The sequence below is a fragment of the Glandiceps talaboti genome, chromosome 14 (assembly GCF_964340395.1).
Source record: "Glandiceps talaboti chromosome 14, keGlaTala1.1, whole genome shotgun sequence".
NCBI classification, from domain to species: domain Eukaryota; kingdom Metazoa; phylum Hemichordata; class Enteropneusta; family Spengelidae; genus Glandiceps; species Glandiceps talaboti.
In genome coordinates, this window is record NC_135562.1 from 7,862,202 (window position 1) to 7,934,290 (window position 72,089).

At 35.0% G+C, this 72,089-nt stretch overlaps 3 protein-coding genes across 3 annotated transcripts in view; 2 read left to right on the forward strand and 1 right to left on the reverse strand.

The window, feature by feature from the left end:
* Positions 1 to 21,777: 21,777 nt before the first annotated feature.
* LOC144445198 (cytosolic carboxypeptidase-like protein 5) lies at positions 21,778 to 52,441 on the forward strand. The gene is made up of 15 exons (XM_078134744.1): positions 21,778 to 21,989; positions 25,874 to 26,045; positions 26,838 to 27,001; positions 27,627 to 27,804; positions 30,157 to 31,238; positions 32,397 to 32,532; positions 33,183 to 33,367; positions 33,762 to 33,964; positions 34,799 to 35,106; positions 37,189 to 37,272; positions 42,094 to 42,218; positions 42,948 to 43,144; positions 43,636 to 43,702; positions 50,117 to 50,204; positions 52,334 to 52,441. Exons 1-15 carry the CDS (start codon positions 21,778 to 21,780, stop codon positions 52,439 to 52,441), a joined length of 3,309 nt encoding a protein of 1,102 aa, XP_077990870.1.
* A 10,227-nt stretch (positions 52,442 to 62,668) lies between these two features.
* On the reverse strand, positions 62,669 to 69,145 carry LOC144445957 (TATA box-binding protein-like 1). The gene is made up of 6 exons (XM_078135612.1): positions 68,503 to 69,145; positions 67,190 to 67,272; positions 66,649 to 66,712; positions 65,059 to 65,162; positions 64,508 to 64,602; positions 62,669 to 63,466 (listed from the first exon to the last, which is right to left on the reverse strand). Exons 1-6 carry the CDS (start codon positions 68,773 to 68,775, stop codon positions 63,339 to 63,341), a joined length of 747 nt encoding a protein of 248 aa, XP_077991738.1. The 5' UTR covers positions 68,776 to 69,145; the 3' UTR covers positions 62,669 to 63,338.
* Positions 69,146 to 69,580: 435 nt separating this feature from the next.
* Positions 69,581 to 72,089, forward strand: part of LOC144445199 (uncharacterized) — a 4,047-nt gene continuing 1,538 nt past the window's right edge. Inside the window, exons 1-5 of the mRNA XM_078134745.1 lie at positions 69,581 to 69,673; positions 69,896 to 70,129; positions 70,495 to 70,662; positions 71,152 to 71,197; positions 71,758 to 71,840. Of these exons, the coding sequence (XP_077990871.1) occupies positions 69,581 to 69,673; positions 69,896 to 70,129; positions 70,495 to 70,662; positions 71,152 to 71,197; positions 71,758 to 71,840 (624 nt within the window). The remainder of the gene's footprint in view (positions 69,674 to 69,895; positions 70,130 to 70,494; positions 70,663 to 71,151; positions 71,198 to 71,757; positions 71,841 to 72,089) is intronic.

Genomic DNA, 72,089 nt, shown 5'->3' on the forward strand with positions numbered 1-72,089 from the left:
GACAATCGTATATACATCCAATCTTATTAATGTAGATGTTCATATTGTGGATAAAACACATCCTGAAATGTCCATTGTGAGGTTTAATACATTTTCGAAAGAAAACACAGCTGGTACATTAATTTCTGTATCTAGCCATAGAATAGACATTTCGTTTGTCACATGCGATTTCATTGTAATAGAAGTTTGAGTGGGCTGTAAAGTAAAACCCACATCCCCCTCTTTTGTATGAATTAATATATTTCTTTGCACATCAGAATATCACCCTTTTTGGCATCAAAGTTGAAGAAGCCAGTTAGGAAAAGTTTAGACTCATGTGATGCTCCTTTATTCCTGTCTAAATTATCGGCATCGCAATCTAATCACATCAAGAATACAACCGAAAAGTGCTATAATACAGGAGAAATGAAGTTGCCATATCATTATACTCATGGGACATGATGTTTTTAACCCCTGCGATTGGTCTGTCCGTCCATGTGTATGTGCGTCCGTCCGTCCGTCGGTAACACGCCATTACTCTGATATATATAGACTCAATTCAAGTGTCCATTCCTATATTATCAGGTGTAAGCTTTCTTATGAAACCTGACTTTCAGGGTCAATTATCAACAGCTGGGCATTTCTTACATATCACAGACACTTTTTGTATTTTCTGCTGCCAAGGGAAATGCATGCGCTTTCTTGGGGAATGATCTCATTTTTATTTTCTATGTTCGGTATTGCACTGCAGTACAAATACGACTAATATGCGCACACTGGTGCAAGTAATATCTGGTACATAATTTTATGTAATATTGTGTGGTACACATTTCCCCCTTCCAGGACGAAATCGGAGAATGCTATTGAGGAAAATGTGATTGCAAGCGACACCAACCTTTTTGAATTCGCAACTAGACGTCCTGATGATGACGAGATAGATGGCGATGTAGAAGACGGTTCAACTTGTCGACCTCGCAAAAATATAGTTTTCATCAAAACGGCTAAAACTGGTGGCAGTACCATGGCAAGTGTTATATACAGATATGGTTTAAAACATGATCTAGTAGCTGCTGTCGACCCGAACAAAAAAGCCCTTATAAAAGAAGATGAAAAATCCCAACACTATATCATACAGCGATACAACTGCAGGGAATTTCCTGGATACAATATCATGGCCAGTCACATATTCTACAACCGACCTGCTATGGAAAAAATAGTTCGAAACGCTAAATACGTAACAATTTTAAGATCACCATTCACACATATGAAATCTTCGTTTTACTTCAGCGGAAAGGATATACGTTATCCAAATGCTATTGATCCATTTGGAGAATTTGTCAGAGACAGGTATAAAATATTTATTCAAAATGGTAGCAGTGTCTATGATGGCATACATAATTATTTTCCACGATTTCGTTTGCCACTGACCAGTGACAAAAGTGAAATATTATCCGAAATTCAACAATTGGACAAGGAACTTGACCTGGTGTTGTTAACCGAGTATTATGATGAGTCGCTGCTGTTACTCAAGAAACTGATGTGTTGGGACTTCGAAGATATACTGTATCATCGGATGAAGGTTCACCAGGAATACCAGTATCCTATAACAGAGAAGGGGATGAAGATGATCACAGAGTTATCGGCACTAGATATTCAATTCTATGAATATTTCAATAATACATTCTGGGAAAAGGTTAAAAGCTACGACGGAGACTTCGATGCTGATCTTAAGACATTCCGGTCACTTTTGGACGATGTCAGCTCAGTGTGTCCAAATGGCACCGTGTCTTCCATTTGCGAGCTGATGCATGTAGATGCTAACAGATTGAGCATTCGGTTTCTTAAGAAAAACGCAAAGTGGATGTGTTAATTTGGGAAAACACGCTGCACAGTTTGCATGGTCCTTTACATGGCTGACCACAATTTGTCACAATTATGACATATCTTGTGCAAGTTGTCATAACAACAGACTATTCTGGTTCAAAGTTAATTAAGTTTCTGCGGGAATGTTATTATCACTGCTTAGGTATATAAACAACTTCATGCCTAGAATCTACTAAGCTGCATCGAGGCATGAGTACATTTTCATTATAGTGATACATACCTTGTGGCATCAGTCATCATACTGAATTTGAATGTTCGTATGTTTGTATGTATGTATGTATGTATGTATGTATGTATGTATGTATGTATGTATGTATGTATGTATGTATGTGTGTGTGTGTATGTATGTATGTATGTATGTATGTATGTATGTATGTATGTATACACACACGTGTGTTTGCATGTATAGTCACACATTAAAACTAGATGATCTCAACAAAACTAAACTAAAAGGGTTTCAAAAAGTTCTGACTAGTTTTCAGTAAATAGATATTATCATCATCCTCATCATCATCATCATCATCATCATCATCATCATCATCATCATCATCATCAGCATCATCATCATCAGCATCATCGTAGACACTTCGCTTTGCCTTAAAAGTGCATGGTTTTACATTGATAGTATTGCATTTATGAAATGGGTTTCTTTAAGAGATTAACTCAGCATTTATTTTGTGACGCGATATCCTACAGTTAACGTTCAATACTTTTGAATTGGAACACATTGGCGTCAGTTGCTTGCCTTATGTAATACATACATGGAGCGGGCCTTAATTTACATATAAATTTACATAATGTTTAGTCGAGTGTTCACTTTTCATGTTGTTTATTTATTTTCGTCTGGTGGACAGATGTAATGTGACAATTGTATATCATAGGAGGAATCCTCGTAGCGTATGCAAACAGCTTTATATATATTAAAAGCAAGAAGTTTTGAGGACGAACTGTAAGAAAACAATTGCGGTTAGTTTTGAGTTGCATGTTAAAAAAGCAAAGACCAGATAATATATAATAGTAATGCTATGTTATGTTTGACTAAATCGTAATTCGTCAACCTCACTCTGACGCTTGAACCAATTTGAAATTCGTCAACCTCACCCTGACGCTTGAAATGTGGGATATAGAACATATATACTTGTATATTTACGGCGTGAAAAATCCTTTGGGTTGGAAATATATCATAGAAATAAAGATGAGCATGCATTGACATCGTTCTGTGTTTTTTCATACACTCTCCACCAATGGTGGAGATTCTATGTTTTTTTTGCGTTTCTACGAATTTGGGATTTCAGAGGTGTTCGTAATATATCAATCTGCCTCTAAGTTTACTTTTTTTTCATCACGACTCGACGTCGCAACACCTTTCGCAGGAGCGTGCTTTGCAAAATACCTTACCGTGTGAGAAAGGTGTTTATTGTTTCATCGATAAGGGTGACCCTGTTTCTTTTTTATGTTTCTCGTTACTTTTTTTTCACAGCAACTATGGGTCGGTCGATCGATTTAAATTTAAAAAAAGAAAGAAAGTAAAACAATAAAATGTATCGTCTTCATGTTTCTCTGCCTCTCCTTTTCCTCCTCTCGGGCGGAAATGTAGAAATATATTTATTTTTTTATTTTGATGTCGGAGCTGAAAATTTTTGTCGGTCGAGTAATGGCAAACTGGAAAAAATAGGGTAACCCTAAACATGGGTGCCGTAAAGGGGTTATATATAAAATCAAGATATCGAGTTTCTCATAAAATATAACAAGTTACTACTACATATGATTAGGAATTGTTTGGAGACAAAAATAAACATAGAAATAAAGAATCGGGATTAATTGGTTGATTCATAGATTACAAAAAGTACCTTGTCACCTCTGACAAATGTTTCATTAAAACACACTAAAAGTTAAAATAGAAGTGGAAAGCAGTTTCCAGATGTATTTCAAATATGATGTAGCCCCTCAACGGCGAGAGTCTGGGTAACCGAAACTACCTTATCAATTATTTATGAGTAAAAGTTAGTTCTACTGAGCGCCCTCAACCGGTGATCCTCCTCGTCCCACTATGGTAAGCTAGTCAAATACCCACTACTGAAATCTACGTTACCTTGTGTAACCACTGTAACTTGTCTATGGTGTAACGTACATTTCAAATAAAGTGTTGACATGACCAAACAAGAATCTGATTTCATTCTTGTTGTAGGAATCATACCTGACTTGTTGGACAGGATAACGCAATCCTACCAATGCATTAAGGTTAACAGTGACAGATATAGTCAATGGAGCAAACATTCCAAAATGAACAAAAAATTGCATTGTAACCATGACCACGCTTATAACATCAGTCATGTAGCTTTTCTGTAACATATATTTATATGGACGTTGTTGTCCGAATTAAAGTCTATAATAGTAATAACAACAGCCAACCGTTAATGTCCTTTCAAAAGATAACATTTGTGGTGGGTAACCAAGTGAATGAGCATTTCAGAAATGAGCTCGAATACACCTAGTATAAGCAAGACTACGTCCTTAGCAGCAACCGAATGGTAGTGTCTGTGTTCAATATAATAACAGTCTTGAGTGGTCAATGAACATTTCAAAACTTATACCATAAGATTACCTATTAAATAACCACGACAAGGCTCTTAGAAACAGCCAAAAGGAAGAGTCTCCTTTTAAGATTAGATAATATTTGATGAGTTTAACAGTCACGTGTAAGAAAAAGTAAAAGAGTGCTTCATTGATCCCTGTAATACTATCTAGTATTATACGCAGTCTCACAGGTGTCCGGTTTGCATATTCCCAAGACTTCGGCTAATCTTTCAGTCTCCTTAGACTGAAGATAACAGAGAATGTCTCTAAGCAATACAAGACATATGGACATCATTATCTCACTGGAGAGACAGTGCAGTGGCATATGCTGGTCCAACTAACTTTGTATAAAAATACGCTACTCTAGCTTTTGATGGCCAAATTGTATATAATCGTCATTTAACGGAATAGAGTGTATTTTATCAATTAATTAATTATTAATATTTTATGTCAAATATGCATTTAAAAAAGTAGCGAATGTAGGATATAAATTATGTGATTAGGCAAATCAGTATCAGCCATTGAAGGCAGCGGTGTATAGCACCGATGTGGCGGAGCAGTTGGTTTCACCTCTAGTATCGTATTCTCAGGTTCTATCATCCAAACTGATGACATATTACAAAAAGATAGAAAGACGGCATACGTAGATAAAATGAAACGAACGATTACATCAAAATATGAACTGACAATATTTCCCCTTGAGTCTGAGTGGCCTGTAAATACAAATGTTGAGAAGTTTATGTCGACATTACAGGGATTACAAATGGTAGTACCTCGATTATTCAACTGCAACAAACTTCGCTTCATACCAAATATAATGTGCATGTTTGATATACTATGCTTATTATTTCAATCCTATTATTTCACTATATTATTTAGAATATCAGTATATATAAATTTTGCCCACTTGCTTGATGTTTTCGATGTAGTTCACAAAATGTGTTTTTTAAACAAAAACAAAACCAAAATAATATTAATAACAAAAACAACAACAAAAGCTACCCCCTTGTCAAGAGACTGTTTAGATAAAAAGGCGTATTTTTTTTATAACTCGACTAATATTCTGAAAGTGGGAAGAGTGAAGAAAGACGGGAGTTTTTAGAGGTTTTTTTTATTTTTATAGTTTTTTTATAAGTCAGAAAATGAGACGATATGCAGTGTCTATATTCCAGGTATTTATAAACATATGCCAATTTGCCACTGACTATAAACCGACTAGCGACTCGATTGAGCACATATTGGTTCGTGTTCGTAGCATTGCATAAATTTGTATTTAACGAAATCCCTTTAAGTCACGCCAGGGACTGTGTGTATGTAAGGAAATAAGTTAAAGCGTTATATCCGTTTGTGCTAAGTTTTACACTCCGTTATTTGGATATGATTTCGATAACAATTTCATACCTTTCTTAAACAAGAATTTAATTTACCCTGCAGGAGGGCTTTTGTTCTGCTAGGTCATTTTGATTCTGTGTATGCTATACTTGGTAATACTAAGGTATTAAACGACAGTGCTCGTATTGCGGATATAAAATAATGTACGGCCATTCTAAGCTTGTTACGTACTTTCCGTTGGCAACTGGAGAATTACCACAACGTCATGTTAATAATATGTATATATTGTAAGTAGAAAAAATCGCATAATTTAAAGAGCATAGTGGCTGAGAGAGAGAGAGAGAGAGAGAGAGAGAGAGAGAGAGAGAGAGAGAGAGAGAGAGAGAGAGAAGAGAGAGAGAAACAGACAGACAGACAGACAGACAGACAGACAGACAGACAGACACTTCTAGTAGAACCACGAGAGAAAGTCACTTCGCAATAAATGTATGCACAAGCAAATTGACGAAAATCATTAATTTATGCAGATGATTTTTAAAAACTAAAAGTTATATCAACAAACTTTATGGTGACATTTATTATGGTTAATATATGCACCACTGACATTATTACATTCTTATTAAATTTTCCACCGTCAGACAGACAGACAGACAGACAGACAGACAGACAGACAGACAGACAGCTGTAGACAGACAGACAGTCAGTCACTCACTCACTCAATCACTCACTCACTCACTCACTCACTCACTCACTCACTCACTCACTCACTCACTTAAAAGTATAACATTACCTTCCCTTACGAAAGGTAAAAAAGGTGTGGATAGCGAAATACGTAGGTATGACGTCAAAACAACGTATTTAGACATATTTACAGTAAAGAGGATATGGAGTTAACAGATTATCAGAGATCTAAGTTACCATGACATTAAGGTATCATCTAATACTTAGATTTTAGTCTCCAATATTTGCCTTCGTTCAGCCAAGGAAATTACGAGCGACAGCTGTAGTTCACAAAAAGTATTACAAATTGCAGCAATTATTACAAAACATTGGTTTTATTACACGAAAACGTGATTTCTGTTAAAAATCTCGACGTTGTTACAATCTCGGCAATTATTACAAATATTGGTTTTATTACACGAAAACGTGATTTCTGTTAAAAATCTCGACGTTGTTACAATCTCGGCAATTATTACAAATGTTGGTTTTATTACACGAAAACGTGATTTCTGTTCAAAATCTCGACGTTGCAACAATCTCGGCAATTAGTACAAATTAAATATAGGCTGTACTTGGAGACGTGTCAATATGATCTTGTGTGTGTTTACATATTCAACAAAATAGATTACTCGGTTCGATCCGACTGCATGGGCTGAAAAAACATGAATAAAATGACCGACGCGAGGGTATTTTGAAGTGATGCGCGCGCTGACCAAAAATATTTTTTTTGGCCTCATGTGGATACTTCAACGGATGGTTACTGACAGTTTTGCATAATTATCATCCAATTACGTGTGGATGTGTTTATCATATCATTTATACATCTACCTACCATTTAAATGTATATATATATATATATATATATATATATATATATTTTGTACTCGTTACTATACAAAACTATTACGCTCTGCCACTGCGGTATAGAGCACTGTCTTATAGCAGATTGATACTCACCGAGTTATATATATATATATATATATATATATATATATATATATATATATATATATATATATATATATATATATATATATATATCCCAAATATTCATGATCTATATTGTTATCCTCAAGAAACCAGCAGCAGCAACAACAACAACAACAACAACAACAACAACAACACAAGAAACAAATACAAGCTATACTTTGGCTTTTGCAGGTCTGTAATAAGGTTTATAGCTTGTTTACTCATCGATATAAAATAAGGATCAGCGGAACTACTAAAAAAACCGCAATGGTTTTTGTTGCGGTGCCATTTTATCTACACAGATCGTGTACCAATCTGATTAAAATCCGATGTAGATGTCGGCTTATCGTTCATTGCTATTTTACCTTCGTGATTTTGCCTGAATTGACCTTCTTGGTACATGTTTACATTTTTTAGCCTGATCGCCTCCTACTAAAAAATTTAAACATGTACCAAGAAGGTCAATTCAGGCAAAATAACGAAGGTAAAATATCAATGAACGATTAGCCGACATCTCCATCGGATTTTAATCAGATTGATCGTGTACCTGACGTCAGCACTATGATTGACACTCTCTCAAGTTAGTATCAATTTCATATGCTAAAATATTAAAATGCTATCTGGACATTTACAGATAGCATGGGTTTGTCGTTTGTGGCACTCTAGGTTTCCTACCGAGGTGCGTGAATACAGGAGACACGTATCATTAGCTATTACATAGAATCGATTTTGTTTTGCTTTCTCGTCTTCAGTTGGAAATCAACAGCCATGGCACCAAACTGTACCGGATTAATGGATCTCGACAATTCTACTGCTGCAGTTGATATTTTTCTATTCTTTGAAGACACTCTGAAGAATAGACTCTTTCTCGGGTTAAGCATCATCGTGTTGCTGTTGACAATAATTTTTGGCGGAATTGGAAATATTCTAGTCATCGTTTTGATATCGTCTGTTAGAAAGATTCGAATCCCGCCAAATATTCAGCTCGCAAGTCTAGCCGTTGCAGATCTCATCGTATGTTTGGTGGCAGCGCCCATTCGTCTTTTAGAAGTTGTGACGGTATTTGTCGGTGGTTATGATGTGTGTTCACCTGTAGCTCGATTCATGTGTTACGTTCAAATGTCAGCGTTTAAAGCTTCATTGGTGACCTCGTTGTTAGCTTTATTGATGATCAGTATTACTCGTGTAGTTCTTGTGCATGGATGGTTAACAAAGAGGGGTCAGAAAAATTTAGTTAACGGTTTCATCACAGTAAGTAACGTTGGTGGTTTGATGTATGGAGCGTATTGCGCATTCAATGGACCGGATCGGACATGTTGGGCATACTTCATTTCTGACACTGTCTACCAAAGACCGAAGGCTGGCCTACCTATTGTCGCTCTCGTTGCATTTGTCGTCATGAGCGCATGCTACTGCCACATCGTTTCACAATCTAAACGCGTACACGCTGCATCAACAAGAAACGTCGGTATATCTCAACGACAGGGGAGCATAGGATACGAAAAGAACAATATGGCAACAACGAGAATATGTCTGGCTATTATGATAACATATGCTTTCGTATACATGCCATCTGCGATCGCCTATATAGTATATATAATATATAAATTGAATGGGATGAACGGAAAAGATCCTATCGGTGTTCAGTTAATCTTCACTCTTGCCTTCGCCGGAAGTGCCATAAACCCTTTAGTATATGCCTTCAAGTCAAAGATACTTAAGAAGATTATGAAAAGGAAATTTCGTTGTCTTTACCGACAAAAGCTGAATGCCGTCCATTCTCAACAACAACCGTACAGTGTATCAAACCAAATAGGCCGCCATGCCCGTAGACATGCTATGGATTTTCGACACTAACACTAACACTACTGTAAAAATCATTCTATCAACACCTCTGAGTTGTATTCTCACATCACCGTCTACAAGTCAGACAAATCTCACCAGTGTGTAAATATTGTGAAAACATTTTTTGTCATTTTTGTAGAATTGTAGAATTAATTAAATTGTCGCTGACGACTTGACGAAGTGGGGTTGGTAGATTTTTTGTTGTATTATTTATGTATATAAATATTGCTTATCTTGGAAGTTATAAAAGAGAGAACACCCAAGCTACAAATCAGAAGGAATTGCTGGTAAAATACTGTACAGTGTCATGACAACCAAGTACATATATCAGCCTATTTATGACTTCTAGCTCACTTGATTTGTGCATTTGATCGACAGTTCTATATATCAGGGGTAGGTAACCAATATTAGTTAAGAGTCCGATCGATATAGTAACGAGTACAAAACATACCTGTGGCGAGGAAATTCTACATAGTACTGTCACGATCCAGAAATATCATATTTGGAATTTTGTCATATTTTACCAAAATTAATATAAAATTCAGAATTGTACTACTTAATCACAAACAGGGGCTAAGAACAGGGTGATCTAATAATATGTTGATATAAATGACTGTAAAGTGAAATAAAAGTTTATATTCAATGTTAGCACTTCTCCTGTTTTGCAAATTATTTGAATCGTAATATAGTTCTCTGCTGCCCGCTTTGTCATACTGCCGTCGTCACACAAGCGGTAACAAGGAGAACTTGTTGCAAACATGGAAAGCAAACTCGAATTGAATGAATTGAATTAAAAAGGTCTTGCACAACATGCTATAAGTATGTGTACGTGAAATTCCTGTGAAACTTGAAATTCGTATCTGAATGTGAGCTATTATGTAAAGAGGCGTAAAGCTCAGTACACGTTTACATGCTGCGCCAAGCGCTAATATTCCAATTTTTTTTTGTATAAGACATTGCTCTTCATGCATGTTTTCTTTGTGTGTTTTTTTTCCTGCTTGCTTGCTCTTGCTTGTTTGCTTGTTTGTTTGTTTGCTTGTGTGTGTGTGTGTGTGTGTGTGTGTGTGTGTGTGTGTGTGTGTGTGTGTGTGTGTGTGTGTTTTGCTTTTGTTTTGGTCTGTTATTTCAAGATTATTTTTTATGTTATATTTATATAATTATATTACTGTATGTATTTTCCTTGGGCCGCGAACTCGACTAGTTTGAACAAACTATTTTTGTGGTCAAGCGAGAAATTTAAAGTTATTTAAGACAAATAAGGGGTTCAGACGTCACAGACAAACTCTTAAAAGGAAAAAAAAGATATTGCTGAGAAATTCAACGAATTCTTCACTGAAATAGGCCCTAAACTCGCATCAAACATAACATCCTCTGTAAATTTCAATGACTACCTGCAAGACAATTATCCAAATAATATCTTTTTCCACCCGTTGTAGAAAGTGTTCTGGTTGAGAAAATCAAAAGTGTGGATTCTCATTAAGCTATGGGTTACGACAATATCCATCCCAAACTAATTATCGACGCTGTTCACATTATCTCCCATCCACTAACACACATTATCAACTGCTCTCTTTCTCTTTGTATTTTCTCTGATCCCCTTAAATTTGCCCAAATAACCCCTATTTACAAACCAGATGTAAACTGAGCGCCTCCCGTAAGGGAACCACCAATTATCAAAATTGAACTAAAAAAAACTGGTATAAACAAATTTGTGTTGCTGAGGAGAACTATGAACTTGGTATACACCATGATAATTTTTATTTCTGAACGATGTGTACGTGTGAACCATGGTTAACCTCAAATGAATCTTCGAAGAGCATGAAGTGAACTGTAAGTTCACGTAATGTGTTCGATCCGGTAACGAAGCTGAAAAAAATGTTTCAGTTTGAGTGAGATGAAATGATGACATGGGTCCAGCGATGTGGTGTATTTATTTATCGCTTCGGCCGTGAAGGAAGATGCTTCACCGGAATGGCCGTGCTATTGATGGAGACCTTTTGTAATCAAGTCTATTAATAAATAACCAATCACGTGTATAAGTAATAATAATATTTCGTAGTTTCTAAACTCTCCAAGACGGCACATGAAAGTGGTGAAACGTTTTGCATACGTTGCGTTATATTCAAATTTGACAAGGCGTAATTTTACCCTAAAGATTATATATTCCAAATTTAATTACAATTAAGCCAGCCGAATTTTAGAATTAAATGATGACACAGGCAGACAGACAGACAGACAGACAGACAGACAGACAGACAGACAGACACACACACACACACAGACACTGTATGTTCATATTTGACTTACAAACTAACCGTTGTCGTCATAACCTAAACCACTATATAAATGAAAAATTACCCCACAATTACACAAGATCAGCAACTCACGGAAATTTTCCAATACCAAAAGTACATCATACATTTTGCCAATTCAATTCTAAATATGCTGCTGTAAAACACTGGAACTCTCTTCCCCCTACTTTAAAGAATACCCATAATCGTCATGCATTCAAGACAAATCTAAAACACCATATTTTACATATATGATTCATTTTTTCCTGTATTCTGCCTTCCATTGTTGTTTCTTTCAGTTTCAGTGCATAGTGTATTGTTCGCACTTCACTTCATTTGATAACTGTACGCTGTAACTGTATATATTATATTTATATTTTTTAGTAACTTAGGACTATGGACTAGATTAGTCCCTGGCGGACTATATCCATGGTCCTCACCAGGAATATTTTGCTCTTCTCTTTTTGTGTTTTCTTTTAGTATAAGTGTAATTCTTAGCTTGAAGTAATTTTGTCAGAAATTGTAGCTTAATGACTTATTTGCTTTTCCTGCTCCTCTTTTTTTCTGTCATGTATCCTTTGTACAATTTCTGGTGAAATAAATAAATAACAAAACAAAAACAAAAAAGCAAATTCATTTGAATGTCTTCTTTCACAGTTTTAACGGGTTCCATTTGCTGCTATTTGCATTTGTCGATAGTTGTATAAAGAAAGAACGGCCTCAAAGGCTTGAATATAAGTAGTCATGATTATTCATACTATTCGTTTCCATAGATACACAGCAAAGTACTGTACTGTAATCTTTTCAATATTGTTAGATTTTTTTCCCAAATGTCAGCATGTTTCTGTGGGCAAACGAACTAATTTAATAGCTTCAATACTAGATCGTCTTTCCTTTACTATATAGATTGAAAACAACAGTTCCGGACTGCAAATGTATGCATAGATGGGGTAAGGCAGACTTATTACAGTTACTAATAAAACTGTTCATCAATTAGAGCTAAATTGTCACTTTACATTAGCCTGACTACGGTGGGTGTAATGCCGGGATAACAAAGTCACGTTCACAAAGAAACTTCGACAAAGGTTTACATGTCAACTGATAACTCGTCAACATATTATTACGTAGTTCCTTTCCTCCTTCGAAGAAGATAAGAATATTATCTGAAAAAGATATTTCACACAATCCCTCTTTTTTTTAGATATCAGTGCCAATTGTTATGTTACAAGACACGTAATATCTTTTAATAGGGAACTTACAATCCCGACGGAGCATGCTCAGACGCAAAGGACTACAGGATTACCTGTGGTTATCATAGTACCTAATCTGGCGCTACTGATAAAATAAACCTCCCACAATGGTCAGGGTAACTATGAATTGATTATTTGTGGTTACAAACAATGTATCAACATTGTTTACAATACTAATTGATTAGTATTTATTATCATATTTCCCATGATGCAACATTCAACATGGCGGGTTTGCAAGTTCCCTATTATCCAGTTATGCTGTATGTAGCTGATAATGGCGACAAAGAAGTGAATAATTTGGCGTCTAATTAGTGCTCAGTAGAATACATATCAATAACCATGACAATACCCTGAATATTAAGGCCTCAGACTGGGTCTTTGTATGATCATCACTTTCAAATAAAACCACTAACATGAAAAAACCACTGTGTTATTTATAGATTGCTATAAGTAACCTAAAAGATAAACTTATCATCTGATAAAGCGAAAAACTACGTGTGCAACGTATACTAGTATTTCCAACTGTGAATATTTAAGGAACCTTAGCTGACTGTATTTAAGAAGGTAATAGGCCCTAATTGCCGCCAAACCAATTAAAAAGTGTCACAGAGTGGTGAGAATTTTCTATGTTAAATTACATGCATGAATAATTGCTCATATACTTGATGTACATTGTGCTTTGAAAGTCAATTCTCTGGTGCTTAGCTTCGAATCCAAATTTTTTGTTTTCTGTATAAAGGAAAGACTACTTGATCATGAGAAATAAAATTAAAATGTATATGTACACGCCTCTCTATCAAAAACTGACCACCAAAATACGTTTACTATAAACATTTGAAGTATTAATATTCGTGATATTTTTCAATTCTCTAGTTACAACGAAAATCATGAAACCTGAAAGAAAAACCGTTGCCTGGTTGGACTGAAATCTTACTAACATTGCTACATTTTGTTGTCCTGCGTGAAAAATATCTCACCAAACATTGCTAATTTTATCGTCAGACACAAACGATAAAATGTAACAATGCTGATAAGATATATGTCGAGCCAGACGATAAAATGTAGCAATGTTAGTAAGATTTATGTCGAGCCAGCTGACAATAAAATGTAACAATATTGGTAAGATTTATGTAGAGCCAGCTGACAATAAAATGTAGCAATATTGGTAAGATTTATGTCGAGCCAGACGATAAAATGTCGCAATGTTGGTAAGATTTATGTCGAGCCAGCTGACAATAAAATGTAGCAATGTTGGTAAGATTTATGTCGAGCCAGACGATAAAATGTAGCAATGTTGGTAAGATTTATGTCAAGCCAGCTGACAATAAAATGTAGCAATGTTAGTAAGATTTATGTCGAGCCAGCTGACAATAAAATGTAGCAATATTGGTAAGATTTATGTTGAGCCAGACGATAAAATGTAGCAATGTTAGTAAGATTTATGTCGAGCCAGCTGACAATAAAATGTAACAATATTGGTAAGATTTATGTAGAGCCAGCTGACAATAAAATGTAGCAATATTGGTAAGATTTATGTCGAGCCAGACGATAAAATGTCGCAATGTTGGTAAGATTTATGTCGAGCCAGCTGACAATAAAATGTAGCAATGTTGGTAAGATTTATGTCGAGCCAGACGATAAAATGTAGCAATGTTGGTAAGATTTATGTCAAGCCAGCTGACAATAAAATGTAGCAATGTTAGTAAGATTTATGTCGAGCCAGCTGACAATAAAATGTAGCAATATTGGTAAGATTTATGTTGAGCCAGACGATAAAATGTAGCAATGTTGGTAAGATTTATGTCGAGCCAGACGATAAATTGTAGCAATGCTGGTAAGATTTACCATGTCAAGCCAGGCAATAAAATGTAGCAATGTTGGTAAGATTTATGTTGCGCCAGACGATAAAATGTTTCAATGTTGGTAAGATTTATGTCAAGCCAGACAATAAAATGTAGCAATGTTGGTAAGATTTATGTCAAGCCAGATAATAAAATGTAGCAATGTTGGTAAGATTTATGTCGAGCCAGACGATAAAATGTAGCAATGTTGCTTGGTAAGATTTATGTCAAGCCAGACAATAAAATGTAGCAATGTTGGTAAGATTTATGTCAAGCCAGACAATAAAATGTAGCAATGTTGGTAAGATTTATGTCAAGCCAGACAATAAAATGTAGCAATGTTGGTAAGATTTATGTCGGGCCAGACGATAAAATGTTTCAATGTTGGTAAGATTTATGTCAAGCCAGACAATAAAATGTAGCAATGTTGGTAAGATTTATGTCAAGCCAGACAATAAAATGTAGCAATGTTGGTAAGATTTATGTTGCGCCAGATGATAAAATGTAGCAATGTTGGTAAGATTTATGTCAAGCCAGACGATAAAATGTAGCAATGTTGGTAAGATTTATGTCAAGCCAGACAATAAAATGTAGCAATGTTGGTAAGATTTATGTCAAGCCAGATAATAAAATGTAGCAATGTTGGTAAGATTTATGTCGAGCCAGACGATAAAATGTAGCAATGTTGCTTGGTAAGATTTATGTCAAGCCAGACAATAAAATGTAGCAATGTTGGTAAGATTTATGTCAAGCCAGACAATAAAATGTAGCAATGTTGGTAAGATTTATGTCAAGCCAGACAATAAAATGTAGCAATGTTGGTAAGATTTATGTCAAGCCAGACAATAAAATGTAGCAATGTTGGTAAGATTTATGTCAAGCCAGACCATAAAATGTAACAATGCTGATAAGATTTATGTCGAGCCAGACGATAAAATGTAGCAATGTTGGTAAGATTTATGTCGAGCCAGACGATAGAATGTTTCAATGTTGGTAAGATTTATGTCAAGCCAGACGATAAAATGTAGCAATGTTGGTAAGATTTATGTCAAGTCAGACGATAAAATGTAGCAATGTTGGTAAGATTTATGTCAAGCCAGACGATAAAATGTAGCGATGTTGGTAAGATTTATGTCGAGCAAGACGATAAAATGTAGCAATGTTGGTAAGATTTATGTCAAGCCAGACAATAAAATGTAGCAATGTTGGTAAGATTTATGTCAAGCCAGACGATAAATGTTGGTAAGATTTATGTCAAGCCAGACGACGTTTTGTTTCATCATGTTTCGTAATTTTCCTTGTGCATAGATATAAATGGAGACGATAATAGATTTTATTCTAAGACACAGACATTACTCCTAATCTAAGAGGAAAGTTGATCTTTAAAGACAGCTTGCCCTAGGCTTAATCAATCACGGAAATGAAAGATGTAGAAAAATATGGCACACCGGTTATAAACCATGCCCTTAAAGGTTGAGCTCAATATATTGAGCGCAGATTAAAGTACTCGCAGAGATTTTTTATAAGTAAGTGACCTTTATTTCATTAGTTTGTAGGATGTACACTAGTCCTGTTTTGTTTGCCAAAACGATCTTCCTTTTTTCCAACAGGCGTAAAATGGTCCAAAGTTTTCCTGTAAGTAACCCTTACCTTCTGGCTTGCATCCTACTTCCGCAAATCCACAGAAAATTACAGTCAGAAACTGCAATCTCAACCCATGATGTTATCGCTCTCAACAAATAAGGAGATCTCATTCTCGGGGGAGGGGGCTCTCGTTTACTGGGCAGTAGTGTAGCCCTGGTGCTGAGCCAGATCATTGCAGACTTGTCTTTTAAAAATATATCCTCATTTTAGACCTTTTCAATAGTGGGTCCCATTGCAGACCACGTCATCTGTTAAATGAATTCATTTTACGACCAAGCAACCAACCACTGGAAATCTGCACTAACATATTAGACTATAACACCGAAAACATATCCCGGACGGGTTACGTGACGTCCCTATATCATTTACATTGAATGCCCCCCTCACCCAGTCCTAGGGGTGCCGGGTGTCGCTATAGACTCCAGATATGAAGGCAATGTTGTGGGTTAAAGGTTAATAGCCGTACAGATATACCAACTATATGATTATTACTGATGTAAAATTGGTTTGCCACAGAGAATGCCATGCGACGGATCTGTTTTTTAATGAGAGAGAGAGAGAGAGAGAGAGAGAGAGAGAGAGAGAGAGAGAGAGAGAGAGAGAGAGAGAGAGAAAGAGAGAGAGAAAGAGAGAGAGAGAGAGATGGAGAGAGAGAGAAATGAAACGGAGAGATTTTGGATGTTCACTAAATATAACCAATGTGATATATTTTGATCTACGCGAGCGACTACTTTGCCTAAAGAATGGACATAGAAAAAAAATGAGATGTTTTACAAGAAAATTTTCTATCGAATAACAATCTGATTTCAGATGATTTCGAAAATAGGCGACTGAAATATAATAGTGTTTTACTTATTGTTTCATATAATTTCCTCAAAATCACTTTGGTACGATGAGGGCAAGCAATGTCTATTCAGTGGAAAACAAATAAATGATGTATGATATCCTCGGGGTAAAGATTGGATTGCCAAGGCAACATCATATATTTCCTCGGCCTGTTTCTTTTGGGAAATAATATCGTCAAGATTGTCAATATCAAGGATAAACAGACCCGCACACTGTTGATAGTTAAAAACAGTGTAACCAATGGTTATGTTCGTGAAAACAATTATATATATATATATATATATATATATATATATATATATATATATATATATATATATATATATATATATATATATATATATATGTGTGTGTGTGTGTGTGTGTGTGTGTGTGTGTGTGTGTGTCTGTCTGTCTGTGTGTGTGTATGTGTCTGTGTCTGTGTCTGTGTGTCTGTGTCTGTGTGTCTGTGTGTGTCTCTGTATATATATATATATATATATATATATATATATATATATATATATATATATATATATTATAATTTATATGATGTAAAAATCCCATTTTTATCCATATATTTTACAGTCATGAATGAGTAATGTACATTTTTTACAGTCATGAATGAGTAATAGACAAAAGTACGAAACAAGGTTAATGTCAAGGGTTGGTGAGTCATTTGCATTTGATTTGGGATTGGCTTATGTATTTCGAGAGCATTAACGGGGCTGTCACCACTGGCTTGGGTCTGTGTTTTGAAGTTTAATATTGGTTTTCTGAACCTCTAGGCCCCCCCCCCTTCTTTGAGGACTAAAACCAAATACAATAACATAGATACAGCAAACTTTAATACTCATAATACCGTAAACCGTAAACATTATTGCATCACTTGTGGGTAAAGGAATTTCTGTCGTTGTATACACGGTTAATCAAATCCAAGGGAATTTTGGGTCCGCGCCCAAAAACAGCGCCCTCAATGGCGATTTCAGCCTGTTTCTGTACTGCTCGTGAATAATATCGACCACTGATTAGCATATACAAAGCCTAATTATTGGCATTTCAGTGAATATATTGTGGGTGTCCGTTCGAAAAATGATACTCAGATTGAAAACCAAGCTTTCGTTCAAGCTTCAAACTTACCACTACACTAACTACAAATAATATTGACCTACTATTTGTGGGTGGCCACATTATATTATGGGAGCCTTCAGTATTAAAGGGGGAGGGCTGGAGGAAATCACATATGGTCTGTTATTAAGTAAAACAGGACCCTCCCCCATTCTCCTTTTGTAAAAAGTGACCCTCTCCTTTGTCCCATTTTGTAAAACATTACCCTCCCCATGACAATTGCATATATGTGTTTGTACTTCGGCATGTAAAGTACTCGTAAAAATAAATGTTGAGTGCTTTTACATCTCAAACCATACAAAACAAAATTGACAGTTATTGAATCTTCAATTTGGTCACAAAACTACGGATTATAAAATGTGGCCCTCCCCCAAACATTGCAAGGCAATATATGACCCTCCTCCAAGAACAGGTTTGTAAAATGTAACACCCCCCCCCCCATTCGTCTGGCCCTCCCCCTGTAAATACTGAAGGCTCCCTTAGCCTGGTCGATCAGAGTGTACAGTTTTTTTCGCTACCATGACAACTACTAAGTAATATGACTGTCATTATTCAAATGAATCAGTATGCAAGTTACGAGTAGTATACACACATTACGCGATGTGAGGCAAATGTTAATTTACATGTTATTTACATAATTATGGTTATGTAACTGTAACTCTGTGGGTGCTGGATAAAGGCTTTTGGGTCTAATGTGGTTACATTAATCGTTTGAAAATGTAGTCAAGACAAGATGTTGATGCGAGGCCTAGGGAAGTACAACCATTAACCAGCTATTGGTGGAGTTGATGTATCTGTTTGTTGAGGCATTATTTGCTCAAAGTGAACAATCCAGATTGAAGAGGTCGCAGATAATAATTCGGTTTTTAGTCTCAATGGAATTCTGACAACAGTGTGACTTTTGAGAAATCATTCGTATATTTCATATTGTCTGCTATATTTGTAGTAATAATTCATATTTGCATGCATCAAATTATTTTCATATCGATCAAATACTTTCATCATAAGTCAATGATCACATGTATGGCAAGCCGTTCAGGCCAAAAGTATTATTTTATTTAGCTAGGGTATTTTATATTTTTCGTAGTAAGTTACAAATTAATGTGTAGTTTTTCGATGGAATCCACACTTTTATTCCATGTTAACATTATTTACTTTACTATTCAAACAAATTTTCATTTATTTGAGATTATTGTTTTATTTTTCGTCAAACCAGAATCTTTTTTAAGGATTATATATAATTGAAGTCAAAATATATATTTTTTTTGAAAGGTTTTTTTTTTTTGTTCAATTTTTTTTTAAAGTTAAAGTTTTTTCCCAGAGCTACTCCACACCCCTGCGTCTAGTGGTAATATATACTGGAACAAAAACAGAAAAAAGAAATATAAAATACTTGAAATAAAATAAGATAACACAAACATATATGTAAAAATTGAAAATAAGAGCTTATAAAATGGCAGACATATAAAAAAATCGTAGAATTAATATAAAACATTGACATATTTTATAAAAGAAAATCGTACAAGTAATATAAAAAATTGAAAAATAAACCTCTTCTGTTGTTACGTATTATTTTCGTTCTTTGTTTTATTTTCATTGAATATATTCAAAAGTTGCAAGTAATCAGCTCAGTACACTAAATCACGAACTCCAAGCGGTGAACTTTGTCGCATAATCCAGGCTGCTCCCCGGAAGTTAACCAATCATCAGTTAGAATTCATTCACGTGACACAGCAACCAGGACCGTTTGTTTTGGTCGTTGAGCTCGCAGCTGAACGGACCCACATTATTCCGAAACTGCAAATATTGACGATTTGGCTGACTTTTAATGATATCACTACTTCCATTGCATCGTATGATATCCATGGGGTAAGTAAGAATCCTTATTTTTTGGTTAGTTTAAAATTGTTTTAAAATTAGCAGCAGCGGTAACGTTACGTACGTTCACAATGTAGGTGAGCGCCATGACAGTTGAATGATCAATATTGATACGAGCTATTGTGGTCGTCGAATAGATATCACAACTTGGACTTCTTGTACAAATTTTGAAATTTTCAACATTGGACTTTAAAAAAAATCGACGTCGCCAGACATGGTATTTGAAGGTCTGTGTCTACTGTATGGTCTTACTCTGTGCAACAGGGTGAAATCCGCAGACGTATGTAAACCGTTCGATATCCAGGATCATGTGCAGACCCAATGAATGGTCATCGTAATAAATTCCGCTAGTAAATGTGACGTTTCCGTCTTGTCGCAAAGCGTTTATGTCTTTACAACCGTTTTGACCTGTAGTTAAATTTGGAAGTGCCGTAGGACATATAAACAGGAACATGAGATTTTTTGTGAACAAACTCGTTGACGTGGACTCGACTGATTGAAATCGGACGATTTTTATAGTTTTTTGCAATTTGGTGATTACATAAAGTGCTTGTAAAATTTGATAGTTGCCGAGTGAAACCTTCACGTTGTGCACAATCAACGAACTCGAATGACTTTGGTTCTATCTCCACTAAGGTTAAAATAGATGGCATTCCCAATGAATCAAAGCGAACTAGTCGGTCTACTACTAGTAAAGGAAAGGTGATATTTATAGCCGAAGCTCTTACAAACCTTTGTTTGTTGCTACATAGAATTATTTGTAAAGGCAGCCGAAATCGATAACTGGTCTTGTTGTCTTACAAAAATATCAAAGGAAACATAATACACTCACAATGTTGAAAGTTTTGTGTCGAAAACTATTAAAACTTGCCATGTAATTGTAAGGTCAAAGTAATATGAATTGCTAAGAATAACCTGTTTTGCAAATAACTGTAAAAGAATATGGCAATGATAGAATGTCATTGTGACAATGACCCATTGTCTCGACAGAAAAAGAGCAGTTATTTCTTTCAAGCATAGACGCATTCTTTTGTAAAATATTAATGTTTTTTTTTTTTTAAATATCCGTTGAGTAACGTTTCATAACGTAACAAACATATTTCCCCCTTTCTAATGATCTTGGATTTTTGACATGTTTTCTAGATTTGTAGGATCTTGATTGAGAGATACTTTTCAAATTGATATTTGAGTCTTTTTGAGTGTGAAAGACAACCTATTAGCAGGATCCACAGTTACAAGCTTAATTTGAAAAATAAGACAGTAGACATTTAATGTATTTAGATTTAAATTCAGGATGGTCTGAAGAAAATTCATCAGGTTTCTAGAACACAGACTAGTTTTTCCCCGTTTGCGGTGTCATTACATCTGCAGTATATTTGTTTGATGAACATTAATCAGCAGTATATATTTGATGATATTTTTTTTTTTGTTGATTTGCTTTTTCTTTTCTTCAGCAGGTTAACTCGATAGGATTCTGATACATGGGTGGAGATTAACTTAACACTGACAATGAATGGCAATGGTTAAACATCATATTTCAAACAGTAGCTCACAGATATCTGTACCACTACTTTCTTCTGTGTGAAGTTACAGAGGTATTTTTTCATCGCCATCATGGTTGAAGTACGCTGTGGAGGTCTGTTGTTCACTTCTAAGTTTGATTCTGGTAATTTAGCCAGAGTGGAGAAAGTTTACAAAGGTGATGACGATGACCCTGATGGACCATCAGCCAGTAGGATAGGTGATCCATGCCCTGTACCAGATTGTGAATTCAATGTATGGACCAAACCAGACTGTGGGGGTACTGAATTTGAAAATGGAAACAGGTGTGTATTAAACAAAGAAAAGTTGAATTAATGAGTATAAAAAGTTTTTGGCAAATTACTGAAGAAAATTAGTTGCATGTGTATGTCCCCTTGCATACTGTATCCTGTTTTAATGTAACCAAATACAAGATGGAGGAAAGCAACAGTATGATTAGTGAATCAATATTACTGTAATCATATGGATAATGAATGTTTTCGTTAAACAAACTTCAAGTTTCAGCTGCAACAGGAACATTTTTCAACTGTTTTGTAGGATATTACAATTAGTCATAATGTTGTACACCCTGCACACCACTGAATCGCCCGTGGGTAGATATATTTGTGTAGCAGTACACATAGTATGATGCACTATATGATCCAATGAAATTGAGTTTTGGGTCAACACCTAAAAGTCAGCACCCCAGTGAATAACATTTCAACTTATTGCTATACTACTTATAGATAAAATAGACCTGTAATTGACATGTACATTGTCTAAATGATGGGTATTTTAAAAATTTTCAGTAAGTTAATATATTGTTGGTATTTTAACAATTTTCAGTTGATATATTATTGATTGTCTAATTGAAAACATTAATACCCCAGTTACAGCAAGTGTTCCTTTAAAGGTTTTAAGTAGATCCCTTGGCATTATAATATATTATGATTTTACCCGAGTTCCTCTTCAAACTTATGGCACAATGTATGAGAAACTATTATCAGTTTAACCATATTTTTTACCTTTCTGTTACCATAGTTACTGACCCTTGGCAAAAACACTGAATGATTTTAAGGGGTTGGGAAATCAATAATATTATTAATATCCATGGTGATTAGGGTTGGTAAATCTACCAAGAAAACTTTTCACATGAGGTGTAACACTGGATCCATTCAGAGTACTAACAAATGTACTTCATTATCTAATCAAAATCTATGCATGTTGCAACTAGTCATGAAAACAAAGGGTTATCACATTTATTTACCCTACCTCCATAACGAAATCATACCTACTCAGAAAGGCAGAGATTATAAAGAATTATTTGATAAATTAAAGGGCGAGATCAAAATTTCAGTGTGGGATAAAAACTAAATTCTTTTCCTTAGGCGTCAGACTCCCACCCTTTCTAACTAAACTGGCCAAAATTGATAATTGTTTAAGACAGCGCAATTTCAAATCAGTATGTAGTAGTAATAGTATGTACAGTGTAGTAGTAGTAGTTAAGTATGAATATAAAGCCAGTACGTACATGTAGTTAGAGAAATTCACTTTTATTCATACATCAATGTATTTTAGTACCATGTATTTACTATAAGAGCAAAAATTCTTCCATTTGTCGTTTTGACGACATTTTGGAAATACTTGCATTCAGGAGTACAAAACAGATTCCATTAAAAGTAAAAATTGTTTTTGTTTTTTGATGAGAACTAAAATTGTTCAAAACTTCCCACCCTCAAACTAAAAGAGTTACGTTTTTTTTATTCTACGTGAAAGAATTTTTCTCGCCACTAAGATGACAGAAACTGTGCAAATACAAGTTATTTATTTACTGTAATCAACTAGTACATGATGTGCAACACAGTTTTGTGTATACTATTACTATGACAGCACTCGGGTACTTTAAACTTACAGTCTCAAACATTTCAAAACTCTCCCTTGTTAAAAGAAAAAAGAACATCGATAAGAATGGAGACAAAAAGAAAAAAATGGCTCACCATGATCCCAAAGGAATAAGTTTTACAGGGTTTTGTTATTCAAATATAGAAAGCACCCCAGAGAGATCAGGTATAGTGACTTTTGTTGTTGTGTACCTGGGTCAGGGGGTTACACTACTATGTTTAATGACGTCCATTGACCCATCTTGATATGCACATTCCAGGTGAATCTGAGTGTGAATTGACTGACTGACTGGTTTGAAACTATGGAATTATGCTGTATATGAGTGTAACATTGTTTTCTTGTCCTTGCAATGATGATAGTGTTACACAAGTTGGCATCCATTGTATGAGTAATACTTGTAAATGTACTTACAAACAGAGAGCTCAAAATGGTTGCTTGTTGAAGTCACATGTCACAGAGGATATATGTAGTTGTAGGTAGAGCTGTTAGAGTATTTTTGTTACGGATGGTAGATAGGTAAGATCTACCTGAGTACCTCTGTCATTTTACCGGGGTTCACCACCAATGTTGTGGTATAATGTACAGGAAACTTAGTCTGGATGCCAACATGGTCTCTAATCGTAACGATACCATACACTAGACTACAAGAAACTATGCCAGACCAGATTTCCCCCATTCTGTTACTTGGGTTCCCAGCCATTAATAAAAACACTGTTAGTAGTCTTCCATATGTAATACATGAATAAAACTTATACATTCTCATCAAAAATAAATGTGAATAATTGGAATTGTGCGTAATACATTTGTACGTTCATGAACAACATTGTTTTACCATGCCTGCAATGACTTGCTATATGATGTTGCTATGCAACTTTAGTTTAAATCGTAATTAAGCATCTTTGTGCTTATAAACATATATGTGATCCATTCATTCTGTGAGTATGCCATTATCGTTATGTTCAATTACATGGCATATGCATGTTACACTACCCCTTGGAGTTTGTTGTTAAAGTGGCCATATGGATGAGAATTTGGTATTTATTTTGGATTTTTATTTGATAAAATAGCTTCACTATGTTGTTCTACTTGAAATATATGATGTGAAATAACATATACCAAGTCTATGTTTGCGACTCAATAAACTGCAAAACATTAAACAATGTGTAAAATGTTTGTTATTGTACGTACAATAACACACTTTTTACACTTTTTGCATCTTTTTGCAATGTATTGAGTTATGTACACGGACTTGGTCAATGTTCTTTCACATTATTTTTTCAAGTAGAAAAACATAGTGAAGCTATTTTATCAAATAAAAATCCAAAATAAATACCAAATTCTCATCCATATGGCCACTTTAAGGATATAAAGCAGATAAAATCATGTGCCAAGTTCCCCAGGCATTTTACCAAGATAATCTGATTACAAAGGATAATCACCTATATGTATGTGTAATATATCGGAAACTTTAATAAGATTGTATCAGATTATTATGTTTGTGACATGGGGTTGGAAGCTGGATTTGAGATAATGTATGGATGTACATGTGCATTTTTTTGTACTTGTTAAGTTATAACTTGAAGTTTTACAATGTCTGAGTACCCTCTAACAAAATACACAACTTTTTGTTGAAAAAGAAAAATCTGATTCACCCCATATAGGGGAACACCAATTTTGGTGTCACAAGTAATTTTCGTGCATCAGTGTCAATATTTCCCATTGGCTGAGAAATTAAGGGCACATTGTAGAGTATCATATTTCATGCATGTAACTTGTAAGGCAAAAAAAAAAAAAAAAAAAAAATTTGGTCAGCGTGCACATCACTTAAATCATCAGTCTTTTTTTTCCCTGTTTGTCCAGCCCATGCTCTCTGCAAATCCGTGGGGAAACACAAAACTAATCCTCCCTACTTCAGTGAAGATAACTGTAGAGCCAATCATGTACAACTACAAGCAAATTACATCTGCCCCACATACACACTTGCTGTAAAGTACTAAATAAAATGATCAGTAACTGCCTATTGACTTGAGTGACAGGTTTGATGAGAATTTAAAAAAAAAGAAAAAAAGAAAAAGAGAGTCGCCACACCATTTTAGACAAACTGTCCTGACTAGAAACAATTCTTTTTTTTTTTTCTTGGCCCAAGAAGAAGAATTTTGTACACTGCTTGGTATACTTTTAGTCAAAATCCTCATACACATAGCCCATGGCATAAATCTGCAAGCAGGGTTACAGAGTTGAACAAAAACAGATGTACTTAAATATTGGACTGTTTCTCACTACACAGATCCTGGTTTTATTTTGCTGTCAAAGGAGGCAATTATGGCAGGCTGATGAAAATCAATATAATGAACATGAACAAACAAGGCAAGTTGTACAGCCAGGGTATGTCACCAGTTGTGAAGGTAATACCTAATAAACCAAGATGGGAAAGGATCAGAGACAGACCTACATACGAGGTGAGTGAACTCTGTAGTAGTGTTATTTATGTCTTTGGATGCGTATACTTAGAAATTATTCTGAAGTATTTGTCTTTGCATAGCCCAGGAAAGTATGAGTGATTTAATGGGTCTTATCTTCCAATCAAAGTAATAAGTATCTTCTAGTTTAAAGGGGCACAGGCTGAGTTTAGACGGTTTTTGGACGCAATTTTTGTTGCCTACAAAGTGTTACGTATCGTATCCTACTTACTGAAGCAAACTCATTCGCTACTTGATACTGGTATAACTCAATCCTGGTATTTAGATATACATGTAATATATGAAAGATTTGATGACATAATTGTTGGTACTATCAACAAATCTGAGGAAATCCCTGTCATTACATAAACAATGCATGCATTGGATCACTGGTAAAAAGTGACACATCATGGCTACATGAATCGTTGTAAACACTATACTTGATTAGTTTAGCCACAGTTTTATGTAAAGTATTTTGTATTACTAACCAAAGTAAAAACTGTCTAAACTCAGCCTGTGCCCCTTAATGAAGACAAATATTGGGAATGGTAATTTACCTCCAAAAGCATAATTTATGAAGAATCAGGAAGATTAATGAAGACTTTAAATGTTTTGACTCATATTTTTTAAGCACTGCAGAACAAATAACATTATTGTCAATGATGTAAAATATCCAGAATATAAATCCCATAATTTTTGTTCAAATGTGTTCAACTTTACTTGTGTGCAGTACAATAGATGATGACACTTGACTGACAGTTATTAATTCTCTTACATTTATTCCATATACAGACTGTTGATGGTCAGTTTATTTTATCATTTACCTATCGATTTGAGTCCAAAGGATCTGCTGTATACTTTGCCTTCTGTTACCCAATGTCTTACACAGAGTATCAGAACAAATTTGAAAAGATAGATGAACAGTTTGCATATTGCCAAAGACTTACACCACAAAGGTAGGTCAATTAGTAAATTAAAAAATGTTGTCTTTGGTCCGTGTTTTGCAAATATTTGAGAACATCAGTTACAGAGGGGAAAGTGAAGTAAAATGGCATAAAATTTCACACTGTGTACTATACATACCATAATTTTGGTTGGTAACCCTGGTAAAATACCTGGGGAATTCAGGTAGATTTTCTTGGTGTATTTTTTTTACTTATACCTACTTTTGTCAAAACTACAGTTGAGCATTGTCAATATGAAACTTACAGTTTACAGTGCTCCTTTTTGGTTTCTGAATTCTGATTGTAGAGTTAGGAATGTCTAAAGCTTGCACAGATTTAGTAGTATTTAGCCTAATTCATGAGTTAGCAAATTACTAGAATGTGGTCGCAGGAACTCTACTAAACCTCACCAACTTTGTTGGAACTCGTGGCTTGTAAAAAAAATTGAATAAATTGCCAATTGGCCATTTCATCAATATATAAGAAATTACAAGATTCAGACCATGTTGATTGAAGTCTTATATATAGCAATATTTGGTTTCTCTTTTCACATCAATTTTCCAAACATTGTTTCACAAACAAATACTACTATTCAAACTAAATTCATATTAAATGTTTGCAACACTTTTCATTTCAGTTCACCAGACACTATTTACTATCACAGAGAAATAGTATGTCATTCCTTGGATAAAAACAGAGTCGATATGATCACCATCACGTCATGTCATGGTATGACAGAGGAACGAGAAGAAAGGTTACCCAAATTATTCCCAGATGAAAACACTCCCAGAGCACATCAATTCAAGGGGAAAAGGGTGAGTATCAGTTTGATATTTTTGAATATCAGTCAAATTGGCTGAGAGGGCTGGGCACACTGGTGGTAGCCCACTTGGAACTACCAAAGAAAAAATGTGGATTTTGAGCGAATGTATATGTGTGCTGTAGAGATGTAAGAAATGCACAGAACATGCAAATGTATACTACATTGTGCCCATGCAACCTCTGTTAGCACTAAGAATGAAATGGTTTAGATTGTAGGGTATGCCTGTACAGTATTTGAATTTCAATAAAATGTTTTCATTACAAACTAATAAGTAGATAAAAATACAGTAACAAGCATTTAAACTAGCAATAACATAGTGAAAGGATATCTGAAATACCTTAGCAACAGAGATGGCAATTTAGCTTGATTTACAATTTTCTATATATTTATTGCTTTGGCCATGTTGATTAAAAGCAAGGTAACTCTGGAAGATTTTAAAGACCCATTTAACTTAATAGGATTAAAATGGAGATGTGCGAAACAGTTGTTTAAAAAAATCCAGTTGACTTATACGGTGGAGAGAGATCACAGAAAATGAGCCCACACATGTAGCTTCTAGACTAACTTCACATAATCCACAAGAAAGCAAATCCAAATAACCATGGTGAGGGACTTTTATGTGATTATAGGAATATGGAGATGGGAATGTCTACATTAAAATAGAATTATATAATGACTGCTGTCCCTCTGACATATACACAAGGCATAATACAAGGTCCTAGGATTACCAAGATATTTGTGCAGACAAACAATAAAAATGGCACTTTTTGTTGTCATTCTTTTATGACACAAAAGGTATTTGTTTGAGGATTTAAATTCCAACTCAGACAACAATAGATTCACCTAAGGACTTTGTTTACTAAGTGAGTAGTTTCCTGTAAAGACATGTCTGTAACTGACAAGTGTACTTTAAACTGGTAGTCTAGACTACTTTACAACTGTTAATCTACGCACTTTACATGTACATGTTACTGTTTCTTCCTTGTTTATTGCATTTGTGATATTCTGGTTGTATCTAAACATAGACAGTTGAGGGACATTCTATTGTGTATATTGTCTAGCTGTGGTCTGTTATTGTCTATCATGATGTATAGTATACTACACTGTACTATACTATACATCATGATCGATGATAAGATATGGTGTGTTGTTCAGCCTTATCAGGCTGAGTGCTGATGAGTGCTGGCTGATATCATGGCATGCCTGTCGTATCTTACAAGTTACAAACTGCTATACATGACTGTAAATTAGAAGATTTCTTGCCAGTATTTGCACATCTGACATAAATAAAAGTGTCCCTCAACATTACTTGTTGATGTAATTTGTGGCATACTGTATTTATGTCTGTAGTGCTCTATGTATACTTTTCATAAAGGCCCACTTTGGATTACTGGGTAGGTGTGAAAACCTGTTGTGTTGCAGACCTATTGGGCCAGAACAAAAAGAATGATCCCATGTAATCCTTACTAGCTGAGAAATCTCAGTAAAACACTTGGACAGATCAGGTAGATTTCACTACAAACAAAACTCACTGTAACTATTTACTACCTCTGAATATTAAATAACTGAAGGTGCAAAAGAATGTACAGACACACAAAGGAATTGTCCAGTCACTGAGTTAGGCTCGTTTATGCCAAATAATAATATTACACTTGTGTTGATATCTGTTATCAACTTACATTTGATTAAGGTTGATAAAATACCTCGGTAACTTATTCAACTTTGAAATTTTGTAAATAAGCCCTACTGCACTTGACATGTGTTCAGCTATTTGGGGAGTTGCAGCAAGGGATTATGGGAAAATAATTCAAATTGTTGCTGAATACTTTTCTAAGTGAAAGCTAAATGAATGATTGATGATTTCATTGAAAACATGATGGTGAACACACAAATTTTTATTTTTTCAAGTGGACCAGGAATAAACTTTTTCTTTTTTTCAATCTTTTTTTTGAATTTTTGGATGAAAACACATACAGACACATATACACACAATTCTACAGACATCCATTGAGGGTTGGAAGTGTGACAGGGCTATGTTGGACGCCTGCTATCACGTTGCTGTGGAACTGTCTAGGTTTTCCTAGTCAGTCCACAGTCTATCCCAGAGTCACCAAGACCCAGCAACACATTCTATCCCAGGGTAATTGTCCCCGACTGTTCAAGTCATTACTCCAAGAGTTCCCCCAAATTTGTACTCCTCTTCTTCACCAGGAATAAACTTTTGTATGGCAAAGTTTGGAGAGATTCGATTCTTTTCAACTTTCTGGGAAATTTGTTATTGAGGTGCATTCTACCTTACCAGTAATTATTAATCTAAGATTCTTGTTTTTCCCTCTTGGTCTAGGTGTTTTTCCTGTCAAGCAGGGTTCATCCAGGTGAAACTCCAGCCAGTTTTGTCTTCAATGGTTTCATGGAGTTTATTCTCCGTCCACATGATCCACGAGCGAAACAGCTGAGAAGACAATACATATTTATATTGATACCTTTACTAAACCCTGATGGTGTTTCACGAGGACATTACAGGACAGACCAACGTGGTGTCAACCTGAACAGGGTTTACTTAGACCCAGATATTGAACTACATCCCTCCATCTATGCTTCAAAAGCCTTGATTAAGTATTACCACATACGTGCTAGAATCATTAAAGTTCCCCCCAAGAGTCCAGTATCGGATAAAAAGTCCGCAGAGCAGCAGAAACTGCCAGAATCAGTGAGTGAAATAGACATTGGTAAACCTAATGCTATTATTGTGGTACATGATGGTGCTACTAGTCGGGAATCAAGTGCCAAAGAAAATGACCTTGTTCTTGAAAATATACACATAAGTGAAGAGAAACCTGACAGTACAGGAGATGCCAGCGGTGTGAGAGAAGTAACTCCTGACAGGACTAGCACAGCTGAAGATTCAGCTGTTGTTCAAAATGGTTCCTGTGGAGACAGTGCCATGGTAACTGACTCCACTGTAAATATGGACAGTGAATCAATGACAAGGCTTGATGATGGCAAAGAGGACTCAGGAGCTTCTGACGGTGAAGCTACAGAAAGTGATTTATGCAAAGAAGTAAGCAGTTTGAGTCTCAGAGAACAGTCTCAGAAAAGTGATGCATCTCTTGTTGATAACAATCATGAGGAAAGTGACTGTCTGTCAATTCCATGGAAAGAAAGCGGTATTGCCTTCTACGTGGACCTGCATGGCCATGCCTCTAAGAGAGGGTGTTTCATGTACGGCAATCATTTAGAAGAGGAAGAGAAACAAGTGGAAAATTTACTGTATCCAAAGCTTGTATCACTGAATACTGCACACTTTGACTTTGCTGGGTGTAATTTCACAGAGAAGAATATGTACACAAGAGATAAGAGGGATGGTATGTCTAAAGAAGGAAGTGGACGAGTAGCTATTTATAAAACAGTTGGTATTGTACATAGGTAAGTAAGATATGTTACGAGTTATGAAAAATTGCACGGAAAATGGTACTGAAAAGTGCAAATTAATAAAGCCATATAGATAATATGACAGAACCCCATAATATGTGAGTGTCACTGTAGTATACTCAGAGTATTTGTATATCGTTTCTTTTAAATTTCAACTCATAGTGACAAGTCTCCTTATTTCACTCATATTTTTAGCAGCGGGAGGAAGAGAAATGTTAAAAGAGCGATACCTAAACATATGCATTTGTTGTGTTATTGGGAATGTGGTTATGTCTATCTCTCATGTCTTGGATTATTAGGGAGGAATATACTGGGTATATAGTGTTGTATGTCGTATACTTGAAATTTTTCTTAAAGATCTGTGTTTAAAGGTCAGCACATAAGTGTTATCTTGTCATTGGAGCCACAAGGATTATAGGATCATTATTAAGTCTTGGCTCACATTTTCTATGACTCCCAAACAACTATTTTTACATACTAGTATACAGTCATACATTTTAATCCTGCGAAGTTATAGTCTGTTCACACTGGGACCTATCCTCCGCAGAATCAGTGACTTAAATTAACTCTGGAGGTAATTTGTGTGTGTGAATGGTGGACTCCGGAGAATCTGTGGATTATTTTACTGCGGAGGTTTTGGTCGATTCAGCTCCGCAGATCCTCCGGATGCAAGGATTAGCTTGTACTAAGCTGTAGGTGTGAACGCTTTACGCTGGTGTAAGCGCCCTCAATCGGTGTATTTCAGTGATCGCACTAATTTCCCGGACAGCAAACTACCGATGTTGCCAGCTAATTAGTGTGCAATATTGAGAGTTCGATCGACAATGACCGAGCCACATGTTTGCATTGTAACTGATGTCCCCACGTACTTAGGCCTTTCTTGTTTATTAGAACAGTGGTGTGGAGCACCGTGGGTGAAGTCATAAAACTTTGTCCGGAAGAAACCATTTCATATAATGTAAATCATGACAGGGTTGCACAGTTGGAATTATTACTAGGTTGAGCTTCAATCTTTTAGTTTGGAAAGATGAGAACTTTTTGCACACACAAGTTGTGGAATAGTACTTACTTCATCATCATGGTAATAGTTTGATGACTTTCACTTCCAGTATATACTGACAGTCAAACATTTCTTCCATTCAATCTCAACAGTTACACTTTGGAATGCAATTATAACTCTGGTAGGATGGTGAATCCAGTAGCACCTGCTACTATGGATGATGGTAGAGCTACTCCTCCACCTCTGATTGGATTCCCACCTAAGTACACACCAGGTCATTATGAAGAGGTGAGGCTTATTTACTTCTGAATCAGTTTCTCTTTACTAGATGACATTAAGTAGTATCAAATGAAAATCTGTAGTTTTCAATAGATACCAATGAAGGGTAATAAGCAAGTAACAGCTACCTGAATCCCCCTGTCATTTTACCAGGGTATGTTCCCCAATTCTATACCAGGGTTCCAAACATTACTGAAAGTGAAAACACTGAATACTCAAAGAGTTATTACAGCACAAAGTATTGGAAGCTTCACCAGTTTTATCATATTCTCAACTTCTGTTACCAGGGTTCCCAAGTTACTGAAAATAGTGGATACTCAATATTTAGCATTCTTGGGAGAGTTCCCATTGCATGTGTTTCTTCTATCACCTATCTTACCTCTATGCTTAAAATCTGATCAAGAAGATGGCTTGATTCACTTTATTCTCTCTATCTACATGTACTTTGCTTGTCCTTTAAAATTATGTAATTTTATATTTACACACTGGATGACTGCCTTCCTCCTCCTGCTGTAAAAACAAATGAAGAATGCAAAGGATAAGCAGGATAGAAGTGGTAAATGAAGCACAGTGGAACCTTCACTCCTTGATCGGATTTTAAACAGATTGCTATCTTACTAACAGTTGAGTTTACTAATTATAATTGTCTGTCGCTACAGGTTGGGAGAGCAGTGGCTATTGCAGCGCTAGATTATGCCAACTGTAATCCATGGTCTCGTCTTCCATTAACTGAACATACTCACCTGGAAGGTGTTCGTATGTGGATTTCTAAGTTTTTACGGAGTGCCAGGGGAGCTCCTACACTGCCAAGGAAGATGTCCAGAATGGCTTCAAGGACCTCATGGTAAGTTAAGTAACATACAAATAAGAGATTGATGCTACTTTGCTAAATCACATGTAAAATGGAAAAGACAGCCCCATGAACTTTACAGATTAGTGTAAAACAAAGGGAGCAAGATCAGTAGTTCAATGTAGGATAAAAAACTAAAAAATTTTAGTTAAGCCTCAAACACTTTTCGAGTTTGAATAGTGTACTCGTTGTCTTTTTTATTTTGGTTACTTGTACAGCATGTTGTGATATTAATGTAAAGTGTTTTATAAGAAATAAAGTTTAAGATTAATCTTTGACTAGTTTTTACCTCAGTGAGGATTTTCAAGTAGTTTAGATTTAGCTATTAAATGGAACTATACAAATTCTAAAGAATAAGATAATAAATAAAAATTCTATCTGTTAACAGCATGGTAGCCTCAGCAACGGCCTTTAACCCCCCAGTTAGAGGTAGACTCTTGGCTGAATTGTCATCGGGTAGTACTACAACTACATCTACAACAAATACAAGTACTGTTGCTACAACAAATACTACAGCATCTACAGGCACATCCATGGCAACAACCACTAGTTACAGAAATAGACAAAGTCGGCAGCTTGCACCAGTCAGAGGTATGATTTAGAATCCCACATCCCGAATGAGCTGAGATAGAAATATCTCAAACAAGTTGGTTAATTTTTGTCTCGTGAGTATGACATTCTCTATAAGAAGTTTGAGATATTCCATCTTAGACCATTGGTGTGTGTGTGTGTGGAAGTATTTTTTCTCATGCCTTCTTAATTTGTTCTGGCAAAAATAAAATTTCACACACATATTTAGTACAGAGTGTTGGATCGATTTGATCCCACACTTCTTGTCTCACACTTTGGATGTGAGAAAACATGTACACAGGCTTACAGACGTCATATTTGACAGTTAGTAGGACATTTCTCTTGTTACTGGAAGAGATGTGTAAAATGTTGAATCCCAACCATAAGATAATACTATTTCTGCAGTGTTGCAGCCATTTGGGTCATTTGGCACACATTTTTTTTACCTGACCCTCAATTTTGGAAGTGACGGGTCATAGATGACCCACACTAAAATTGTATGCAAATATGTTTAGCAACATGACCACACCTATAGCAACAGCCAAATGATCATGTATATTGCATAGATAACAACAGGGTTGGATAGGCAACTGCATATTAATCATTCAGCAAATATCTAGCATGGTCAGCATATATGTAAATATTTTGAAAAACTGTACAGTTGTGCTACAACGCTATTGGCGCTTTTTATAATGTCCTCCAAAAATTGTATGATGACCCAGAAAAATGAAAGTTTCGGGACACTATGTCCCACTCTTTGAAAAAGCTGGCTGCAACACTGTTTCTGATCACAAGACATGGAGAACATTATTGATAGAAATGCCATTAATAACAAAATATTTGTTGTTACTACAGAAACCAGGGCATCAGTTGAAAGGCGGAAACGTGTGATGCAGCAACAACAACACTTCCAACACCAACGTTCTGCATCAACATCCAGCTTAACATCTACAACAAGCACCATCTCAACCTCTTCCTCATCGTTGGGTAACTATGGCAACCTGGTAAATCCAAGTAGTCCTAACAACCAAGTCTCACAAGGCTCCATTCCAGTAACTCTGTCCATGACAAATGCAGGGACTGATGTGCCAAACCTACTGATGAAACAAAGGTCATCAGACAGCTCAACTAATGAAGATGAACGATTGGTATTCACAAGACCTGTAAGTTATCTCTTTTATCAATTCATTATACTCAGGAAAACTTACATGATAGTAAAATTAGAAAGTGTGACATTACGAAACTCAGAAAAAGTTACATGATATAAAATTAGAAAGTGTGACATTATGAAACTCAGAAAAAGTTACATGATATAAAATTAGAAAATGTGACATTATGAAACTCAGAAAAAGTTACATAATATAAAATTAGAAAATGTGACATTATGAAACTCAGAAAAAACTTACATGATATGAAATTAGAAAGTGTGACATTATGGTACATAGTGAGGCCTGTAAGTTGTATGGTAATTCAATATAAATCACTTTAAGAAATGACATGTCAAATTAGAAAGTGTGACATTACAATCTATGGTGAGATACCGCATGTCTAGTATGATAGCATACATGCTGAATTTTTTGAGTCATTTTAAATATCCCAAAGTGCAGCACAACATATAGCAGTTTCATCACCATTTACTCTGCAAAATTTACTTCTTATACTAAAAGTCAGTTTGGCCAATATCATAACTTTCTTAAAACATAATTCTAACTATAAATACAAATTGCCAACAATGATAAACTTATATGAGAAAGATGTCCATACCACTTTCCAGAGCCAAAGGATGTGACTTGAGTGTATTGGTACACTCTGCACATCTTCTGCAGTCAGAAAACAAAGTTCTAGTGAACTAACTTAACCACTGACTTTGAAAGTACAACTTTACTTTAAACAAAGGAAATATTACAGAGATCTAAAATTTATGAATGTGCAACAAATATTTTATTAAATTTAAGGATTTTTTAAAAAATTATTCTGTTGTATCCTAAAAGTAAAGCTAACAATTTATTTACTTTTCTAATAATAATAATAATAATTTTTTTTTTTCAATACCTTAGGCCACCAGCTTTTAAATATTATTACATAACTGTGAAACAATACATTGTTTAACTTTTATACTTCAGTAAGTTTCTGAACACAAAGGTATATTTTTTAAGAATTATAGTTTATATACAACACAAAGGACACTTTGGATACTCAATGATAAAGAGAGAAACATAGCAACTGAATTAACAAAAATATACTATTGATGACTAAAATTGAAAATAAGTTAAGAGCATGATGAATGGTTCTAAAGGGTTGATAGATTCTGTAAAAATAATTGTTTTTTCGATGTTCCTTTTAAAAGTCTGCTTAGATAATTTTAGCACTATTAAGGATCACTTTAAAGCATTTGAATGCAATGCATTTCTTTATTAGTTTGTATTTTTTCTTGATAAACTCTGAAAGCTTTGTATAGTTCTATTGAAACCATTGCACTATACTAGCTATACAGGTAGTGTTTGCGTTAATCAGGACTATAGTTGGCCAGTGCCAGATGTTGGGAAAGTTTCTTTTGATTGTGTCAGAGGTCTACATCTTATCAGCGAGATAACAAATTTAGTACTGGTGGTAAGAAACATTAGTTACATACGGTACACGTATGAATCGGGAGAACTTTTCTTCATGAAGATATACTCAGAACAGACTTCTGTACTGGGTACATGCTAATATTAATGTATACAAAGACTGTATGAAGTTCTTGTGACTGAAGTGCACCACACTTGTATATCCAGCCAGTAGTGTGCCTTTTTCTATGCTGTTGTTATAATACTTGTGAAAAGGAATAAAATATTCGGGGAAATTGATCTTAGTACATGTATCGTTGGTGGTAATAAACTAGTTTTACAACACAAGACTATGTATCTTTACACCAAATTTGATTGTATCTATCATGTTGATTGCTTGTAAAACATAACATGCATTTCGTAACCAGTACATGCCAGTACATTATATACATAGATCTATATATAGTGATTATATGCATGTATATATACTGTAGCATAGGTGTGTATTTAATGGAATTACTATACTAGGGGTTTGTAGACTGAGCAGATGTAGATTTTGGACTCTGTCAACCAACTTTCTCAAATACCCAATCACTGGAAAATTAATTTGTTGTCCAGATTAAAGTAAACATAAGATAAATGTAGTTTGCAATGGTTTTACCTTCTATAAATACTAACTCGGTGACTGCCCATTGACAGCCCAGTCACTCTGCTACAACACCATCACCACCAAGAAGTAAATCCAGGCACGAACACCGCATTCCTATGAATGTACCTACTACGGTAAATACACTGTGTCTGAATGCAAACCCAAATTACCCTTTTCTCCCCCGTTTCTTGTAGAATAGTTTGATCCCATTGTGTACACCAGTCTTTGGATATATCCAAAATACAAGAAATAAGGGGGTGAAATTTGTCAAATGTAAGGGTTCAGAGTGTGATTTTAGTTGTAGGTTATACGGATTTCAATTCATGTTTTCAGATAATTCTCAGGCAATTCACAGATCTGTTCTCAGGTTTGGGTCACTCATCTGTGTTGTTGCAGTTATTCAAATCAATGAAATTGAAGACTGGCAGCAAAATATAAACTAAGAGAAACATAATTATGGTTTTTGCAACAAAAAACAAAGATTTCATCAACTTACTACTACCAGGGTATTAATGTCTCTTCAAAAATTAGGAATAATATTTTTTTATTTTTTTATTTTTTTATTTTATTTTTTTTGGGGGGAGGGGGGAGGGGGATGAGGATGATTTTAGAAAACAACCAAAAAAGCTGAAAAAATAAAATAAGACTGTTGAGTGAGCAATCATCCCTTACTGACATCACAATGAACTTCAATAGAAATATTTCTATTCCATCTCTGAACCCTTGCATTTACTGGGTCTTCTGCATCTGAGCAGTAATTGCATGCAAACTGAGTCTTTTTTTTTGTTTGATAATGGCTGGTAATTGGACTTTGTGCAAGCTTTTAACGACGTGTTCCTTTGTGGTGTTCCTAGTCTGTAAGATACACCATATCAGAGCGTCCTCGCCCATCGGCTTACATAAAACAAAGGCTGATGAATATGAAATGACATGATGTATCTGACAGTCTATGGTGTTCCCTGCATGGTTGTAAATCACTTGATAAGTTTAATTATCTTTTCATTGAATTTCACATTGAGTTTTCCTATAGATTGTAAGATAATTTATGTTGTGCTGCCCTCATCTGCCCTCTCTTGAGAGTGGTAGGTCGATGTGTGAGGGCGCACCAATATGGCATATCTTGCATTAAGTTTCCCAATATCCATATCAAACAGCAGTTAATAAGTTTTGTACGGTTTATGTAGTAATAAATTTACATGTACATTTCATCAGGAAAAAATGGAAATTATAATTGTGTCAAAACATAAACAAAATAATGACTTTGTCAAAAAAAATTGTCATCTTGAAACTATGGTCATTTTCATTCATAAAAACTATTACATCAATTTTGTGGTGTCTGCGTATTGTAATGTAGTAATGGAATTAAATTTAATAATATCAGTGAAGGCTTCAGTAATGTGATTGTGAAGGCTTTATTAACATCATCTGAATAAAGTAACAACTAACCTTAAATATTCTAGATATGATTTCATCAATAAAATTACAAGTTAATGACTTGTCAAATGGCCTGTATATACATCCAGAAATATCTACAAGTTGAATAGGTAACATGGATGAGAAAGATATTATTTTTCACTTTTTGGGGGAAATATAGGAAAAAATACATATTTAAAAACTTGTTTTGATCTCTAACCATGCAAATACCAAATTTGCACAATAGAATGTGTGCTGTCATTTGCTGTATTGCAGTAACTCAGAACTTTACTAGTTTACAGTTTACAGTTGGGTAAGGATATGGACCAGTATAGTAATCACATTAGCCTGTAAGGTATGCTGTAATGGGGCGCCCTCACACATCGGTCAACTCCTACCACGAGGCCGGTGAGAGCGGAACGACACAACATATCTTACAGACTAACCAATCATGTGATTCTAACTTGTGAAATCTCAGGACAACTTTATGCAATGTATACTATGAATACAAATTTGACTTCATAGGAGTTACAAAGTTAAATAGCAAATAAAGAACAGTATGTACAAATTTAAACAAGGGGTGTAACCTCATTGATATCCCTTGAATCTACACATATATGCAGTGCACTGGTCAAAATTTGAATGAGCTGTATTGTTCTGACAGCGGAGTGTGTCACGTGACAGGTATCCTTCTTTCCCTGCATATATGTATAAACTCTATTTGTCGATCACAACATTTTAATATGCATCCATTGCGTGATTAGTTTACTTCTCTTTTTTTGACCAAGTCTTGTCAAGCTATGATGCTATATATATATATATATGTATTTTCAGTAAAATATCTTTGGTTAAAAAATATCTTTAAAAAACATAGTTCATGGCCTTCATTTTTTTCAATGTACTTCTTACAGTACTAAGCATACACTAGAGGCTATCAGATTTGCCTTCATTTCCTGTATGGATTACATACAATGTTATTCCCAATAGGGTTGTACAGAAGGTGTAATACGATCAATGTCTCAAAGCACAAAACTTGCAGAAAGTGATGTTAGTCTCATCCATGTTACCCAGTTCACTTCAAAGCGGCCATTAATAATAGATATAATGTAAAAGCCATCAAAGTACAAAATATCTTGTATTCGTATAGTGTTAGAGTCTTAAAAAACATTAACTACAAGTATATAATCTTCTATATATACCGATTATAGCAGCTGCAAGACATGTGCGTCTTTGAGGTTAGTACTGTTGTACAACACAATACTCATGACTCCAGTGTTCATCCCTAAATATCCATAATTGATTTTCTCATTGTTTTCATTTACCATTGTTATCCCATCTACCTCTACATGACTTTGTTTTTCAGATTTTAAATTTTTTCACTTTCACAGCCAGGCTTTGATTTTAATAACAGACTGGAAACTCAGATTGAGATCTACATGTATTATCTGTCAGAGATGAGATCTCTGCCAGCAGTAGCTAGACTGTAGAAAACAAATTCCAGCTTAAAAAAATGAATTTATACCTGGTAGCTTTAATTAGGTTAATAATTCCACTGTCCTTCATGTTTATGTTCTGAACTGGTAACTAAAGAAAACTTTGTACGTATCATTACGTGTACGCCTGTACGATAATGCTCCCATATGCGTACACATTCTAACAACATGTATCTAAACCTCTCTATTTTCAAATTCTCTATCACCTTCCATATTGCATAGTTTTTGATTGTTTCAAACTTTGTACGAGTAAGACTTATGGAAATCTTTTGATACAAACAAAACTCACAATGTCATTCAATTCTCTACTGTCTATTAGCAGGTTAACATCATAATAACTCTTCTAAGAACTAAGATCAGTACAGTTTTACAAATGTAATTTCAAAATGCCTTTTTGTGGCTTCTGTAACTATAATCATAGCACAGCACCATATTGATGGCAGGTCTGTCACTGACCAATACAAATATTAATGCAAAATGTGGTCTCTGAAGTAGTTATGAAGTTTGTACATTGCAGTTCCTTGTATCATAGCTTGTATGTATGTATGTCTGTCTGTACCTTGATTATTTTGGCACAAGTTGTATAGCAACAAACCATGACAGTTAGATTTATAATGACTATAGTGTTTCTACTATCATCACATGTACAGTGGTAGAAAATAACAAATTTAGGCATGTGAGAATGCAACTAAGAAGTCTTAGATAGTGGAACATCTGAAATGAAATCATAAAGCTATAATTGTAGTGTAGGAGTGATGTGTAAATTTTTAAAGAATTTCACTTCATTTATTAGTTTTGATAGCTGCTTTTAAGTTGTTACTTTTTACATTTCTTTTCAAGATTTAAGTGTGAGCTGACATTCATGCATGGGGTTTTGTGTTTCAATCATGTTTTAAGTGATGTGACTATTTATTTTGTGTACTGGTGTATTCTTAACATATCATATATGCATTGGTTGTACAATGTTATTCTCAAGTGTATAACTTTAATGTGTATTTCATATAAAATATTGAGATACATATATAGTTATCTCATAAAATTCTTTTAATTTTCCTTTTTTTTTATAATCTTGTAAAAGTATTACTTTGATGCTTTGTTTGGAATACATTATCATAATTAATATCCTCCCCTCAATAAACCAGATGTAAAGAAAAGAAAGAAACCTCACCCTGCTCCCTCTAAAAAGTGTTTAAAACAATAAATATATGTATCAACAGAGAATAATTATTCATCAGAATTACCTTCCACCCCTACTATGTTTTACCTGATGTTATTTTGACCGAGTAAGTTAGTGAACATTGTATTGTAATCATGAGATGAAGCAATCAGCAACAGTGTTATCAACTGTATGTGTATTCTAGTACATGTACACCTGTTATGAATCTCACTGTATATGTGTAAGGGAAAATCACACGTCACACAAGCTCAGTAAATGAACTTCGTTTGTTTAGGGTAGTCTGGTGTCAGTGTGATTGCCGAACTTCATTTTCACACTTTTAATCAAATTTGAAAACTTTCACACCTTCAAAAATGGTTTTGTATTTACTACAGAGATGTTGATAGGTTGATTAAAATTACTACTAATGTGATAATGATACAGTGCTGGGTTTCCGGCAAGCATTTTACATGTTCTTTACATGTTCACCATGTTTTTACATTGTATCGATCATAGTGGTGTGACTGCTTCCATTTTCACTGTGTACAACATAAACAGATTGATGTCGCACTTGTGAACGTTGTTTAGGGGGAGGGGAGGGGAGGGGTTTGTCCTAAATGAACAGAGCTTGTTTATTGAGCTTCTGTGACATTGTGTGATCATCCCTAAAGCCCATTGAGATATGTTAGCTGAAGTTTGATACCACATTTTTATCATGCTTCTGGTTTTTATTTCTTTAGCATTCACATAGTGCAGTGAGATTCACAATAGGTGTAGTACTGGTTACTCATACGTCAACTGTGTTGTTGACTGTATCGTATGTGTAAGTGTGATAAGTCCACATACATCAATTCAGTTGTTGACTGTATATGTTTAACTTGATGATTCCACAGACACCAGGATTACGGATCCTACATCCACACAAACCAGGAGTACAGACACCTCACCAGTCTGGTGTGCAAATGATAGATAGATCAACCACCATTACTAGACCTAGGGAAGTTTTTGGTCCCCCAGCGTAAGTACAACATCAATCACTGTCTTTTCACGCTGTCTTTGCTTTACGTATGACATATGTGTAACCCCCTTTGTTAAGGGGGACGGGTATTCATTCTAATAGTACTTAAACTTGCATAATTATCAATGATATAATGTGAGGAGGTACACTAATACATTTAACTTGGGAACAAAGATAGATTTTTCAACTGTTATACTATCAGTGTGCCCTCTCAGCGAGGCAGTTACGGTAGATGATTATTTATATAATATATAAGTAATACATATAATGTGTGTCTGTTAGATCTACTTTTATATAGAGCATTTGAAATCTTGGAAGGGAAGGGGAAGGGTTAGGGGTGGAATGTGTGTTATGGATATAGTGTTGGGTGTTTATACACATGAAATGATGTTACAGTAAGAGATTTTTTAATAGAGTGACTTTTCCAAGTGCATATCTGTAGTCTAGGTAATTCTTAGTACATGCAATAGCATTTAACCTCATGTTAAAGGGTCAAAATAGAACAAGAAGGTTGACTTATTCTCATGTGTGTCTGTAGTAATGCATGTGTAGCATGTAGAATGGAAGGCATGGTGGTGACCAAGAAATCAAATTGTCGTTATTTTTGAGCATGCCTTGGTACAATGCTGGCTGCGGGTATCAAGATATTTGATAGACTGATTTAACATACACTGTATCTATAGATTAAATCACAACATAATTCTTACATTGTACTAACTGTTTATACAGATCTGATCCACCAAGAAGAAGGTTTAAGAAAATGTCAACTAGCAAAAGAAGGAGTGCATCTCACAGTCCCAGTGGTAAAGGTTTTCATAGAAAGGGAAGTGGTACTGATAGTGACGTTGAAAAGAAGAGGAGAAGTCGTCGGAAAACTAGTAAAACCCTCACTATGGGATTCAGTGGAGCTGCCGCAGCAGCACAAGGTAGAAATTGGCACAAGTCCAAAACATGATCTGTCAATCATATTTTAGGCAGTTCTGTGATTGGCTAAATCACATTATTGTTGGCAGACCAAACTTGAGTTGTCAATCAAATTACCAAGTATTGTGATTGGTAAACATGCATTTACTTCACATATTGCTGGCAGGTTTCCAAAAATTACACAATGTCAATCAAATTATATGTTAGGGTAGTCAGAAGACTCAGATAGGCAATATAAACTTTTATGCTTTTCAAAAAGCTGAGAATCCAATCAGAATGTCATGCAATCTCATTGATTGATCATATTTTCATTATCAGTTTCTGCAACTGGCATTCTAGTAACTTTCTTTATCTAGCATTTCAGTACAACTTACAAGACCATGTAAAGTAGGTTTATCTTGTCATTTTCAGGTTTTTATCATGGTATACCAATTTATCAGTGTCACCTAAACTGACTGTTGTTGTTTTCTTCTCCATTTTCTCTCTCATGTAGGTGAAACCCCACTTGAAGGATCAGCTGTTAAACTTTTACCCCAGTCAGAAAAAATGTCCCCCAGAAGGTAAGATTTTATGAATAGCCTGATTAGTATTTGATGCTCACCATGTGTGTGTTTGTGATTGGTATGGATATACTCACCTGTGTGTGTTTGAACACTACAACTTTAATAGCATGTTCAGCAAAAACTGATGTGTGACACTGTGTTATCTATGAAATCTATCCAACCTGCTTTTTATGAACGCAATACCTACAGTAAACGTTTTCACTTTCTGTGTGCAGCATTTACAGTAGAAATTATGTTGGCTTGGTGTTTCACTCATGGGACATTACACATTACAGCTAAAATGATGTTGGCTTGGTGTTTCACTGATAAGACATTATGTTTTGACACAAAAATCGACAAATTCCAACTCCAGATTTTCAATAACACAATAAACTCAGCAGGATTCTTTGCCCAATCACATTGAACACTGATAAGCATGGTTATTGTTTCTTAGTGCAGTAGAAACAGGCTTCTAATGAAAACATTACGCATGGACTTGATGATTTCAATGGCTTGTTTTACTTTCCAACTGAGATCAACATGGTAACTTGACTACTTCTACATCCCCACTAGGCGTGACACCTATGTAATTGTTTCTTTTGCATTTGAAGTTGTCTGAGTGTGTGTAAAAAATGACATGTTACATGAATGAACACCAAAGCAAAGTCATTTGTACTGTATCACAATCATCATGCTATCACTACAAAGCCATCACCAGTTTTGTGTACTTTGAATGTTTCACTCCACATTCCACATTGTCACTGTGTTCATGATTCACTAACCATCACGTCACTTGCATGGCATAGAAATGCATCTTGTTCATAAAATCCCTGACTTTGTTTTGCTTTCCCCTCCTACCATCATAAAAATTTCTAGTGCCAGAGCAATGCGAAAGCTCATGAGAAAATTGGTATGTTATATATATACACTGTAGTGTGGTGAAAATACTGTCAGCATGTGCTGTGACATTTGTTGTGATATGCCTTGATCAGTTTTGGGTTTATATTCCTATGTGTTAGCTGCACAGCCACACACTACCTTCTTAGGTATTTTCTTATCTACCAGTGCTTAGAATGAATGTTGTTAATCTTCACTTTTATTCATTCTATCAGAAAACAAACAAACAAACAAATCACATACAAACAAGGAAATGGTTGGGGGATGGGGTTTGGAGGGTAGGTTATCAGAAAAATAAAACATGTATGACCCACATATCTGAAACAGGTACCCACTTCTAGCAATATTAAAGTTATTTTGAAACACACAGACAGGGGTTGCAAATCCACCTAGCATGCATATACCACTCTGTTAGCGTATCCATCCATCCATCCATCCATCTACCCATCCCTACGATCCATTCATCCGTCCATATACATGTATATTAATCTGTGTGTCATATCCATCCACCCATTCATCAGATATATCATATATCCATCCATTCATCCAACAATCCATCCATCCATCCATCCATCCAGCCAGCCATTCATATACATTTATATTTATCCATAAGGCAACATATCATTTACCCGTTTATCCACATAACCCATACATCAATCAATCTACCTTCCATAAATTTACTCATTCCTAACCTGTCAAACTTTCCACCATAATTGTGTCATTTTGGGTTTGAAAGTATGTTTTATAGTGCAACCTAATTTTGTGTTGAGTGTGAACTTTGTGGACATAGATGTCTGTTCTAATCTGTTACCTTCAACAACACCAAAAAACCAATGTCAACAATAACAACAAACTAATACACACAGACTAAATACTCTACTGTTCTCATGAGTCATAGCTTACTCTCCATTTCTCATTTTAACCTTTGTCTCACTATCTCAAGATGACATCAGGTTCTCCCCAGGCCTAAATAGAGTACTGGGTTCCTCCCCGTTATTTCTGAAAACAAACTAATTTAAGTAATTAACATAACAATGCATTATGTTCTGTTGTTTAAATTTCCCACGACTCTATCATTACTTTCTGGAGAGAACACTGTGTATGCGTGTGTGTGTGTGTGTGTTTGAAATCTAACAGTATTTCTAGTGATTCACAGAGTGTCTTTTCTCTGTTCTGCTCCATTCCCATTGCAAGCTTACATGATGCTAAACGGCTGTTTAAACTGGTACGTGATCCCAAGGGTATGTGGTGCTATGCAGTGCTTATATATGATTTTATGTCATTCCAAAACATGAAACATGACCCTGTCGTATCACACAGAATGAACTTGTCAGCAATCAGTCTGTATATCAAAATTGGAGATTACGTGAAATCTTTCAGTATTTCCCAATATTATTACACATACATGAAAAAAAAAAGTCATGAACTTCCTGTCAGGTTCCAAATAAAAATTTTAATTATAGTCACCAGGTTTACAGTGCCTTTTACTCTAAATTATAAAGAGGTCTGTTTGAGCCATAGATATATTGTTTTTTTGGTAGCTAGCTAAATTTTAAAAAATCTGACTTTGTATATGGATTGTTCGATATGAACACCTTCACGAATTCCAATATGAATATCTTTATGAATTCCAATATGAATACCTTTATGAATTTCACAAATTCCAACATGAACACCTAAGTCTACGAATTCCAATATGAACAAATTTACAAATTCCAATATGGACACCTTTATGAATTCCAATATGAATACTTTTATGAATTCCACGAATTCCAACATGAACACCTAAATCTATGGATTCCAATATGAACAAATTTACGAATTCCAATATGGATACCTTTATGAATTCAAAAAGGAATGCCTTCATGAATTCAAACAGAAATGAATTCTGAATGTCAAAATCAGAACGGCAATTCTTTATGAGTTTGTAAAGTTGACGATACAAAATTACAAGTATATACAGGTAAGTTTAAAGGTGTGAATATGGTGAAGTTCAACCCTCAGAATCCAGATTGAAGTTCTTTGAAATCTGACAGCAACCTAAAGTAACATGATTTAAAATCTCCGCAAGTAGTCATGTTTTGGAATGTCTGCAGAGTGTCACCCCTTCTGTGTGCTAATGCTTACCAACACACATGTATAAATTCCCAAATCTTTGTCTTCATTCCCAAATATACCTATCTTCCCTGTTAAATTTTTTTTTTAAATTTCATTTTTCAAATTTTACGTTCGGTGATAATTCATGCTCATAATCATAATCATATGATCAATTTTTGTTGCTAATTTTGCTATGCATTGCACAGTGGTGTACATGGTAAGAGCTCATTCATGTCATGGGAATTCCTTCTTGTTCTTACTTTATTGAATTTTACTATTCTTTGAATCAATGCAATAGCACCCTCAAACAGTATCAGTGGAAATTATATATTGTGTTTGAAAGCGAGGCTTTTAACCAGAGTTGCAAATGGCTTATTGATTTGAAAACAAGGCTTTTGACATTTTATCATGCCAGAGCAAATACCCTACTTGTACTTTCATGTAGGGTCTATGGCTAGAGTATTGAATTGTTTTAGAGTTTGACCTTTGACCAATTGGGTCTATGGCTAGAGTCACTGAATTGTTTCAGAGTTTGACCTTTGACCAATTAGATAAGATGGCAACAAACTCATTTATTTGCCATTGATCCCATTTGTTACCCCACACCGTGAGAGGGATTGACTAATATGTTAGGGCTTCCCATCATGGCATACCTTACAGAGTATCTACCCATAAGTTAGAGTCACGAGGAACTCATTATTTTGTGAAATCCTTGTCATTCAGTGTTTTGAATTACAAGACATTTTATCAGTGCAGTGTAATTCTTCTAAATCAATAGTTAACATTTCAGAATAGGGAACTTGCAAGCCTGCCATGTTGAATGTTGCATCATGGGAAATGTGATAATAAATACTAATCAAATAGTATTGTAAACAATAATGTTACATTGTTTTTAACCACAAATAATCAATTCATAGTCATCCTGATATTTGTGGGAGGTTTATTTTTTCCGTAGCTTCATATTAGGTATTACGAAAACTACAGAAAATCCCATAGTCCTTTGCGTCTGAGCATGCTCAGTCTGGATTGCAAGTTCCCTATTGGTACAGGAACTCTATTCCTCTTTCTACCTGGAAGGTATTCATTTGTACACAAAAAAACCCTAAAAACTACAAGTTGGGAAAAACAGGATAAGCTTGCATAACTAATTTACTGTTACTGCCTTGATATGAGGGCACTTTGTAGATAGACATTACCTTGACGCAAACAGCCGATCACTAATGCCATCAATAATTATGAATTAATAAGATGGATATGACAGAAAGAAAAAAAAAATTCCGGCAATACTACTTTGTAGATTTACTTCCTCAGTCCTTGTTATTTCTCTGAATGACCATGTATAATTACCGTGATCAAGTCTTCACTGTTGGCATAACTATTTCATCCATTCATTATCATATACGTAATGTGGGTTACCTTTATTCCCATCTGGTGTATCCATGTATGCATGTAAGATGAAGCACTAAGTAAAATTTTACATATAAGTTACTATTTTGTATTTGGATAAAACTCAATTTCCCAGGACAGTGTGTTATATCAATGCATTAAAAAATATCACTCTACTATTTTCACCTGTCAATCAAGAGGTATCCATGGAGATGAACTCGGTAACTACTGTGGTATGACAGTCATTTCACAATCAGCCTATTCTACTGTATTGTTCATTTTCCGTTAAAGTTGTGAAGTACTTGTGTATGGTGTGGTGGTTACATAGTTCTATAGTAAAAATAATGTTACAGTATTTCAGTGTTTCTTATCGCTAAATATTTACAGATTAGCATTTTCTCTGATATACATGCAGTGGAAATTATAATTGTATTCAGTTTAGTGATCGAACATGTTTGATAAAGAGTCAATCAAACATGAACAAAAAACTGAGATATTAACGAGTGTAAATAATGTGATGGGTTTAAAAATGCAGCCAGATGTATACTTATAAACAATGATCGTGAAATTTAAATAACCCAGCTCAACTTATAGTATGTATCTGGTTGTATCCACCCACTTAGTCTAGCTGCTAGACCTCAGGTTTTCTTCTCAACACTGTTTCTGAAAGGTGGCATGCAATTGAGGGTGAATGCCTGAGCTATCGCCCTCATCAGCAACTTTCGGTTGCCTTCACAGTGAGCAGAATAGCCCGAGGGGTCTAGCCGCAAGACTACTACCCACTGTTTATTACTTACACTAATTGGACATATGTTCCTTATCCAAGTTTTTTGTTGATGTTACGTTGTTGAATGTGGTACATATTAGATCATTAAAACTGAGTGCAATTATGATTTCCACTGTACTTGTTGTAGACCTCTGTTTTGTTTTGTTTTAGATCATCTATGGAATTATTTGAAACAACCATCTTTGTTATAACAAATTTTTGGTAACTTTAAGGAGCCTATATTTTTTCAATATGCAATGATTACTTTTTTATTTTGGTATGTAATGCCACAGAGACGTTTTCGCCAACTATGTCATGTTTGCCACATCATTGGCACATGTATGAGTTGGTGATTTCTACTGTAACAGGTCTGCATGTTCTACATATATACAAGAAAGAATCCATCACTAATTCAAAGAGACATCATGTCGCACCGGCCTCCTCTTGACCGATGTGTGAGGGCGCCCCATCAGACTATAATTCAAATGATTGTCTGATATCAAAGTCAAAGAAAACAAATCCAATCCATGTCATTGATGAATTTATTAAGTTAATAAGTACAATGGCATTCATAAGTATGTTTGTATGAAGCGAAGTGAAAACAAAGACAAAACTCATTCTGATGTGATATAAACTAACATTTGCAATTTGCCATCGTAGGAATCAATCATCTGACTCACTTGAAAACATGAAGTCTGTTGGTTTAATAATATAATATTTAAATTGAATAAAATGTACGTAAAGGTATTTCAATTTATAATAATGTACTCAGCTGGCTCCATATTACATGTATATTGTCTAAGGCTATAAGAATAACAGTCATGATAAAATGAGTCATGTGTTATGTTATAACAAAAAAGTTTATGGATAAAATTCTTTGCATATTTTCGTGGCCTTTTAATTTAGTATATCCCAATACAAATTGCAAACATAATGTATCAGTAACAAAATCTATTGACATGATAGTCTAAAAACTTTCAATTTGTCAAAATTTCCTAATTCATATGCAGATCTGGATGAATATGAAAATTCAAAATAAATCAGAACTTTAGAGTTCGTTGACTTTATAACTTGGCATGCTGCATTGTAAAATAAAGTAATACTGTCTCTACTTTCTGATCAATCTTTCAAAAGTTTCTTGTAATTTCAGAGATAAATTTTAGGAGTGACTCACTCTTCTCTCGACTCCTCTGTAAGAAAGTTATCTGTCAATGGTATCCCTAGCCGGGAAATGATTCAACCATTTTCCAAAAACTTAAAATGTACGTGTTCCTTTTTCTTTGCAGACTCAGTATGGATGGCTTCGACCCAGAAGTGCTCTCTCATAAACCCACAGCTTTAGGACGTAACAAGAGGGGGGCGTCCTTTGATGGGGTATGTATTGTACTGCTATATTTTATCTGGAAAGTGTTATATTTTTACAGCTGAAATCATAATTGTGTTCAGTTTCAATCATCAAAAATGTTTGATAAGAGCCAAAATATGCACCCAAGAAACATCAACAAAAACTGTGATAAGTAACCTCTGTCCAATTAGTGTAAACTGTTGATGGGTGGGCACAACCAGAGCTATACTATAAACAGTGAGTGTAAATTCAAATGACCCAGCTCAAGTTTGCAGCATAAAGCTGATTGAACACACAGCCTGTGGTTAAATTACTAATACACTATTTGGACAGATGTTACTTCTTTGCGTCAGTGCAGAAAGGTCCTATCTGCTATGCAATTGTATAGGCAGATACGACATTACTACACTGACGCGACGACTTATCTTAGTTTTTGTTGATGTTTCTTTGTTACATGTAGCTCTTACCAAGGTCGATCATTGAAACTAGATGCAATTATAATTTCAGCTGTATAGACATCATTATAGTTCCTTATATATATTTGCCATGTGTGTACTATAAAAATTTCCCCCTTCTTTTATGCAGTTGAAATCTACATTTTTTTGACACTATGAGTACAAGGTTTTATTTGAAACGTACAATTTATCTTTAGCGTGCTAGATTTTCATATGAATGTTGAATCTGTTAAGTTTGTAATCTGTCGGTGAGATTTACCCTGTGCAATGGTTTAGAAACAGAAAATTTAACTTTGCACATGCTGTGTTTCATGTTCTCACAACTTGAATATTGTTAGATATTTCATCATACTGAAGTGAACCTTGTGGGTGGAGTACCTAATTTAAGCTTATAACAAACTCCAGTGAAATTGTTAACAAGAAATAAATGACAAAAGACCATAGTAAGGTTGTCTAGTTTCCTATACGCATTATGATCACTGCGATCATCTCCACTGTATTAATCAAATGGGTTGCACTATTAGTAAACAGCATTCTGTTCTTACCCCCGACAGCGATAGTTTAATGGTATTAGAGCGTAGATATATGTATGTGGTGACGTCATTGCGTCTCATGTGATTTATTTTCAGACTTGAGGTGGAGTTAATAGTAAACAATACACAGCCGTAGTAATTGAATACTATTGAACAACTGCCTAAATGAAGTAACCAATCACAACTGCCTGTCAGTTGTGATGGATTACTACTGATGTGCGCTGTTCACCCTTTCCCCAGAAGGCAGTTTAGCTCTGAAAAAATTTGTCCTTTTCGGCATTTGACTATACGTGGAGAGGATAATGATTGTAGCAAACATCAACAGGTACAGGACTAGACTATTATATAAATTCAGAATCTCTGATCGTACTAGTACAAAGGAGCTAGGTTGCTATATACAGCAATTGACATTACAGTACCTTGTATGTTTCTCCTCCAGCAGCATAGCAGCAGTCCACAAGCAACTCGAGTAACTGCAGGGAATCTAAACTATGTCTTGAGTAACGGCAAAACCAGCTGGATAGTTTTCTATATACAGTAGATATTAGTATGTGTATGAATTATATTATCGGTGCATTTATGGCTTGTTCTTGTGCACTGGTACTTACAACTACAGGGTTCACTTGGTCTGATTCAATTCAAAGGTTTCATGACTGCAATGCAAATATAGATCTACGTGTGTTGCTGTAAACTGTACAGTTGACAATAATTATATCCCATTGGGTGTTTCACATGAGAAATATTCTCATTTTGAGAGTATATAATCATAATACATTTGCATAATTTTTTGAATAATCTGGATAATATGTTTTCCAGAAATCAAGAAAACCATAGTTTCGCAATCAGTGTTGCCCTGAACAGTATAGTTACTCACACAGAGTTTCAGAACATTATACATTTCCAGTGATAGAAACATTTGATGTTAGATTTTAGCACTTTTGAAGGTCAATGGCTACTATACTTTGTTCAATATTATAACAGATGAAATTTGCATAGATGCGGGGATAGGTGAAAGTAGGTATTTCATATCTGATTATTTGCAGTCATGAAATGTTATCAAAATCCACAAACTTTTGATATTAATATGTTTGTATTTATCTAACCATTATTTTATTTTGTTATGTGTGTTGTTTTGATTATTTGTGTTTTGTTTTGCCTGTTTGTTAATAGAATGACTTGTGGCCGGCGTTTCAGTATGTTACTTTGCTGGATTTCAACTCCTTGGCAGTCAGTGCTTCCTCAGTAGGCACTGCTGGTGCCAGCAAGAAATCAAACTGAACTCTGGTACATTCTCTCATATTTGTGCCCATACAGTGCTCCTTCTAGTACGCCCCAATCTTCAGTTTCTCATCTTCTGGTAAAATTGCTTCTGAAAAATTATACATTATGAAGAGAGAGTATAGGGAATGTTATGAAGTAGGGATCATGAGTTATGATTGGTTGATGATTTAAGTAATGAATTATGATTGGTTGAAAATTTAAATAATGAATTATGATTGGTTGAAAATTTGAATCATGAATTATGATTGGTTGAGAATAGAGGATTTGAAATCATGACTAAAATCATGCAAAGAGCAGTAGATAGTGAAAGTTGTGACTTATATTAAACATAATGAAGGTATGCATGTGTGTGTGCGTGTGTGTATGTTTGTGTATGTGTGTGTGTTGTGTATGTGTGCACGCACTCTTTGTAAAAGGAAAATTTTGTAGCTAACAGTGGACTAATTGTTGTTGAAAGTGAAGATATACAAAATTTTAATATTTCTTTCTGTCAAACATTTTTGTAAATATCAAGGGACAAATGAATAGAAACAGGGAAAGTTATTAAGTATATACTACAATATTTCGTTATTTTTTCCCCAAATTAGAATATTCAAAATACACCTGACAGTCCATTTATAGAAGGAGCACTGAGAATGACAATTACACAATCACATGATTTGTCCATCAGATATCAAATTGTTGTGTGTTACCTGCTTGTTATAAAAAAAACACAAATGATTTGATATCTGATGACAATCTATTCACTCTGGTCTCTCAAATCTTATGCAGGTATTTCAGATCATCTGTAAATCATAGCAACGCACCGTCATCTCACAAGATTATATGAAATATAATTTAATGTCAAGATCATTTTCATGCATAACAGGTGTCGGGCCAAACATATCTCCATCACATTTACTAATAAATGTAACTTTCTTTTCATTTCAGCAAGTTAATAAAAATTTCATGGTTTTTTACTTCTTTTTTTTCCAGTGTACTAAGGTTCTAATGTTTGTGGTTGTTTTTTTTTATGCACAATTTTAGGGTATTAAAGTGTGTAATCTAATGGTGATCATAATCTGAACTTTGAATAGCTTGGGTGAATTTAAGGAAAATACATACTTTTCCATATATAAAAATCATACTAACAGGTTACATGTATGTGTTACATAAGTTTTATAAGTCAAATAAATAGAAATAAATTAAACTTGTTTACAATCCTGATTCTAAGTGCATAAACCACAACTTCCAGTACTACGTTCATTTCCACTACCACAAAAATAACATATATATTCGATATGGGAAAACTTCAACATTGTTGTGAAAATCAGCAACTAAAAATATAAATTCTTGATATTGCGAGATAGAATGTCATATGATTTCATGATGGAATGGTTTCACTTACTGACTTTCACAAATAGTGATATATTCAGAATTTATATAGTTTGATGCCGAAAGGGAGGATGGTACTTGCTGTCATTGTCAATTGGCAGAGAAAATAGTTTAATACTTGAACACAAGTTATGCATGGAACTGGGGGGCATGGCTTTATTGACTGACACATATTGTTAGAAGCTGTAATGGAGAGATGTGGTGTGTATCACAGAATCAGTTTGTAAACTAATTAAAGTCATCGCTAGACTGTAAGATATGTTGTATCACTCCACTCTCACTGAGAGGGGCTTATAATTGAGCATGGGCTTACACTAGGACGATAATATTGGTGATTTTATCCATCTCATATTGTTTGATACCATATACTTCGTACCCGTCTAACTAACCCATTGTAGTGATACCGTGACATTAACCTTGTCCTGTTTATTTTTATTTGACAGACTGATATGGGAACAGTCACCTATGAGATCGTCGACCTCCAGTCAAAGTCCCCCTCTAGAGCTGCGTCCTTCTGGGTCTGAATTTGTAACTTTTTCCTTCCATGTTTAGAGAGCTTGAACTTTAACCTTTCAAACTGCAATAGTAGTAAGTAAAGGATACCAAATAGATCAGAGAAAGGCAGTCTGGAACCAGCTGATGAGATGCAAATGATATGACTTGTAGTATGCTTACGACAAGGAACATCCGTTCAAATGTACATTATGGGCTATGAGGCAAGACGGAAGATTACAAGGCCAAATATACATGATGTGTACCCTAGTGTTTATTGTAACCTGAACAAAATTGAGGCAAGTTATCTAAGGGCTATATATATAGGTATGTTAGAGTACAGGGTATATTGGTAATTTTGTTGCCGGCTTTGCCAAATGCAAATTGTCATAACATGGAAAGCTCGGTAAATTGTAAGATGGGCATTTTACAATTTGTATGATGAAAGAAAGATTTAAAAAAAAAAAAAAGCATTTAAACAAATACATGAATGTAAGAATGAAAAAGTTACAAAGTGCAAGCCATTGTGGCATTTTAATGTAGCTTAAACGTATACTAATATATTGGACCAAGGTGGATTATCAGAGTACAAAAGCTAGCTTTAAGTTTAAACCACTTCCCTACCAGACATTGTTGAATAAATTTACATACTCAAATTTGAATAACATATTTCTGTACATATGGTGAGTTTTAAGCCAAAATTCTTATACATTTGAGGTAGTAAACAATACTGCTTTGAGTTCAGTCTAAAGTTAAGTTGTAATTTACTAAAATGTTGTAGAAAAATAAGAATTTGTTGTGTAGGCTGGGCGGGAAAGAAAGATATTAAGAATTTGTTGTGTAGGCTTGGCGGGAAAGACAGATATTAAGAATTTGTTGCATAGGCTTGGCGGGAAAGAAAGATATTAAGAATTTGTCGTATAAGCTTGGCGGGAAAGAAAGATATTAAGAATTTGTTCATAGTTTTGATGGAAAATTACAAAACTAAGAATTTGGTTTTAGTTTTACAGGAAAGGCACATTCAGAATTTGATTAGTTTTGGCAGGAAATTACAAAACTAACAATCTGCTTGTAGTTTTAGCCGGAAAGTAAGAAATTATTAATTTTTTGGCCAGTAAGTACCGTATATATAGATAATGTTCATAGTTTCAGGATGAAAATAAGAATTTAAGAATTAGTTCATAGAGTCTGGGCAGGAAAGTACAAGAAATTCAGAATATGTTGACATCATTTTGGTGTTAAAGTGTCCTGCACTGAAGCAGTTATGATAGAAGTACCAAGTTTGACCATGTTATTCAGTCATGCATCTCTCAAAATTTATGGACACATTATTACAAAAAGTACACATTTTCGATATGAGATGTTTACCCTTCTATTATATCAAGTCCCAAGTTATGCCAAATCAAAACACTCCTGCATCAGTTATTGTTAGTCACTATTCATAAGACCAAATAGATCTTTGGGTAGGTATTCTATTGAGTTGATAACTATCAGTTTTGTTTATTTCTGTAAAACCATAGACAGTCTATGGTAAAACATAAGTGTGAACACATCACAGAATGTTAGTTTATGGATAGTAGTAACTCCATTTGAAGACTTATGTTGTGCTATGTATGGGTTTGATGTTTTGATACAGTAGTTTATCAATTGTACTCGCGCTATCCGATGATCTTTCGATTACATGTGCCATAGATTTTTTTTGTTTACAATTTCTTGCCCTCGGAAAGTCTTGAAGATTGTCTAATTTTTTTGCTTGGACCAAATGTAGTTTTAGTAGTACAGAGTTGTGGTATTTCCAATGTTTATTTCATACCACAGTTATGATTGGATAGTACTGTTTATATGTACAATTTTTAGCCAATCCAGTGTTATTTTATAAACCTCTGCTAGCACACATGCTGTATTGGCCAGTGTATTTTTTAATGGTTGGCCTAGTTTTAGATTTTTGCATTTCAAATTTTGCTGTTTGTGTTTTTATACAACAAAGTTGTAAAGATAACAAAGTTAAGCATGGTTTTAGAATGCTAAACCATGACATGTATGGTTGTGTTGGAAACAAGTTACATCTCAGATTTATAGTTTTTTTTAAATTACAAATAATTTGTTTTTTGCAATTCTGATGTCACCATGACTTTAGATCTTAGAAGAGCGTTCTTTTGCAGACAGAAGTTTTTGTACTATTACAAGTATTTTCTGTATGTATATTACAAGTGTAAAGTATTAAAAGGCTAAATTAATGCCATTAGATGATAAGTGCCATGGTTTCCACGGCAACCAAAGGAACTGTGGTTACCATGGCAACCAAAGAAGGTAAATTTTTTACCGATGTGATCATATTGCAAGTATTCATGTGGTTTATATATTATAAGTTTTATACTGTGTATAGCGATGCCTAATTTATTTCAGTTGTGATACAAAATGACATTAAGTGTGTATGGTGACAGCCAAGAAGTTTTATAAATAGTTCAAATGATGATCAGTAAAATTTTGTTCACTGATTGCTTTACAAAGTAATTACTATAGTAGATGTAAAAGCTATGGTGTAGCTAACTGCTAAGACAGCTGTGAATTTCAAATTCCTTGATAACTGTCTACTGTATTGTTTTCGTGTGTGTGCTCCAAATATCTTGAATATTTAATTTGGGCTGGTGTCATTTTGATTTTTCAAGTCATGTGACACTTTACCTCCAGCCAATCACCAAAGAGAATATAGCTATTTTCTATTGTTGAAGACTTGATACCAGAAGCACCGGTGCATAGAGTAGATATTGCATGTTCTTTCACACACACACACACACACACACACACACACACACACACACACACACACCAATGCTCACACACATGCTTACAGCACACACACATACACACCTATAATCAAACATCAGTGTTCAGACAGGAACACACATACATACCTATGCCCTCACAGACAGAAACACATGCTTTCACACAGACACACAGCTGGCTTTATATATAATTCTGTTTAGGAGATAAAAAATTGTATAATATACTGAAAATCTTTTAAAGATTTAGTGAGCGTTTCTAACCATCCAATGTGTTGTAGTAGAGATAGGTACATAAATGACAACCAGCTTAGTGAGAGAAGTGTGAACACAAATATATTCATGTATACTTTAAAACACAGGTGTACGCATTTACATAATATATGCACGCATGTGTATACCATGCAGATTGACCTTATCACCAGTATTTTTATCTTGTATGCTGACAGTGCTAAGTTGCCTTGTTTTGCAGTGTTAACGTCAGTTTTTCATTCACAAATGACACTGTATCAACAGTGTAAGGCGATCAGTGCCATTGTATTTCCAGTCTACATTGTGTATTATCTGTGTGTCTTTTTTTTATAGTATGTGTGACGTGCATGCACCGGGAATTTCTCATTTTCTAAATTCATTCATGGTTTGCAAGTTTGTAAAATGAAGAATGAAAGGGAAGCATAAAATAGTTTTAATATGCTTGTTATACAAGTAAAGTAATAAATCAAAGTATGCCCTCCCAAAAGAAGTTAATAGCACTGGGGCATACCCAGATAAAGATAATGTGTTTTGTTACCTTTTTGTGTGTTGCATCATACTCCAATATGAATTTGCTATGTTGTAGATTGTCTATGCATCTGTAAAGTGCAGGTTATCAAAAGTGTGACGTAGTAATATTCAGTTATTTCATATTAACGATTGCTTCTTGAGTACCATGACTAAAAGATCTCTAAAACTAGATAAAATGTGTAGTGTAAACCCTGTCAGGCGTTTTAACCTGCTTGCTATGTGATAGCTGAAAACCTAACACGAATGACATTTTACAGATAAAACCTACACCCTACATGAATGTGTAACTGTATTTTAACCACCATGTTATCTGTATCTGTTACCTTTGCTGTGAACAATTTGGACTATAACTGCAGTTACTTTGATCTCAACTTGACCGTACCGATCTTGACCCTTGATCTGGTAATGTCATGCCCCGGCTTGAGAGCTACATCAACCATTTTTCACCTTGACCAACTTCTGTTATTCTTAATAGGCTGGTAACATCATTCAAGGTCATTGATTGCAACTATAAACCCACCATGACCTGACCCTAATCAATAATATTACCAAGGCCATAGTATCAACTACCTTGAACTTTAACTTCATAATGTCATGCTCACCTTACCTGAGCATTAACTGGACCAACCTTGATCTTAACTTTTAAGTACCTTAAAATTCTAGGAGTTACAACTTCCATGACCACAATAGTTAATGACCATGATCTTTGATAATTCTTCATAGTTTATACCTTGACCATGACCACATGTGTCAATGCCCATGTGACCTTACTGTAAATATCTTGTATTTTACTACCTTATTGTCACCCACCTTGACCTTTTTAATGTTTTTATCTTGAACTGATCATATGTCAACAACCTTGACCTGTATTTGACTGACTGTTCTTGACCTTCACCATATCCCAACCTTGACCTGTATTTGACCTTTACTGTCAACCACCTTGACCTTCACCATTGCTTTTAGCTCAACCCTGACCATATCTCAACAACCTTGACCTGTATTTGACCTTTACTGTCAACAATCTTGACCTTATTAAGAGTAAGAGTTAAACTTTTTACTGTCAACAACTTTTAATCTTTTATACTACAAGTACTAGCAACCATGACTCTTTCATGACCTTGACCTTAACTCTGTCATCTACCCTAACAATTACATTTGCCATGTAGATATATGTATTATAATAAAAATGTATTTTAGAAGTCTAATAAGACAACAATGGACAAGATAATACTTTTATGACATAGCGCCCTCAGTGTATGTAGAAGATATTTTGTACAAAAGGAGATATGATACTTTTTAAATACAGAGTATGTTTTTACAGTGTTTTTTTTTTCTAGTTTTCTGTAAAACTTTTTATAATTTCCAGTCTGTGCTTCTGTGGAGCCATGCCAAGTGATTGAAATGTGTTTTAACTGTTGAGGTAATAAAAGTGTTTATTTATTGTGGTACATAGTCTTTGTTGCGTAATTAGATTGTTTGAATGAACCCGTGTACTCGTATTTATAAACCAAGTCATTTGAATGAACCCCTGTCTCACTGACTGCAGTGCTTAAAATATGTCGAAATGTACCAAATCGCCATTATTTTTCTCTATTTTAAATTTTCATTATGCTTGAGGACTCAAGAGGGATAATTATATTTTCCTCTAATATTTTACTTCAGCTGGAAAATACTCGTGATCTATGGATTTGTCATTACTTGTCAAGCAATTTGTGGTACTAAGGCCCCTTAGGTCACTCATAATTTCTTTGGCTTATGAAAAATATTGGAAAATAATATACTGATACTCTTTAATGCAAGAAACGAAAAGAAATTTATTTTTAATTATTTCAGAAATAAGGTGTACAATATATTGTCTCACTGTAGGGATGGAGGTAATTTTAAAAGAAGCAGGTAAAATTGGGTCTACTCTGCCATGAAATTTGCTTTTCAGTGATATGCCATAGGTGGTGGAAAAATAAACAACTTTCTCAGCAGTAAAATATGATAAACAACACATGTTTTATAGTCCAGTGAAGTTTTATTCAGTTGAACATCTAGCAAAAAAAACTATACACGTTAATGACAGTATAAAATTGGATACATTACTACCTCCCTCGGTTGGTGGAAAAACACAAAGTCCTTGTAGAGTAAAGCAGTTTCACATGCACATCGAGTAGTACTCCTATGACACCATGAACACTGCCCTCAACAGGCTAACTACAGAAAAGCATTCCTGTGAATCATAAACACTGCCATCTACAGGCAAAGTACAGAAAAGTCTTCCCAACAAAAGGAGTAACAATCTCTGTAACATACAATTACACAATGTACAGAAATCACACAAATAACTGATACATGATAGTTAACATGTACAGTTTATTCTGGGAGAACAGCATAAATGTGCCAAGATGGAGAAACTGTCTAGTTCCTGGCTCCTACAGCCTCAGAATGCATGATACGTTTTTAATTTCACAAATCATAAACAATTATTTGTATGATAACTTCAACCACCATTAAAACTGAAAACTAAATTGGTACCACTTAACAGCCATAATTCGGTGGTACCAATTACAAATTAATTAGTGTGTCGTAAATAATCTAATCCCATCCCTACTTCCTGTCAAACTTCGTACAATACCAGATATAGTATGATACAATGAAATGTTGCTTACTTCTTCAATTTCATGTTTGAAAAGTTTTTCCAGAAATGATTAATATTTTCCATGTCATTCCAAGTGTGATATTACGGATAAAATGATGTAGCCTTTGTGTTTCACTCATGTGACATGACATTTAAAAACACACCCTCAGACAACTTCTAATGCAAAAGAAACATTTACATAGGTGCCGTGAACAGTGGGGATGTAGAAGTAGTCAAGTTGAAATGTTGATATCAGTTAGAAAATAAACAATTGCAGCCATTGAAATCATCAAGTCCATGTGTAATGTATTCATTAGAAGCCTGTTTTTATTGCACTGTGAATTTATAGCAATGTTTATTAGTGTTCAATGTGACAGGGTTATTGTTAGTCGAGAGTTGAAATATGTCCATCTTTTTTGTCTCAAAACAAAACGTAATGTTCCATGAGTGAATTGAAACACCAAGCAAACATCATTTTAGCTGCAATGTCCCACGAGTGAAACACCAAGCCTACATCATTTCAGCTGTAAATTCCAGGACTTCTAAGGAGAGAAAGCACTCTAAAGCAATACAACGATTATTCAACAGTTGTTACACAAGAACTCATAAGTGCATGCACATTACAAAATGACTCACAGTAAAAAGTCATGGGAAAATGCTAACTACAGATACAATAGCATACATTTAATCAAAGTTGATTTTTATGATTGTTATTTCAGAGAAGCACTGGTCAAATTATCATATGACGATATCATATGATATTCTTTTATATACTAATTCCACTTATGTCAACTTCAAATGTTGGAAATAAAAAATCAAGCCAGAGATTCTAATCAGTTGCATAGAGATATAGTTTTGAGTTCGAAATCTAAAAGGCAACTTAGTCACGAGTGAAATCACAGACTGTCACTTATCCTGATTGATGTTATTCTCAGTACCTGCAATAGTATTTTACCTCATGCTAGAGGGTCCAAATAGAACACGAAGGTTGACTTATTCTCAGTACTTGCAAAAGCTTTTTACCTCATGCTAGAGTGTCAAAATAGAACAAGAAGGTTGACTTATTCTCAGTACCTGCAATAGCTTTTTACCTCATGCTAGAGGGTCCAAATAGAACAAGAAGGTTGACTTATTCTCAGTACTTGCAATAGCTTTTTACCTCATGCTAGAGGGTCCAAATAGAACAAGAAGGTTGGCTTATTCTCAGTACCTGCAATAGCTTTTTATCTCATGCTAGAGGGTCAAAATAGAACTAGAAGGTTTACTTATTCTCAGTCCCTGCAATAGCTTTTTATCTCATGCTAGAGGGTCCAAATAGAACAAGAAGGTTGACTTATTCTCAGTACCTGCAATAGCTTTTTATCTCATGCTAGAGGGTCCAAATAGAACAAGAAGGTTGACTTATTCTCAGTACCTGCAATAGCTTTTTATCTCATGCTAGAGGGTCCAAATAGAACAAGAAGGTTGACTTATTCTCAGTACCTGCAATAGCTTTTTACCTCATGCTAGAGGGTCCAAATAGAACAAGAAGGTTGACTTATTCTCAGTACCTGCAATAGCTTTTTACCTCATGCTAGAGGGTCCAAATAGAACAAGAAGGTTGACTTATTCTCAGTATAGTATGATGCGCCTAGGCAGTAATATTCTATTTTAGGTACCCAACCTAATTTGCACAACAATACATATTGTTGTGTAGATTAGCCTTCAATCTGTTGGAAATTTCTGAAATAAAATTGTCTATGCTAGGTGTCTTGGTAGCAGTGCCTTGAGAACCAAATATTTTCTAAACTTTAACGTGTACTTTCCTTTGAACAGTATTATAAAATGCATTTTCTTGGATTTTGTTTTTAACTTTTCATATTAAACATCTAAACATCTCTATGAACACTAACATTTTTTTTCTGTTTATCAAATCTTAGTTTTTATATCAAAATTATTACATCACGAAGAGTAAGTTTAGAATAATTCTGAGATGACTTCCCCCAGAAACAAAGATGTGTATTTTTCAAAAAACTTGCAGTGCATTCCTTTAGTGACATTTCAAATTTCATGACGAAAACCACATAAAGAAAATAAATTCTTCAGCCACATTTTTGAAACAATTCTTTAAAAGTTTAACCACAAAAATGTTTATTATTGACAAATATGTTATTATTTTAAATTTTTTTGCTACCGTTGACTGTCCTAGTTCCTTAGTTAGAGCATGCACAAAAATTTCAACTCAGCGCTTCTCACTAACACTTTAAAAGATCCAAAATGCTACTGAGCATGCTCAGATGCAAAGGATTATGGGAATATCTATGGTTACCTTTACACCAAATATTGGGATATCAGAAGACATTGCCCTACTGCACAGGTCATGGTAACAAAATCTGGATTATTTGCAGTTACAAAATGTGACAAGACTGTTCTAACAGTGATTGGTTTACATTTATCATATTTCCCACAATGCATCATTCAAGATGTCAGCTTTACAAGTTGCCTAATGAAGGAAAATATTGGTATAACTCATAAAGTCACTTTACCTCAGTAAAGAGAGAGAGAGAAAGCGAGAGAGAAAAAGACAGAAACATTACACAAAGTCCAAAATCTGAACTCGGTTTTCTCTTGAAGTGAGTACCACACACTCCCAGCAACCATGTACCCATGACTGACATTTTTACATCTATTAAACATGCCATACAAACTTTTTGACTTCTTGGAAGCAGGCTCCCAATAGTGAAGCTTAACTCTGTACCGACCCACACACCCCTTATTCATACAATGTAGTATGCACACCAATCAATGAGTACATGTGGAAGAAACCATGATGGTACGGAATGTAGGGAGTGACAGGGTATTAACTGTCACTGTTGTCACTTTGTCCTTCATACGATACATTATCTTTCCTGGGTTTTGGCATCTTGTGTTCATACACCAGTGGATAGATGTGTTGAACTGCTAGTTGAATGTTATCTACACATGGCGCTGTAATTCAAAATATAAAGAAAGTGTATTACATGTATTGTTTGTTTGTTTACAATTTGTTTTATCATGAACTTGAGGGTGCTGTCACCAATTATGATTTTTTCTGTTTGCAATTGATATTTTTATGAACTTGAGGACGCTTGAACAAAAGAACAACACACAATAACATAATTGTTTACATTCTGTTTTGTTTATGTTTACAAACTTGATTTTTTTTGAGGTTGAGGGTGATCTAACCAAAAGTAAAAACTAAGTACTGCAGCCATTTGATTTTTTTACAATGATTTTCCAGATGCATTGCGTGAGACGACATCACTTAAGTTATGTTTGGGCTTGTTTTATCTTTACTACATTTGAAATAAAATAGCATCGTTAAAACAACAGAAAAAACATTTTCATCTCTTTAATAATGAGTGATTTTACAGAACAGTTTCAGTCAACACACAATCAATGGCAGAGATGAATTTTACTGGTAAACCCGGGGTATGATCAGGTGACAACCATCCCTGTGAGTAACGTGTGCAAACCCACTGCACAAACACAATACATTGTATATGTCATTGTTTAGAGAGACATGCAATGCTTTTTGGAACCAGCAACAGGCTGTGTATGAACAGACAATGGGTCTATGTATACTTCTTAACATTCAACTCCTCTAATTCTGAACAACGTAAATTTAAAACGATGAAACTAACAATACTTAATAGATAACCCTACGAGTAGTTTCTACTGACTTACATCAACGTTATAGAAAGCATATATCATATTGTTTGCTGATATGAGCAGTCAGGGAGTGAAGTACTACTAATAGTACTTTCCCCCTCCCGTCTCTCTCCCCCTCCCCTCCTCTTCAGGTATCTCACACATAATTAACAAGCATTCAATATCCATCATAGACCAGAATCAAATATTAAGAAACGACATTTGCATGTTTGTAGACAAATCCACTAAATTTTGGTAACAAGCTGCACACTATTACATCATCAGTCAGAATGTCACATGACCTGGGTATTGTTTGTCTGTTGTAAAGTATGTACTCACCTGTAATGGTTATACTTCCTGTTGAGAATATCTTAAGAGTTGCTCTAATAGCCTTGATCTTGTAAGTGACAGCTGGATGTAGTTCTGGTTCATAGCTACAAAAAACAATACAAATACAGAACGTGACAATATACACTACTTAAAATCTCAATATCGCCATTAAACTGCAACTTCACTTTTGGTTTAAATCAGCATACAAAATACACATACAAGTAGATATCGTCCATACTACCCAAAGAGATTTGGCTATCTGGCTTGACATAGTCTGTATTCGTGCCACACTATCAGCTGGTCGATGTGTGAGGGCGCCCTAACACAGTGTACCTTACAGACGGGACTTGATAATGCTGACTGGGCAAATATCTCAACCACGACTCATTTCAAGCAAATCTGAGTTGACAAATGATGACGATTGGGCTCGAACCTGCAACCTGCAGATTCCATTCGCCCATCATGATTCCACAAAATGCTTTACTTCAGTGTTACAGGTTGTTTATAAAAACTGCAACTATTTGTTTACTGTACAATGTACCTGAGCTGAAAACACTTACCTTGAATGTTGATAATGTTGTTTTGAAAATAATCCTATTCGGATACCAAACGGAACAGAACATGTACCCAGAACATTGACAACTTTAAAATTCGAAAACCTCACCTAGTGAAGAACAAAAGAATAAATAATTCCTAACACAGTCACAACAAAGTAAAATGAACGAATGGTTTTACCATAGACATAAGACAAGATGGTAAGTAGCTAAGATGTCAAATAGGGAGAATATTTCTGGTAAGTAAACTTACCAGGGTTCCCCAGTTATTAACTCGGTTTCCTTAACAAAATTATGGTAGATAGTATTGGTAACTATGTAACTTCTACTCCTTTCTATAAATGAGGTTCCCCATCAGAGGTGAACAAATCCACTGGTCCTGGGTCCGGGACTAGCAATTTTTTTGGGCGGACCATACAAATTATACCTTGTCTGGTCCATCGGACCAGTACCTTACTATTAATAACTATGTTAAAAAGTTGTCTAAATATACAGATTCATAGGTAAGATTTAATGTTTCACATTAGCGGGACCTGGGACCACTAATTCTTTCAGCAGGACCACTGGATTTTTTACGGCACTGGTCCGGGGACCACCATTTCACAAAATGATTTGTTCACCCCTGCCCATTCTTAGCAAAAGCGAATGTGACAGTGATGGATTGATCGACATAAACAAACAAGTGGATGATAATGTTTTGTTATAGTACCAGGAATATACAGTATTATCTATAAGAATTTGCCTGTTCCTGAACATCTAATGGGAACCAGTCCATTTGCAGGCATACAAACAATATAACCAACCTCCTCCCAATGGCTATACCGTCTTTCAAGGCTAACATAGAGAGATATCACAGTCCAAATCTGTTGATTTAAGACGCCATGAACTACAAGGCTGAACATTGAATTATCTTTATGCTGGTAATCTATGAAGTTAATATTTTGAAGAAGCTAACAATTTCCAAGAAGGTAACAATTTCCAAGAAGGTAACAATTTCCAAGAAGCTAACAATTTCTAAGAAGCTAACAATTTCTAAGCAGTTAACAATTTCCAAGAAGCTAACAATTTCTAAGAAGCTAACAATTTCTAAGAAGCTAACAATTTCCAAGAAGCTAACAATTTCTAAGAAGGTAACAATTTCCAAGAAGCTAACAATAACAACAACACATTCAATTCATGATGACAGTATCTTATGTTCACTAATAGTGAACTTGCAATCCAGACTGAGCATGCTCAGATGCAAAGGACTATGGGATTATCTGGGTTTTTTTTTTTTTATTCTCCAATCATATAAATGCGTATTTTTATCATGTGAAGCGCACTGAGATTTTTATGTAATTATGTAATGCGCTATATAAGAAATAAATATTATTATCTTTATTATTGGTTATTGTAATACCTAATCTGGAGCTACTGATAAAAGTAACCTCCCACGATAGTCAGGGTAAATATGAATTGATCATTCATGGTTACAAACAATGTATCAACATTGTGTACAATACCAATTCATTAGTATTTATCATCACATTTCCCATGATGCAACATTCAACATGGCGGGTTTGCAAATTCCCTATTCTGTAAAGTAACCTAACTTACCCGAAATCCTAGGTTTTGTAGTGTTCTTGCGTACTTCCTGGCAGCCCTCCTTGCATCATCCTCACTGTTAATACAATTCAAATCAACATACGATCATCATGCAAAAATAATGACAGGGCAATTGGAAATGTGTACAACATAAGATAGACTGCCTGTAAGATAGTTCGTGTTGTTCAGCCTTATCATGTGAGTGCTGGCTGATAACATAGTATGAATGTCTGTCTTTTACAGACTAGACATAAGAGATAGTCTTATTATCTGTTTTTGAGAACCCATAAGGTGGACCTCTGGTTCATAGTGGTTTGGAGAAGGCCTGAACACTATCAAGTTTAGGGTCAACTTCACTAACCTTTCATGACCTTGAGAGAACACGAACATAAACATAGTGGATCTAAACTTCTCAAAATGGCCTGCAATATGGGGTAACGGGGCAAGGTGTCATTCGTCATAGTATTACATGTGTGTGTGTGTGATATGGGGGGGGGGGGGGGGGGGGCTAAATGAGCTAAAACATTGTTCACAGTACTACACTAGTTCTTACCTTGTACAACCTGCACATGTTATCTTCCCTGATGACCACATAGTTGCCGTACAGTATGGATCACGGAGTCTCATCATTACTTTCTGAAAAATTAATAAAGTGACATTCCTATATAAACACGATATTAACATAATTACATTTACCAATTACAAAAGGCTTTGGTCCAATGGTTTTCAACAGAGCTGCATACACATCATGTCAATTATGTAGATTGGTATCAATAGAGTGGTTTCCATGCCATGTCATATAATGTTGTGCTCCTATTGTGGTACCTAGGAACACCACGTATTAATTTTACTTTTTTATCTTATTTTATTTCATAGGTTTGTGCTTTCTTTCATATTGACCTTTTTAATCTACATTGTTGTATATACATATACTGGAATTGTCTCAATTTAATTATGTTAATGCATCTCTTGACAACAAGGTAAGATTAAATATGGTCCCTTTTTAAAATTATTTGTATAAATAACCTTCAAAAGGCCAATAAAGTGAATATACAAATTTTTCCAGATTTCCCTGATAATACAGTGGCAAAAAAATGAAGCAAAAATTGTATTATTCTCTGGGAGCAAAGTTCCACGGATGCATGTTGTCAGTATTTGCTGGCATAACATTTACACACACAACTACTTGTGGGGGTCAATTACATGCAGTACTGTGGCAGTTTTGCTACATCGCTGCCGGTCCTCTGCTAGAATCTGTTGTCCTTGTAAAATCAAGGGACTAGCTTTCTGTAGCAGAGAAAGTGTTATTACCTTGATGTTGAGTTTGGGGATGGGTAATGGGTGTAGGGGGTGCATTTCTATTTATACATGTAGTTGCATACATACATAACTAGTATGACATCTCTTTTATTTACGATATATCAGTTTATTATGTGTGCATCTGTTTTTCATGCATCTTAACCTTAGAATTTGTGGCTACAGTGCAAATAACGAAGTGAAATAAATATATGATACTGTGTGTCTGTCCTAATATATGAACTGTGAAAAATTGTAGCTGTGGCAGAGAGCAATAAAGTATATAGTAAAACTTATGGATTTATAGATAAAGCAGCTGTAACCTTGAGTCACTATACGGCCATGCATTGTAATTTGCATCATCAGACGTGACTGTATGTTGTTCGAGGATTTGGGGTGGGATTCTTCCTCATGTAATGGTTTTAGAGTCTATAAATATCTTTTCCGTATGTACGTAATGTAGGGTGTTTGGATAATCAAGAGTGAACCTGTCACTGTAATCAAATTTATATATATATGAACAAATGCATTATACTATAGCCATCATCAATATCATCAAGTGTCACTTACCCCGGCGTCTCGCCTGTATTCAACGTTAATTCCTTCTAAACCAATTCGCCTTAAATTCAAGTGACACCGTGTACTAAATGTGCTCACAACATTGTTTATAAAAATGTCCACGCTGCCTGAATCTTCAGTGCCACCTTGGCCTTGGTTATTTTGCTCTGCATTGTCATTCGCATGATCTGTTGGTGGCACAATGTCTGTTGCAGAGGTCGGCGCTGTTGCTTGCCTTTCTGTTTCTAGCACTTCCTGTATCGATGCTACAGCCGTCTCTGCCATTGTTCCCGCCCCATAAACCCTAAACTAAAATATCTCCAATGATCAAAATTCTGTTACCATGGAAATACGGCTTCATAAGTTTTCACAAGTGTCATTTCGTCTACAGTTACAGCACTGGCAGCGTTGTCTCTGAATGGCATTCGTGTGATGATGAGTGCAGTGTACAGCCGTGAATCACTAGAACGTCACAATAAAATAACTTCCCCGGCACTCACAAAATGCTTACTACCTCCTCCGAAATTGACCCAATTGTTTGTTATATACCTCTCAATCTTGTGCATCTAATTCAGTACCAGGATATTGTCGAAGTTTGTGATGAAATATTTCGATTTGGCTCCGTGACCTCAGCTTGTAGCTATTGCTCACAAGGCTTTTACACGTGTGACTGGCCCTCTACGTCGCAATCTCTATAAATACGTAAATAATCGATTCGACCAATCGGATCACACCCGATGTCCCAACCCGAAGATTTCCGAACACATGTCCCTTTTTGACAAGCTCTCTCTTGAAACGACAAGTTTGATTGGACAATTAAGAATGAGTCAAATCAGAAATCAACCGTAAGGTTTAATATTTATCGTTAATTTGAAGGAAATAATATCATAATAGTGATATTAAGACAAGCTAAAGATAAATGAATCTTGTTAGTATCTATAAATTTGAGACATAACAGAAAATTAGCAGATAAATTTGCCAAGTCAATTGACCAATCAGACAAGGCGTACGGAATCACTTAAAAGGTCACGTTCGTGACCGGGAAAATTCGAAGTGCACAACACGAGCGCTGACGACACAATAAAGGAACATGAACGCATCAAATCGTCTTCCTCTTGGCCGTCCTCCGGTACATAAAAATGGAATTACAAGAACAACTGAGATTTTGAGACGTAGCAAGAAGGTGAATATTGACGAATATACTATAAGAATGTCATTTTGGTCATTTGTAGCGTGACAGAATTGAACAAGTTGTTGCAGCTATCCTTACATTTGTCAGCAAATTCGTGTGACAAAATGCTCTGTGGTCTGAGGTTTATGACGCTCGTTGTACCCCGTTTATCTTCCTACCCTAGTACCCATATGATGTAGTTGCAATAAAATATCCACATATTTTATTTCGCAGGGTAGTGTTTCTGATTCTGAGGTGGCTTCTCTGGTAAATGATCCATGGACTGGTCAAATGTTGGCAATGAGTACGGTCAGTGGCCAAAACAGAATGTTTACACCAGCTAGAAATAAGAAGTCTTTGCTGACAGACAGGAAAAGGAAATCTCTCCAAACTCTACAACCAGGAGCAGGAAGACAGTCAACGTTGGTTGGATCAAGCGGGATTGTCAGATTGTGTCGAGATGAAAATGTAAGATTTGCTGGTTTTCCTTTTTTTTTCTCTCGAAAGTTCATAGCATTCATGTCACATTTCACTCCATAGTTACAGGGAGCAAAGGTGGGGCATCACATTTGATGTAACTTGTAAGTAAACCAAGTTCAGAGCTAAGTTCCTTTAGCATTATTTTGGCAAGGGTTCAAAATATACTAGTAAGATGTGCCTTATAACAAAATGAAAAGGTATGGCAACAAAAAATATGAAATCTTCATGATAAATCATTTCATAAATTTTTTCCACAAAAGCCAAATACATTATGTAAGTGTAAACTTATGATTCCAAACACATACAGGGTACACTATCCTATTTTTAATTTTGATTTTGATTTCGAATTGTAGGGAGTCAAGAAAGGGAAAAGGAAACTGGATGATTGTGACAGTCAGCCAAGCAAGCAGGCAAAAACTGAAAAGATACTTGTAATAGGATCCAAGGCAACAAGTAAAGATGTCATATATGAAGACCCTAAAGAAGAGACACCAAGCCTTCAAGAAAGCAGTGAAGAAAAGGTAATTTATGATTTTAGTAAATCAAGTAGTTTGATTTAATAACTGTACAACAGCTTCATGGCATGTAACTTTTGTACATTTTTATTCACTGAATTCATAATTTCAGATTTGATGTTCAATTTGAAAGTTCCCCTAGGGTTTCATCCTTGCTAGCTCACACTCAAAACAAGGCATAAAAGTATGGACCAACTGTCCAAGGGATGCATGTTTGTATTTCAACCTAGGGAGTTGGGGTTAGGGATGGATTAGATATTAGGGATAGGATAAGACTCCCTAGCATACACCTGATTGTATCATTTGAAGTAAGTGGACACTGTTCTACATACCAGGGTTTTATTGCTGTCGCTATTGAGTGTGTTTGTCATAGTTTCTTTATAATGTTGATGTGTAGACTTTTTTCATTTCTTTGTTATCATTAATTAGAAGTAATTTTTCAGCCAGATTTACCACAAATCCATCATTTTAACGTAATAATTTTTCTGTTTTCAGGAAGCTAAGTCATTGGCAGAAGAAGCTCTAGAACTTATGGTCAACGGTAAGAATACAGATGTATATTATGTTATGTCTAATTTCAAGGTTTTATAAGTTAGGTCAATCTTATGCATAAAGGGATAACTTTACATATTTATAATGTAAATATAATCACTTAGAAGGCCATGCTTAGTTGTGAATCCCACCATAACACTGAAGGAATCAATGTCACACAAAGACTTTCCAGCATCAGTGCACACAAAGACTTTCCAGCATCAGTGCACATAGTACTGATAATTACATGTTAACATCATGAGCAGAAGTCCATTTGTAATTATCCTGACGACATATCTCCTATTATCATGTTTGCATCAGCAAAATGGGGGTTTAAAATTCCTGGCTTCCGTCAGGTTTGAGTGCATTTTTTAGGGTGTGTAAAGCAAACCCAGTGGTGCTGGTTGCTGGGTGGGGAGGTGTCTGTATACAATATACAAATGATAAATGTATGCATACAATACATATTAGTATTTTACATGTAATTATTGATATACAACAAAATCACAGCTTTTGGTCTTACCAGGTAAATATATACTAGTGACTTATATTGTCATCGTATTCTTTCAGAATCTGTGCCTGAGTCCTACTGGAAAGATGTTGCAGAAGAAAGAAGGAAAGCTTTAGAAGACACGTTGAAAGAAAATGAACAAGTAAGCCACATCTCTTCAGCTTAATGTGTAAACTTTCACAATTTTGGTTTCTTTAATAAATAGGAAATGTAGACATTAGAAATGTGATTCAGAATGCCTTCCACATGAATACAATAATCTAAGTAACTTGAATGACATGCTAATTTATCACAGTCACTTGTTTATCATTGAAAAGAACAGTAGATTCAATTAAAATGGCCATATGATTGAGGATTGGGTATTTATTTTGGATTTTTAATTTATAAAACA

Coding starts and splice junctions, on each gene's coding strand:
- LOC144445957 (XM_078135612.1), bottom strand. CDS start 68,775: ATGGCAGAGACGGCTGTAGCATCGATACAGGAAGTGCTAGAAACAGAA. Junction 67,273..68,502: donor AATACAGGCGAGACGCCGGG/GTAAGTGACACT, acceptor TTAATTTTTCAG/AAAGTAATGATGAGACTCCG. Junction 63,467..64,507: donor AGGAAGTATAACCATTACAG/GTGAGTACATAC, acceptor TTTGAATTACAG/CGCCATGTGTAGATAACATT.
- LOC144445198 (XM_078134744.1), top strand. CDS start 21,778: ATGGTTGAAGTACGCTGTGGAGGTCTGTTGTTCACTTCTAAGTTTGAT. Junction 21,990..25,873: donor GAATTTGAAAATGGAAACAG/GTGTGTATTAAA, acceptor CTCACTACACAG/ATCCTGGTTTTATTTTGCTG. Junction 33,965..34,798: donor GCAGCTTGCACCAGTCAGAG/GTATGATTTAGA, acceptor TTGTTACTACAG/AAACCAGGGCATCAGTTGAA.